The sequence below is a fragment of the Dermacentor variabilis genome, chromosome 2 (genome assembly GCF_050947875.1).
Source record: "Dermacentor variabilis isolate Ectoservices chromosome 2, ASM5094787v1, whole genome shotgun sequence".
Classification (NCBI taxonomy): domain Eukaryota; kingdom Metazoa; phylum Arthropoda; class Arachnida; order Ixodida; family Ixodidae; genus Dermacentor; species Dermacentor variabilis.
Genome location: NC_134569.1, coordinates 162,620,016 through 162,692,104, shown reverse-complemented (window position 1 = coordinate 162,692,104; position 72,089 = coordinate 162,620,016). Strand labels below are relative to the sequence as shown.

The following is a 72,089-nucleotide window of genomic DNA, read 5'->3' as shown; positions in this document are numbered from 1 at the left end:
ACGACTGCACTTGTCTACTTTCAAGGCGACATAAGCTAAGGTGATATTGTGCCGAGGAAACCATATGTCGCCTTGAAAAACAGAAGGCCACTTGTCGAAACTTTGGCTCCCGCTTTTACCTTTTTCTCGTTTTGCTCATTGTCTTGACTGTCTCGTGGTGTTACGAATGTATAGGTCGGTGTACCAAGACTTCTGCTTCGAAAACGGCCGCTCGCCCAAGACGCACTAGCGCGGTCGCAAGTGACTGCATGTGCGCGATGTATCGGGCACACAGACTCAGAAAGTGTTTGATATTTTCCTCGTAGCCGCAGTTGTCACACGCACCACTATCCTCCCACCCGATCCGGAAAGCAAACGAATTCGTAAATGCGACGCCAAGCCACAATTGTTCAAGTGCCTTTGTTTTTGTTTGGGTTGGTCTAGGTGGAGTCTGAGGTTGCAGAGAGGGGTCCAGTGTATGGAGACGTGTGTACTACAAACTAGGCGTGTTCCACTACGATTCTAAGGGATAATATTCAAGCAGTCGAAATTGTGCTGCTGTATCGATTCTTGATAGTGGGATCGGCTCTTGCACGCCGTCTTCATGAGCAGATGGAGCAGCTTCATCGGCCTGTTCATACCCCATTATGCCACAGCGCCAATTTTAAGTCGTGTCTTGAGGGAGCTCTCGGACGGACGGACGGAAAAAACTTTAATGGAAAAAGGACCTGCGAGGTTGCCAGCCCGGGCTCAGGCCACCCGGGCATTGTGTGCGGTGAGGCATAGCCTTTCCACCGCTGCCCGGGCCCGCTGGATAGCCCATAATTGGTCGTGTAGTTCTGAGCTAGTCAGAGCGCTTAGCCATCGCTCCTCGAGAAGGTCCGGTTCTATCTTGTCCTCTACGTATACTGAACTGATCTGTGTGCACTTCCACAAGATGTGTGCCATGTCTGCGTGTTCATGTTTGCAGAGCTTGCAGCTTGCGTCTGGATATTGTGTTGAATTTATTCTGTTTAAGTGTACTGGGTTTCGGAACGTTCTGGTTTGCAATCTTCTCCAATCTGTTTCTTGAGACCTGTCGAGTTGTTTGTGGGGTTGTGGGTATGCTTCTCTTTGTTTCGTGTAGTGTGTCAGTATGTCGTGGTACGTGACCAGTCTGTCCCTGTCGTCTTTAATCGCTTCTTCGTCGTCGTCGCCTCCTCCGTCTTCTGCATCGCCTCCGCCGCAATCCTTCCCCCTTCCCCGGGGGTTGCGGGGTGTTGGGCCGTCACTGTCCGTGCCGCGGTGGGTTAGTTTTCGCGCGACTCGGTGGGCCTTCTCGTTGAGGTTGGGAGGGGCATTCATGGTAACTTCTCCCATATGTGCCGGGATCCATTTGAGGTATTTGGGTGTAATTGTGCCGTTCTTAAAGTCTTCTGCTCTGTGGTTCAGGATTTTGGCCGCCTCGGTGGAGACCCAGCCCTTTGTGAAATTCCTAATAGCCGTCTTGGAGTCGCTGATTATTGTTCTGTATTGTTGCCGACCGCTGATTATAGCCAATGCGATTGCCGTTTCTTCCGCTGCCTCCGACGATCTAGTCCTTACGGAGCCGGCAGTCACGGTCTTTCCTTTCGTGCATACGACCGCCATTGCGAAGAGGGAGTTACCTTTGTCAGCGCCGACACCACCATTGTCGTCCCTGTGTCGGCGGCACCGCGCGGCGTCTACGAAGAGCACCCCCTCCCGCGCGCCGTGGTTTTTGAGAATCGTTTTCGTGCGGCATTTTCTTCTCTCGACATTGTGCACGGGGTGCATGTTCTTCGGGATATTTTTCGTGTTGATTGCGGCTCGGACGTCTGGGTGAATCTGCATCTTGGGGCCGTTCATTCCGTGGTAGTTTATGCCGATCTTTTCCATGATTTCTCTGCCCGCATTGGTGCCGGAGAGTCTTTCGAGTTGCGCTATTCTCTGTGCTTCTGCGATCTCCTCCAGCGTGTTATGCACTCCGAGTTGTAGTAACCTTTCGTTTCTTGTGTATTGGGGGAGACCCAGTGCTGTTCTGTACGCTTTTCTAATGAGCGCGTCGATCCTGTCTTTCTCGGCCTTGTTCCAGTGGACGAATGCCGCCACGTACGCGACGTGGCTGATCGGATTTGTAGCAATAGTTGCGGAAAACTAGCAATGTAGAACTGCCTTAGGATCGCTCAAAATGCTCCACTTTCGAGGTCGTTCATATTTATCTATGCGTAATACACTACGAAAAGCAGCAAGCTCCACGGCTGCGCACGTAATCTGATGCGATGTCTTGAACTTGAAGGTAGTGACACTCGCTGGAAAAATTACTGATCCTGCAGGTCCGTCCCCGGTGGTTGCACTATATGTGTATATATTGTTATGACCGTTCTATTGGTGGTACAGAAAGAGAAACGAAAGCTGCTTGAGAGCTGGTGATCATAGTTCTGCGTTCGTTCGAATCCCTGATACTGTCAGTCCAACTTGAGGTTTAGCCAAGCACAAGGGCAAAACAAATCTCTCGATGCAGCTGTGTAATCTTATGGCATCATTGACAGGATCAGGCAGTATCGTCTGACAAAGAAAAGGCACGTGGTCAGTTGTCTGGCAGTCGTCTGGCAGAAGCGCCCGAGCAAGATGTCTGACGTTTGCTCTGAGCGCTTCCATAAAAATGTTAATCTTGACGGGGTAGTCACGCGCAACTGCAATGGCTTCGGATGGTGATATACATCTTGGCAGCTGTAGGCAAACCCTAAGCGCCTGCGCCTGAGCACTTTGGAGTGCATACGAATGAATGGTTGGGCAGTTATCGGTCCGCACTGTCAAGGTGTACTACAGATACCCGACAAACAGCATCCAGTACAACTGCATCATCATGTGTAATGGAGCATGCCAGGCTTTTCGTTCAGGAAACTTGAAAAGATGAGAGGTAGCTGTCCGGTGCTTCTTTAGGTGGTCCACATGACTACTCCAACAGAGGCCACGGACAATTTTTACCCTTAGAAACTTGTGCGTTCTTACATAAAGAGATATCCATCGATCTAACCAGCCTCTCATTTGCTGGGTACCTAGCCATAGAAGCTTCGAGGGTAACATGCTAGCAAACCAAATTGCCAAATGGATTGCATTGCAAGGTAAAATGAAACTCTTCAAACAGTATACGGGCCCTATATAAAACATTCGTGTCCACATATCTTAGCCGAGATAATAGATTATGGTTTATAATAGCGATAGAGTGACATATATGACGGAAGAATATTTAGAATAGATAATAAAGGAGAATCCGTACAACTGTAAGATTAGAGCTAAGGCTGGTGCCTCTACAAGCCTAAAATCCATGCAGAGTCGCGTCATAGTCTGCGCATAAGAACGTCCACAACAGCGCAACAATAGATCACGATGGTAAAATAGACATCACGTCATTTACAAGGGTGCCGAAGCAGTGTTTAAAGCGATGAATATTCAATGGGGGGACACGCACCAAATCCTTCATTGATTAAGCAGGCAATGACTTCTCATACAATGGAAATACGTTGTATTTTACATCGCTTGCTCAGCACATAACTCATAGGGCCGGGCATAAGGTGGAATCATATTTTGCAGGGGATGGTACGACGCTAAGGCAGCCAGGGAAGGCCAACAAGAGTAGGGTAGGTGCAAAAAGAACAAGCAAAATACAACGAACCATTTTAAGAATATAGACCCCCCAGAAGGAAGTCAAGGGCAATGTGAGGCGCTGCGGTAGCACCCATAATGACATCGCTAGTGTAGAAAATTACAGTTGGCATCGGGAGGAAGGAGAGAGGTAAAATAAAGAAGCACACCGCGGTTAATGATCATATAGAAATATGAGTGCCCATCTACATCGTGGCCTCAAAAGACGTGAACAAAGGTCAGAAACTGTAGTATGAAGTACCATTGCGGGTAATCTTCTGAGATGTATGACAGAAAAAATTGCGGTGCCCTCAAGCGTAGCACGAAAGAGCGTAGGTTAGGGCGTGTTGGTATTCCATAACTGAGGTTTTTTAGCGCACGAGAAGGGACGAAAGACAGTGACGAGACGAGGACACAGCGCTAACTTCCAACAATGGCTTTATTCACGCCCTAACCTACGCTCTTTCAAGTTACATTTCTAGTACATCGGGCTCTGTTTTGTGTTCTACGTTGCATCCATCCATACTCATCACCGTCATCGCAGCAGCCTTTTGCAGGGCACGCATGCTCTCGTACTGTCTACGGCTCGACCAAATGCCGCCGGACGTGCAACGCTTTTGCGGGGACCTTGAACCCTCCAGAGGACATGGACGAAGAATTTGCAAGATCCTGAGGTCAGAATGTCTCAGACAAGCTCGGCTTTACAGGGACTTGCTACACGTAAGAGTGTTCCTTCAGGCCAATCACCCTGCAACAAAAAGGAAGAGGTGGCGAGAGTACTCAACAAGAATTGACGACAGTGTGGAAGCCCTCTGGAGACCTCTGCTCAGGCAGCTACGGGAAAGACAGAATCAACAGGAAAAGAATCAAGGGAAACGGAACAATGCAGTCCACATCGAGGGAGACATACAACTGCCTGGGTATGTGAGAGACACCCTGAAGCTGGGACCAAAATTTGCTGTTGAACCTAAACTGTCTGCTCCTGAACTCTTAACCTTGGTTAGATACATTTCAAAGTGCGCTGAGGAAAATGAAGTAGGAAGGTGATTCTAAGTAGGTGTGGATGTTGTGTCGCGAGCTAAGCCATCCAGGCCAGTCGTGAACTTAAAAAGTGGGAAACATTTCCTTCGCAAAAATAGCTTGGCACTGCTTCCTGCAGATAAAGAAGGTGGTTTTGTGGTCATCCCACATAACTCGTTGAAACAGAAGGCAGATGAAGCTTTGGATTCAGTTTTTCATAACAGGAATGATGTCTCACTTGCGAAGGTGAAATTAGAAGCTAAGAAGCTTTGGCAGAAATTAAACCTGAGTAACCTGGTCCGCGAAATCGAAAGTAAAATATCTGGCAGCCTTGAAATGTTTTTTTCGATAAAAACCCATAAACCAGAATGGCCACTGCGTATTATAGTGTCGGAAGGGGGAACTTAGCAAAAGTCCGTAGGGCTTTTCCTTCAACGCAAGTTGAAGTTGCTTGCAGTGAATGATCCTTTTCTGACCAAAAACTCAGAAGAAGTAATAGGGTACCTGAAGACGCATGTAGGCAGCAATTTGAAAGCTTTCTCTATAGATGTAAAAGATGTATATTATTCGCTGCCACATGATGAGTTATTAGTATGTGTTCAAGAGGCTATTGATGCTTACGATGAAGTGAAGTTTGTAAACACCATCTGAATATCTACACAGGGTTTTCTTGAACTATTGTCCATGTATCTATGCTCGACGTTCTCGAAGTGGGATGGAAGTGTTTATCTTCAAAAACAAGGGATTTGCACTGGTTCCTGTATTGCGCCAATATTAAGTGACCTTTACCTTGCTTGTGTAAAGAGGATACTAGATGCCAAATTAGAAAACTCAAATGTAAGAAAGGTGTATAGGTACATTGACGACTATCTTGTTCTTCTCGATCCAAGCCCTAGCGGGGAGGTTTGTCTTGATGTCACGCAAATGCTAGATCTTTTCAGCAAGGGTTTACAACCGCTCACTGTCACGCATGAAATGCCACATGATGATAATTTGCGATTTCTCGATCTAAGAATGTTTTTTGGGGGACACCAGCTGTGCTTGGCATATGATCCAAGGGCGAAAAAACCGCTACTGCCATTTACATCAGGCCACTCTAAGTTGGTTAAGAGGGGGATTACAAAGTCAACCCTAATGAATGCTCTTCGCCGCTCGTGTCCTCACAAGTGTTTGTCCAGTTTATGGCGCAAGTAGATCGCCTGAAACAGGCCGTTGTCCCGCAGCACACCATCACAGCTGTGGCCGAAGGTCTCCTTAAGACGACAAAACGCGGATGACAGGATGAGGAGTCTACTTCACCGGAAAATGCGAGAGTGAAGCAGAAACGCGCAATCATACCGTACATCCACGATATCTCGCACAGATTGAAGAAGATTGGCAGTAACGCAAACGTAAGCGTCATCTTTTCAGCGCCAATCAAGCTGTCCAGCTTGTGCAAGCCCAGCTACTGTGGTTCTGAGAAGCCCAGTTGCCGGACAAATCACAAGGAACGTTACGTTCATTGCGAGAACAATATCGTGTACGAACTACCCCTGTCGTGCGGCAAAAAAAAACATCGGCCAAACGGGAAGGTGCCTAAATGACAGGTTGCGTGAACACGCAAATAATGTGCGAAGTGGAGGAATGGGGCATCTGGCTTTTCACTGCAGAAAGCATGGGTGCACTCCCATTTATAAACAGTGCACGGTGATAGGAAGAAGCCCAGCGCAAACAACACGTGAGATTATTGAAGCGGCGAAGATTGCTAGTCTAGGGAGCGCTTGTGTTACGCGCCTTCAATAGATCTTTCAAGTAAAGAATTCGCGTTTTTAAACGTGACACAGAGGGCGGCCTGATGGAGATTACATTTTAATCTTGCAATTACAAAAATTTTTTTGGCTATGCATGGTCGTTCTTTCATCTTTGATAAGATCTTAACTTTCCATAACACATGTCTCGTTGCAGTCTCATTTGACTAGAAATCAGTACATATGCGCATGCGTACGGTTGTGTGTGTTAACTATATATAGGTGTGTACCGCTTTGTGGAATAAAACCATTGTTGGAAGTTAGCGCTTTGTCCTCGTCTCGTCACTGTCTTTCGTCCCTTCTCGTGCGCTAAAAAGCTCAGTCGTAGCACGAAGCTACACCAGAAACCCATACGGGTTGCTGTGAACGAAGGATTCGTATTTCAGAATTTTTTTTTGTGATTCGAGATTTGACACCTCGAGTAATGCCTTTCCGGGGCAGTTTCTTCCGCTGAGAAGCTACGTTTCTGAGAAAGCTCTATGGGTACATTCAAGAGGATAAATTTTTTTTGTGGTTATGATGATGATGATGATGATGTTGATGATGATTATGATGATATATTGGCATCTCTTATGAAAGCTGGCAGTGAGCAATAGTCAGCTAGCCTGCATCAATTAATAAAGTAAGCTATACACGTTTTTTATTGTGGAATTCTTATATCCATCTCCTGAATATTTTTTTTTCAATTTGTTTGCCTCAAACGTTATCTGTCTACCTTGAACTGCTCTCACTGTCTATAACGGGTTCGATCATATCAGTGTCTTCTCAGCTGTTTTTCCAACGATACTCAAGACGCTTATAGCTTATCTTGCTTGGTGACCTCTGAATGCTGTCAACTTTAAACCCAAGTGCCTTTGGAAGGTCTACCTTACCTACGGCTCCCACTGAGTGAGTACCTTCGCATTGCATTACGATGTCCTGAGTACTTTCCCGATTTTTTTTCGGACGCAGACACATGCCTTGTCTTCTTTTGATTTTTTGATGCTGTCTGCTTTCGTAGATATGCAATCTGCTTGAGCCACAAACAAGGCACTGTCCTTAGGGTTATTGTATAGATTTTCCCTTCTAGTTCATTTCTGCTCATTCTTGTCAATCTGCGAGGTCATTTTTGTTTCGATTCTTCTGATCAGTCTTTGTTTCTTTTACTTTCCTTTTGATGACTCGAGGTTGTCCAACGGACATCTAATTCCTCTGTACTCGGTTGCCCGCTTTCCCGACCACTTCCTCTATTCTGTGTTCACACTTTTCAGGTACAGATACTTGTGAACTTTAGCCGCCTGTTTGTATTCAGCCACGTTCCTGAGTCTTTCTTCAAAACGAACTTTGTGGCGGGCCATTTCTGGCCACTACACATGTTCGCTAGTTATCCTACGCCAAGCCTGATTAAATTACGTTATCACTGAAAAAATACCACAAAATTGTGTGGGTTTTTAGTTGACAACCGCAAATAAATCCATCTTGATATGAAAGAATCCTGGCTGAAGAAAATTAGTGGGAAGCAAAGTAGAAATGGTGTTGTAAACTAGTTGACTAATCCTCTTGTAGTATGTAGCTCACCTAAACTTAAAATAGCGCATCATATGTCGTTCTGTAAAAATAGCAAATTGTTCCTGGTCAAGAGAAAATAATTAGGATTTGAAATAAATTGCATATAATAATTTTTCTTAATTAGCGAAGCAAAAAGAACGCAGGCAATCCTATGCTGGGAAGGGTGTGCCGCATGCCAAGACAGGCATTCCTCATTTTTTCTTCCCATTCTCATATGACACTCTCCTCAGTAAATATTTGTGCACACGAGTTATAAAGAGATACCGCAGCTGCTGAACATCACATTTTACACTGTTTTGTTTTCATGGCGCAGTGTTTGATTTAGTTAAGCTCACATGTTCATAGAACTGGTTGTGCTTTCTTTTGTATAGGTCAAATCTGAGGTCACGTGGACAACCTACTTCTAAGCTGTAGAAATATAACACACTAAATACAATCGGACATTGAAGAACGGCCATGTTTCTAGACCCTTTACTAAAATAATTATTCTTAATTTTTGAGGTCATTTTTACAACGGGTAATCAGTACATGATGTGATTAGAAGTGTGGAATAAAGTTTGAGAATACGCACACTTGATCTTCGGAGAGGTTAAATTTATTGACTGTATTGTTGCACTTTTGCTGCAGATCTGGAAGTCGTCATTTTTATGCAGCCTGGAAACAAGCCATTGTTCACTATGTCTTCTGCAGTGAGATGACATATTTATTATGAATTTTATAGCAGATCCTGGGTGACCTGTCTTATTGTGGAATTCAACTTTAAAAATTTCAATAACTTATACTCGAAAACTGAGGTCTATTTACTACTCTATCTTCCGAAGAAGTAGCTGGTTTGGGTTTATAAAACAAGTAAATGACGACCCCTAACATATCGTTTTGGTACATCATAATTTCAATCGCGGATATTTTAGTATCGTTGCGCGACGCGCAATTGCAAGAACGTAAGTGGGAGTAGAAGAGTTCGTTGTATTGCGTAAGGCAACAAAGCACCGCCTGGGTTTCTGATAACTTTATCTGTAAGCAGATATAATTCACCATGTGTGTAGTCTTCCTAAAGGACAGGACTCAGTGACCACTTTTGAATGTGTGGTGACCACTGTTATGACTTGGCTTGCAATATTTCTTATACCTTGTTCTTGCCCTTTCCGTTTCTCTGCAATTCCTGCTCCTCCTCCTCCTTAGGACAGCTAACCACGTCCAAGCTCGTTAACCATACGACCTTCCAATTGTTCCCTCGCTATTTCATTTTCGCGAATATGTCACAGCGATTGCGAGTTAAAAAGAAGGACAACACCGAATATTTGTATGAGTTTCGGATGTTGAGCTTATTTATTTTCATCACTGCTGAATGCTTTCCAAAGCCTTGCCCATCTTCAGAAATCGCTGGGCAGCTCTCACGATGACATCGAGAAACAGCTTGACAAAGTTCCCGCGACTCTCGGAATCTTGCAAGGCATAGCCACTCGTCACTTTGCTTAACAACTTGGATATGATCTCGGCTACCTTGTCGCTCATCTGCTTCTTGGCGTCCTTAGCGGCTTTCTTGATGTGGCCCTTGGCATCCTTGTAGGCGCCTTTTATGGATGCCTTCACATTTTGAGTGGCGTTTTTCAAAGCGTCCTTTGTTTTCTCCCACAGAGCACGAAGGAAGTACTCATCGCTCTGTAAAAAGAAAGCACGTGGGTATTAAAAGTGGAAGTACGGGGAATCGCTGTGTAAATATCAGTTCAGTTCTTGCTGTCCCTTCCTTCGATTATATGTACGTATGTATACTACAACCACGAGTTTCTGTGCATTGCACGTGAGAATATAAACGCCTGGCTTGCGTGTAAAGTGTTTGTTTGCATAACTCTACAAATCTAGAAAGTGTGTACCGAGTGTACATTTCTGCTATAAAAAGTACTTAGTCTCATTTTGTTGACACACGATAAACAACATTTCGTGGTGCTTTTTAAGGGCTTGTGAACTCGTCTAATTTTCTATATTGGAACCTATGAATGGTATAAGCTCTGCTGATATTGATTGCTCGAATCCCTTCGAGCGAATAGTATGCGTAATCAGAGGCGTTGAAAAAATTGGTCGCAGTGTGCAAACTAAGATTACAAATAGAACGAAGCACGTATGAACCCATGCAATAGGGGGCACAACTTACATTATCCGAAGAAAAGAAGTAGACACGAATGCACCGAGATTGAAATTCTTGTTATCTATCTCTTCAGCTAACAATATTTCATCAGAGAGCTTATCCACCCACCCTTAGTAGAACACTGCAACATTTCTGTAAAACCGCGTAAGAAGTGCGTATTTTTCCTAGTGAAATAGAGCGGGATAGTAAGAGAACAGCGCGTTGTATTAGGAAAAGATAACTACCTCATTGGGCATGTCTGAATTGGAGGAATGAACAGTCCAGGTTTTTGATGTGTTATTTTCCATTAAGCGAATTCGACAGCAAAGAACACACTTCTTGGGCTTGTACGGATGCTGCTGTATAGTTGTTTGTGTAGCACAGGACAGTCATTATTAAGCGACATTTTTCCGAACATATAATTAGCCTTTATCCTTCAGGCTACTCCTAAACAACTGACATTTGTTTGTTCTCCGCTGTACTGAAGTGCCACTTCGACTTCGTCATATGAGTAGTCTACACATAGAAGTGTACGGGCATAGAGGCCACATTCCACCTAACGCAACTTCTTTAGAAATAATAATAATAATAATAATAATAATAATAATAATAATAATAATAATAATAATAATAATAATAATAATAATAATAATAATAATAATAATAATAATAATAATAATAATAATTATTATTATTATTATTATTATTATTATTATTATTATTATTATTATTATTATTATTATTATTATTATTATTATTATTATTATTATTTCCCATCAGAAAGCTGGAGTGGGCTGCAGGTAAAAGCTGCACGAACAAACAGCAGCTTGACAGCTACACGATCACTTTAACCCATTATTCGAAGCAAATGCAGTTTCCGACCTTGCACAATACCCCTTGTGAGATATACCGAACGCGCACCTGGACTAATCACGTTCACGAAACTATCGGAAATTAGTAGGGCCCAATATCATTATCTAAACACATTAAATATAGCGTACGCATATTATGCAGCAGCATGTGATACAGCATATGATACCTTTATTTAAGGTTGTCTGTTTTGTTTTCAGTTCTTTGTGTGACACGAGTGCACCGACTCTAAGGAATTGAGCTGTTCTTTTGTAGTTTGGGAAATAAACGAAATGTAATGACGGAGTCAACAAAAGGAAATACTCACATATACCAATTTTTTTTAGGTAACATACGTCCACTATCTGACTCACATCCATATTTGCTTAGGTAGAGGATGACCTTCAGCATCAATAGGTTGTGGTCAAAATATGATGTCTACAGCGTGTTTCCGGGCCTGTTATTGATTCCAGTACATGCAGTCAGTAATACATAGCCTTCGAGATCAGTTTCTATTACTCTGAAGGAGCTGTCGCTAGGGCACTGATGCAGAAGCCCCCTCTACCAGGCAATTTTGCCGCCTTTTGTAGACTGACTATTACAGCTACCAGTACAAGGAGATAACAGCCCTTTATGAAAACAGTAAGTGTTTGGCCACCCAGATTTTGCTCTGGTTTTACTACGCACCTCAGAATTAATCTCCTCGTCCTCAGCTAGGATCTGGGCCACTTCTCGCAGGATCTCACCCACATAAACAGCATCTTGAGCGGCACATTTGGCCGCCCTGTCGAATGTTGCGTCGAGGTTAGACTCCTCTTCGGGAATGGCGTGTGCGTCCGCTGTAAACGCATAAACAGCAGTTTCTGTTAGACATTTGAAGGTGTCTAACGAACTATTTGCTTGAAGTATTTGTAATACATTAGAAAGCACTACGTTTATTGGGAAATAAGAAAAATCTCAGCTACCTTTGGTTCACCGATGGCAGTCTCGTGTATAGTAACGCGTGAGGTGACTTACAGCAAAAGAAATGATTATCGCCAGTAGCAATGTCTAACGGCATGCTTGATAACTATCGTCTAACAACTTGAAGCAATATATATTATCCTTTCAATGGAGCAAGATTTTGAGCCTTGTATGTTGAAACTGGTGCGGGTAGATTTCGAGAATAAAAATGGACTGAAGTGTAACTAAAAGGCACACTCAACTCATAGTTAATAGCCTGCCAATACCCTTGAGATTGAAAGTGCTTTCTAACTCACAAGTACCTGTGGCGTTGAAAATTTCAAGATAAAGATTTGTAGCTGCGTTCAAATTTCCTTGTTATATGATTGCTGCATTTGCTGTTGCCAAATATTAAACTCGCTTTGTTCAATAATGGAGAAAATATTTATACGTACCCGTAAAGGCAACGAGGACCACGAAACAAATGGCTGCCGAAATGTGCCGCATGACGTCTGTGAGAAATGTAAAAACATTGTGGCTATCTGTGGCAGGGCCTCACATTTATGCGCAAACACACGTATACAGGGCTTTGAATCGTGGCTATTCCTTCAGCACCATCTCCTCAGGCAGAAAACCTTTGAAATAAAAATGCGCGTTTGCCCTAATATAAATTGCGATTGACCTAATTAATTTTAACCAACACGGCCAATACACAGGAAACTCCCCCTCCCCTTCCTGAAATGAACTACTACTTTATTGTGCGCATTTTTTTATTGTGAGATTATTCCTACCGGAAATTTTATTTTCACTTAGGTTTTCCGGCTAACACGCTTGACATCAAGCGAGCCGCTTTGTTTAAAGAAAGGCTTGCACAGTTAGAGAATATATCCTTCTTTATATTCTTTTTTCTTAACTTATGTCAAAGAAAAGAAGGCTGCATTTCATATAGGTGATATTTCATAGCTTTTGATATTTGTAAACCAGGATGCTTAATTCTCACATTACTAAGGAAACTGAAGCATGGTAAATGTAACTTTACTCACCCGGAGCACAGGGCCGCTAGGATACTTCTCAGGTTGTGTCGAGAGAAAAATGTGAGAAACGTGAGTTAACAATGCGCCTTTTATACTTTGTAGTCTTCATAAGCCGTTTTTTGTATTTTTGAATAGATGTGTTAACCCCAAAAGGTGAAGGGCCGCTGAAGCGCACATATCGAGTCCTGCATACCGCATTTATCTCGACTGGGACAGTCAAACCTATTGTTCATTGCACCGATTGGCGCGGTTGATAAGATTCTTCTCTTGCACTCAATTAGTATTTTCATATACAGCGTCTCATTGAATAATTGTCCTCCTCGGATCTAGCTGGCGCGTGCAATCATTTGCAGGTGTAATCGAACGAGGAGTAAGCGAACTGAGGTGTAATCGAACGATAAAAAGAGGTCACACGGAGAATTAACGTGCCTGTGTTTGTTTTTAGTGAGACATTGCGTTCCACAGGCCACCTACAAAAGAAACCAATCCCCTCTCGTTAATGTCCGCTTCTTGAGGCTGACTTATTCTTACTTTCGGCTTTCGGAGAGTAAGGCTCTCAACTACGAGTTGAATTCTGTTTTCCTCAGAGAAAGCTTCACTCAGGCTAGTCGGGCACTGCTTTTCTGAGACAAACGTTGGGCAAGTAGGATCACTTCAACTATCCGTGACACTACAACGGCAATATTCTTTTTGCGAAAGGACGACGGTTAGCCTGTTATGGCCATAAACACCGCGATTATCTAGAGCATACGTGTACGCAGTAGCCTCTATTTCTACCAGTGCGCTTTATCAGAATGTATGGCAATTTCGTAAACAAGTCTGCAATCGAGCCGCGCATTGCGAAGTTATCCTGATCTCTTACTGGTCTACGTTTGAATACACAATTGGCTCCTGGGAAGGGTGAACCATATTGCATTGTTAGAATTTTTCAGCTTTAGGTTTTCTATTCTATTGATGACTATAACGTGGCATAGTGATGACACGGACATCACACATCTTGAGCAATGCACTTTATTTCAGCAGAAGAAAGAACTAGTGAGCTGGCGGAATTTGTATTTCAGCTCAGGTTGCAAGTATGACTCGATTGATACACTCCCAATATCAAATTTAATATTACAAAGTGGTTACGGTGATATATAGAAGTTTTGTGCGTGTGCCATGCAACAAACATCGTGACAGCATTGATGCCAATTTCTTAGCGTGTCTGCAAATACCATAATCTTTTGCTATCCTGTATAACTACACAGTATTAATCGGTGGGATCATAACGTCGACATGCACAAGCTATGTTAAAAACATGAACAGTCTATTTTATTCGTATACCACGCCATGTCAATTTTCACATCTGCTGCTACGCGGATTACCGTAAATAACACATCGATGAACGACCTCTGTATTACAAATATGATACATGTCAATGTAAAATTTGGCACAAATAACGCAGACATTAGTTTTGATTCAAGAAGTATTTCGTTGATGACTGGCATCTGAAATTTCTTCAAAAATGCCGGCCGGACATTGTCATTTGACGTGTTTCTGTACAAACAGTCGCGGCATTCAGAAACTGAGATATCATCCACGAAATATGACGATATACAATTCTGAACGTGTAACGAAATACATAATTCGTTAAAAGATAAATTTTTGGTTAATATATCACGAACACTCCCCAGACAAAAAAAAAAGCGGATATCTAAACGTGCGCGAAAACCATGGCTGACATCGGTACTTCTAGACATGCTACATTTAAAAGGAGAGATTAATTATGAATATCTGCAAGAACATCATTACTAGAAATAAAAAAGTAGTTTCCTAACAGTCATCCTCGAGGGTCGTAGCTACTTTCGATGTGTAAACAAGACATTTCGCTGTTGTCGCTAACACAACAATATCATCAACAAAATAACAGCAACAGAGATTGACAACCTATGAGTCAACAACGAAGTATATAACCATAACCAGAAAGACTGAGCTGTTGTCTACGTCATGAGACTTGCTGAACTTACAGTAAATTGTATAACCTTGCCCCTTCTGTAAAACCGACACCGAGATGTACGCCATGAAACTACCGAGATTTGTGCTGGTGGAGCGGCCAGGACGATATCCTTGCTGTTTGAGAATAAATTAGTTCTTTCAAGTACAAACAATGTCTTGCAAAGAAGAAGGTAAAATATCTCAAACCCGCCATAAAGGATAGAAATCGGGGAATAATTCGAGTAATCGATTTTACGGGCATACATAAATGAAAGCATGCGAATTTCCACTTATGGAGAAAAGTCGCGTGAAGTTTATTGCAACAGTCAGGTTGGTGTTACATGGTAAAAGTATTGCAGCAGGACGTCCCCGAGTTTTGATAGAACTGCCAGAGCGATCTCCTATACTTACATGAAATCGGGTTACTAAACAAAAACGGCAAAAAGGTACCTGTGTATGAACAATAAAATAAATAATTTGGCAAGTTGATTCTCCATAGTAAGAAATTACATGCATGAGTTCATTGTAATAATAATTATTTAAAAACGTGAAAAATAATTATAAGATAGGGAGTAAGCATAATAAAAACATGTATTGCCAAGAATAATAAAGCTGACATAAAATATGAAACTGGTTCCTTTATCAGGAACATCAATTACGCAAAAACAAAAGCTATACAGCAAAATGACATATACATTGATTATAACATTAAGATAAATCGATGCATTCTTGACATATATTTCTTGCTGCGCTCGACGAATGTAGGAACATTGTGTGATGATTTCATTTCGAAAAGCAATGAATTCCCCATGCCATGCTAGATAAGGCGGTTGCGAAGTTGCTGTAATTTGTACTTACGTGAGGCAAAAGATGATTGCGCAGGAAAAACCAGGCGGCGTGGTTATTATTAATGTGTTAAGGATCAGTACATTCGATGTAGATGTGTGCGATGAGCCTATAAATAGTTATGGATAATTTGTAACGCAATAATTGGTGTAAGGGAAGAATGTTAGGTTTAGGGAAAAGTGACCTACTAGCAAATTAAATGCTTCGTGATGAATTCGCTGCAGAAGTTCACTACGCGTTAAATACGTCTCTACTTACGACAATATACCATACGAACGATGGCTATGAATTGATTAAAAATAAAAAGATCGTACGATATGAGGTGTAAAATAAGTATTGGTGTTCATGACGATGTAAATGCAAAATATCATCTTTTTTTCAAGCGATCGGGCGCGCCCTCAGAATTTGAGTTCCTTATCTATATTTGCAGCGATTTTCCAAGATAGTTACGTAAGCGGTCAGTGGTCCATGATCACGTAATGCCTCTATGGCTGCTGGTATATCTACTGAATCAATTGCCTTTTAGAATCTATGAAAGCCATACAGAGAGAGTGATTGTACTCTGCCGATTTCTCGATTACCCGGATGATATGGATGTGACCCCTTGTAGAGTATCCCTTCCTGAAACTTGCCTGTTCCCTTGGTTGGCTAAAGACCAGTGTTACATTATTTTATTAGAGATTACATTGGTGAATATTTTTTATAATACTGGAAGTAACCTGATGGGCCTATTATTTTGCGTTCTTTAACGTTTCCTTTTTTGTCGATTGGTTTAATGGTTGCATTCTTCCAGTTTTCTGGAACCCTTGAAGTAGATAGAGACTGCGTATAGACAGCCGGCAGTTTTTCAGTTATTATGTCTCCTCCATCTTTGAATAAATCGATGGTTATTCCATCTTCTCTTGCCGCTTTTCCCCGTTTCATTTCTTCCAAGCCCCCTCTGACCTAACGGCTAGTTACAGGAGAAGTTTCTGCAACTTGTTTATTACTGCTTCGAATGGAGGTATAGTGGCTCCTCTGGGTACTCACAGGTCAGTCTACAATTCTAGCGCTGCTTTAACTATAGCTTCCAGATTGCTGATGGTATTACCCTGCTTATCTTTCAGTGCATACATCTTGGGTTGTCCTATGCCAAGTTTCCTTCATACTGATTTCAGGCTGCATCCATATTTTACGGCTTGCACTGTCTTTCTTACGTATGATTTCTAATATCCCCTATTTTCTCCTTGTTGATTAGATTTGCCGATTCCGCGAATTGTGTCTTATCTCTTGAGTTGGATAATTTCATTTTTTGTCGCTTCTTTATTAGGTCATTTGTTACTTGGGGACCTTGCCTACTGGTTGCCTTGCCTCCCACGTCAATTGCTGCCTCTGAAGATAGCCTAGTTACGATTTCATTCATTACCTCTATGTCATCTTCAATCATCTGTTCTAAGGCTCAATATTTCTTTGCAAGTACCAGCCTGAATTAGCTGTTAAACTTACTGTGTCTAGATTGGCCTGTTTCTCCTTGACCAATTTTACTATTTCCATATTTAGGTAAATCTTAGCCCTCACAAAACCTATGATCACTGCACTTTACCCTGCCTCGCACTTCGACATCCTGCACTATGCTGAGATCGGCAGAAAGTATGAAATCAATTTCAATATCTTGTTTCAACATTAGGGCTCTTCCATTTCCAGTTTCTGTTGCTACGCTTCTTGAAATAGGTGTTCATTATTTGAAGCTTATTCCTTACTGCGAATTCTACCAGCATCTGTCATCTAGCATTCCTACAATCGACGTCACAGTTGCCAATTGCTTGTTCTCTGGCCTGCATTGAAGTCGACTTCCGCATTGAAGTCACCCATTATTATAGTATAATGAGTTTGCAGTTTTCTCATCGCTAATTCGACACCTTCATAAAACTCATCTACTTTATATTCATCGAGAGTGGATGTGAAAGCGTGAGCTTGTACTACTTTTAAATTATACCTCTTATTAGCTTTTATTTTGACTACTGCTACCCCATCATTATTGCTGTAGAATTCGCCAATGTTGTTCGCTATGTAATTATGGATTAGGAATCCTATCCCGTATTGCTTCTTATCTGGGAGGCTTCTATAGCGGTTGACATGGACGGGAGTTAGCACAGTATAAGCCACTCCATTTCTTCATATCTCACTAAGGGAGATATCAGACCAAAACAATGTCTGACAGTTCCTCAAAGAGTCCAGCTAAGCTAGCCTCATTCGACAGAGCTCGGGTGTTAAAGGTTGACCGGGTCAGTTACCATTGGCACCCTGTCCAGAACCCGAGATTCTTATCAGCCTCTGCTGCGTTACATGTCTGACTGCCGCCTTGGCCAAGTACTCCTCAGATGCTTAGAACTGAGGGCCATGGGTTAATTGTAGGAATTATGATGGCGGTAGCTGTCAGTAGGGGGCATATATACCGCCGCAAGCTTTTGGAATGGTGGACGGGATGTCATCAGGGCTACAAGACAGGAAGGGCTTTAAACGCCTAAGCATTCGCTGAGGAGCTTTTCGTCAAAGAACATAGCAAAAATGTAGGAATCATGGTCTGCTGCTGACTGACACCAGCGTTGACCCTTGAAACATTGTTTATAAGGGTAAAAAACGGGCAATAATAACAATATATTAAAATATTAATATTGTTAGAACAGAAAAAGATAACATTATTTAGCTGCATTTGAAATAAACCGAGAAAGGAAGCCAAAAGGCTGTACAACACCAGACTATGGCCTGCCATTTCTGTAATATAAAAAGAAAATGTCAAGGTGAATGAGCATGTCAAGTGTACGACAGCTGACAGACGTTCCAAATTACGTTCCACTAGAATGTAGCACGTAAGTCCAATGGAAGGTAATGTAAGTAAACTATGCATTGGCAAACGAAAATGACCTGGAAGGGAAACGGGACTTGGTATGTGATCTTATTGGGTGAATGCAATTGGTGAATAAGCGCACACATGTTATCGGAAGGCATCAATGTTCCCGGATTCAAGACACTCGTTTTATAATAAACCAAAAGAAAGGGGGTAACCCGGGGGGCCCGATTTTTCATAATCATATCATAAGAAACTAGCAAAAAAGACAGCAATGACAACATGCGGTAAATTACTTGTTGAAATTAATAATTGTGTGAAAGAACTGACAAAGTAACGGAAATGAAATTGAATGAAAAACAGCTTGCCGCAGTTGGGCAACCATCCCACATCCTCGCATTATGCCTGCGATGCTCTACCAATTGATCTACCGTGGCGCCATTTTCCCTTCCACTTTCTTGGCTTTTTATGTTTCACTACAATTTGTTATATATTAAACGAGAAAAAGGGGTTAACTGAGGGGCTCGATTTCTATTCATCCTATCATAAGAAGTCAACAAACAATGACACTATGCACAGCACAGGGTAGCATGTTGCTTGAAGGCACATAATCGCACACATGCCTTCAAGTAGCATGTGTGGTTCTATTGGCAAGTTGCCTTTACCAAAGGGGATGACTTACTTGTGACGCCTGTTTCAGACAGGATATTTCACATCTGCCTCCAAGGTTTCTGAGTGGTGGCACTGGCTAACACTCCGCTGGTTATTTCATGTTTTAAAGAACAAATAACGACGCCACGGTAGCTCAAGTTACAGAGCATCGCACGCGTTATGCGAAGACGTAGGATCGTGCGCTACCTGCGGCAAGTTCTTTTTCATCGCCTTTGTTTCCATTATTTGTCATCTGTTTTATCCAGTTATTACGTACATGCAACTTTCACTACGTTGTCGTTGGAGTCATTGTTTGTTGGCTTGTACAGTATGATGAATAAATATGGGGTCCCTCGGTTAACCGCCTTCTTCTTGTATATATATATATATATATATATATATATATATATATATATATATATATATATATATATATATATATATATACTATACTACTACTACACTACTACTATTACTACTACACGCAGAGACAAAGCAACAGCGCCGCGCGCTTTAGATCCCATAGATGAGATGAATATTTACAATTATTATTAGGGTTATAATTATATTCGAGTGCTGATTGCCGTGTTATAGTTTGTTAAGGAAGCTTCCCCTCAAGTATAAATATTGTAAAGCAGTTTATCGTGTGCGTATCATGGACACGCATGCTTATATCGCCTTCCGTTTCCCTACCACGGTTGCGCTTTAAAACCACTGCGCTGCAATATTGCTTTCCTCTCCTTCCTTCTTGTCCGCCCTTAAACTGGCTCTCTTAACTACTACACGCAGAGACAAAGCAACAGCGCGTGCATGCGATCCCATAGATGAGATGAATACATATATATAGAAAAGTATCAGTCATAGCTCTCGTAGTATAGCCTTCTGAGCTGTTTCCTTTTTTTTCTTTTCTTTTTTTTTTCTTTGAAAGAAGTCCTATCGGGTTATTATAATTGCACGAAGGTATTTCGCCCTCGCCAGCAGCAGTACTTGAGATAGCTATTTCGGCGGCTAGCTTCCCACGCTATGCGTGCCGCCCTCGCACCTGTTTAAGCTTTTTCCTAGACGCTAGAGCTATACAATGTCCGCGCAACCTTGAGCGATCGGAAAGCGCGCTTTCCACTCTTGGCCGGCGGAGCAGGGAGGCTTGGTTCCGGCCGCGAAGCTCTCTACATCTCAGTAAGGTGCCTGGTGGTGGTCTCGTGCTGACGATGCCCTCTCGGTGAGCGCATATTTCCCCCCTCATCTTTTAAGCGATTCAATACATATAAGCATTTGTCTCGCAAACCAGATTTATTTCAAGGGAATTTGCCACGTCTCAATAATTTCTCTCGTCGTATTCGAGTGCTGATTGCCGTGTTATAGTTTGTTAACGAAGCTTCCCCTCAAGTCTAAATATTTTAAGGCAGTTTGTCATGTACGTATCATGGCCACGCACGCTTATATCGCCTTCCATTTCTCTACCACGGTTGCGCTTTAAAACCACGGCGCTGGAAGTTTGGTTCAGAGACTTTCCTTTCCTTCCCTCTTCTCCGCCCTTAAACTGTCTCTCTTACTACTACACGCAGAGACAAAGAAACAGCACGCGCTTTAGATCCTATAGATGAAATGAATATTTACAATTATTATTAGGGTTATAATTATATTCGAGTGCTGATTGCCGTGTTATAGTTTGTTAACGAAACTTCCCCTCAAGTCTAAATATTGTAAGGCAGTTTGTCGTGTACGTATCATGGCCACGCACGCTTATATCGCCTTCCATTTCTCTACCACGGTTGCGCTTTAAAACCACGGCGCTGGAAGTTTGCTTCAGAGACTTTCCTTTCCTTCCCTCTTCTCCGCCCTTAAACTGTCTCTCTTACTACTACACGCAGAGACAAAGCAACAGCACGCGCTTTAGATCCTATAGATGAAATGAATATTTACAATTATTATTAGGGTTATAATTATATTCGAGTGCTGATTGCCGTGTTATAGTTTGTTAACGAAACTTCCCCTCAAGTCTAAATATTGTAAGGCAGTTTGTCGTGTGCGTCATGGCCACGCATGCTTATATCGCCTTTCCGTTTCTCTACCACGGTTGCGCTTAAAAACCACGGCGCTGGAAGTTTGCTTCGGAGACTTTCCTTTCCTTCCCTCTTCTCCGAACTTAAACTGGCTCTCTTAACTACTACACCAGAGACAAAGCAACAGCGCGCGCTTTAGATCCTATAGATGAGATGAATATTTACAATTATTATTAGGGTTATAATTATATTGGAGTGCTGATTGCCGTGTTATAGTTTGCTAACGAAGCTTCCCCTCAAGTCTAAATATTTTAAGGCAGTTTTCCTAGTCTCTAAAGCCGCTCGAGTTCACGCTGCTCCTCTGGCGGCCATTTTTCCAAGAAATTATGCCTTCCAACCACTCAGAATCGACTGTCGCGGACAACATCAGTCCCTTTCCACATAAGTATGAGGCTCGGAACAGGAGCTATGGCGCTTGAAAGTAACCGTTGGCTTGACGAACCAACCAACTGAGCTACCTTTCCGGGCAACATTGAAGGATCACGAGTTCAAATCACATGTTATGTTCTTTTTTTCCCCCTTTTTTTCTTTCTTTTTAATGTATTTTCCTTCATTTTATCACTGTACGGAAACCCTCCTAAAAAATTATATATCCTCAATTATGTGTGGCCACACATGTGCAGGTCATAAATACCAGGTTCTCTAGCCGAGTGCCATCCAAGCGGTATAACCGAGCTCAGATTGGTCCACCTTGACTGATCAAATAGGGCACCACTGTAGGTTAAATGAGGCGTACAACTCCTGCGGGACCCGCCATGGTTGCTCAGTGGTTATGGTGTTAGACTGCTGAGCACGACGTCGCGGGATCGGACCCCGGCCACGGCGGCCGCATTTCGATGGGGGCGAAATGCGAATACACCCGTGTACTTAGAATTAGGTGCACGTTAAAGAACCCCAGGTGGTCGAAATTTTCGGAGTCCTCCACTACGGCGTGCATAATCAGAAAGTGGTTTTGTCAAGCAAAACCCCATAATTCAATTTTTAATTGAACTCCTGCGGGGATGGTAGAGTATCCGTCTCCAGTGCAAGGGGACCGTGATTAAAATGCCGGTGCCGCGCAATTTTCCACCGGAAAATACAAAAAAAAACGTGTGTTGAGAAAATTGCACAAACAGGCCTGGAGTGCGGCCTGATCCCGGTGACCAGAACCGGTAACGCACTCTCTCACCAGAGCAGGATTGACCACCCTGGTGCAGTACTTGGCCACAACCTCCTATATGAATACAACAATCAAACCCCGGCGCTCAGTCCCCAGCAGCCGCGAAGCAACTGACCACGGCGGTGGTCAGATCTGTGACGCTGCAGAGGGTGCTAAGAATACCTGGCTCCGTACAGGCCGCCATTGGAATCTGAACCTGGCAACGTTTAACGTTAGAACGCTATCAAGTGAGGCGAGTCTAGCAGTGTTATTGGAGGAATTAGAGGGTAGTAAATGGGATATAATAGGGCTCAGTGAGGTTAGGAGGACAAAAGAAGCATATACAGTGCTAAAAAGCGGGCATGTACTGTGTTACCGGGGCTTAGCGGAGAGACGAGAACTAGGAGTCGGATTCCTGATTAATAAGGAAATAGCTGGTAACAAACAGGAATTCTATAGCATTAACGAGAGGGTGGCAGGTCTTGTTGTGAAACTTAATAAGAGGTACAAATTGAAGGTGGTACAAGTCTATGCCCCTACATGCAGTCATGATGACCAGGAAGTTGAAAGCTTTTATGAAGACGTGGAATCGGCGTTGGGTAAAGTCAAAACAAAATACACTATACTGATGGGCGACTTCAATGCCAGGGTAGGCAAGAAGCAGGCTGGAGACAAGTCAGTGGGGGAATATGGCATAGGCTCTAGGAATAGCAGAGGAGAATTATTAGTAGAGTTTCCAGAACAGAATAATATGCGGATAATGAACACCTTTTTCCGCAAGCGGGTTAGTCGAAAGTGCACGTAAAGGAGCCCGAATGGTGAGACTAGAAATGAAATCGACTTCATACTCTGCGCGAACCCTGGCATCATACAAGATGTAGACGTGCTCGGGAAGGTACGCTGCAGTGACCATAGGATGGTAAGAACTCGAATTAGCCTAGACTTGAGGAGGGAACGGAAGAAACTGGTACACAAGAAGCCAATCAATGAGTAAGCGGTAAGAGGGAAACTAGAGGAATTCCGAATCAAGCTACAGAACAGGTATTCGGCTTAAAATCAGGAAGAGGACCTTAGTATTGAAGCAATGAACGACTACCTCATGGGCATCATTAAGGAGTGCGCAATAGAAGTCGGTGGTAACGCCGTTAGACAGGAAACCAGTAAGCTATCGCAGGAGACGAAAGATCTGATCAAGAAACGCCAATGTATGAAAGCCTCTAACCCTACAGCTAGAATAGAACTGGCAGAACTTTCTAAGTTAATCAACAAACGTAAGACAGCGGACATCAGAAACTATAATATGGATAAAATTGAACAGGCTCTCAGGAACGGAGGAATCCTAAAAACAGTGAATAAGAAACTAGGAATAGGCAAGAATCAGATGTGTGCGTTAAGAGACAAAGCCGGCAGTATCGTTACTAATATGGATGAGATAGTTAAAGTGGCTGAGGAGTTCTATAGAGATTTATACAGTACCAGTGGCACCCACGACGATAGTGGAAGAGAGAATAGCCTAGAGGAATTCGAAATCCCACAGGTGACGCCAGAAGAAGTAAAGAAAGCCTTAGGAGCTATGCAAAGGGGGAAGGCAGCTGGGGAGGATCAGGTAACAGCAGATTTGTTGAAGGATGGTGGTCAGATTGTTCTGGAGAAACTGGCCACCCTGTATACGCAATGCCTCATAACCTCGAGCGTACCGGAATCTTGGAAGAACGCTAACATAATCCTAATAAATAAGAAAGGGGACGCCAAAGACTTGAAAAATTATAGACCGATCAGCTTACTGTCCGTTGCCTACAAAATATTTACTAAGGTAATCGCAAATAGAATCAGGAACACCTTAGACTTCTGTCAACCAAAGGACCAGGCAGGATTCCGTAAAGGCTACTCAACAATAGACCATATTCACACTATCAATCAAGTGATAGAGAAATGTGCAGAATATAACCAACCCTTATATATAGCTTTCATTGATTACGAGAAAGCGTTTGATTCAGTCGAAACCTCAGCAGTCATGGAGGCATTACGGAATCAGGGTGTAGATGAGCCATACGTAAAGATACTGGAAGATATCTATAGCGGCTCCACAGCCACCGTAGTCCTCCACAAAGAAAGCAACAAAATCCCTATAAAGAAAGGCGTCAGACAGGGAGATACGATATCTCCAACGCTATTCACAGCATGTTTACAGGAGGTATTCAGAGGCCTGGAGTGGGAAGAATTGGGGATAAAAGTTGATGGAGCAACTTGCGATTTCCTGATGATATTGCCTTGCTTAGAAACTCAGGAGACCAATTGCAATGCATGCTCACTGACCTGGAGAGGCAAAGCAGAAGGGTGGGTCTGAAAATAATCTGCAGAAAACTAAAGTATTGTTTAACAGTCTCGGAAGAGAACAGCAGTTTTCGATAGGTAGCGAAGCACTGGAAGTGGTAGGGGAATACATCTACTTCGGGCAGGTAGTGACTGCGGATCCGGATCATGAGACTGAAATAACCAGAAGAATAAGAATGGGCTGGGGTGCGTTTGGCAGGCATTCTCAAATCATGAACAGCAGGTTGCCACTATCCCTCAAAAGGAAAGTGTATAACAGCTGTGTGTTACCAGTACTCACATATGGGGCAGAAACCTGGAGGCTTACGAAAAGGGTTCTGCTGAAATTGAGGACGACGCAACGAGCTATGGAAAGAAGAATGATGGGTGTAACGTTCAGGGATAAGAAAAGAGCAGATTGGGTGAGGCAACAAACGGCGGTAAACGACATCTTTGTTGAAATCAAGAAAAAGAAATGGGCATGGGCCGGACATGTAATGAGGAGGGAAGATAACCGATGGTCACTAAGGGTTACGGACTGGATTCCAAGGGAAGGGATGCGTAGCAAGGGGCGGCAGAAAGTTAGGTGGGCGGATGACATTAAGACGTTTGCAGGGACAACATGGCCACAATTAGTACATGACCGGGGTAGTTGGAGAAGTATGGGAGAGGCCTTTGCCCTGCAGTGGGCGTAACTAGGCTGATGATAATATATATATATATATATATATATATATATATATATATATATATATATATATATATATATATATATATATATATATATATATATATATATATGTATATTGGAAGGTAGAAGAGGAGCACGAAGCTTGACTGAAACGTGAGCATCGCCATAAAGGCCTACTTTAAGTTTTCATCTCGCATCTTGTAAAGAAACGCAACCTACGGTCAGCACAGGTTTGGCGTAAGCCGCTACCAAACGATTCCAGAGGAACGACGCGCACAAGGGACGGTAATAGAGTGGTAGAAGCTTCACCGTCTCCGCCCACTCGCCGGACTTGCACCGGTAATCGAAGGCATGAGCTGGGATTGAGACGCGCAGCTGAGGTCCGCCAGGGCGTCGGCGTGCGATGTCTGGGATCGCTGGATCTTTTCTGGAAAGCCCGACGACAAATTCGGCGAGTGGCTCGACCCCTATTAGCGGGTGAGACAATATAAGAAGAGCTGGAATGCTGCTACCCAGTTATACTGTGTTGGGTTGTTTGTTTTGGAAATACATTCGTCTCAGCCGCAAAGAAAATACCTGTATTATTCCTCTAAAATATTCTCAGACAATCATTGGCGATGATGTGTCTAAGGTAGCCATCTTAAGCAATTATTTTTCATCCGTGTTTAGTCAAAGTTCGCGTTGTTAACACGGTTTCCTGAACTGAGGCAGACGTGACACCTGAGGTCACTTTTAGTGTGCCTGGTATTCGAAAATCGTTAGAAAGTGTCAAACCAGCTAAAGAGTATGCCCAGATGATATTCCAGCGGGGGTAATAAGGAACAGTTCGGCAACGTTATCTTTGTACTTTCACGGTTTATTTCAGAAGTGCTTAGTTGAGAAAGCACTACCTCGTGATTGGAAATTAGCGCGTGTTGCACGTGTTAATAACAATGGACCAAGAAATGACGTTGAGAATTACAAACCGGTGTCTTTAACTGGTAGAACATGTAAAATATTTGCACATGTCCTTTATAGCTGCATAATCACACATTTGGTGTAACATAATCTTCTGCATCTTAGTCAAAGCGGATTTTGGCAAGGTTTTTCTTCCTCAACGAAGCTTGTTGAGTTCACGCATGATTTGGCTCTAGCAATAGATAAGCGTAAAGTAGTTGACTGTATTTTCTTGGACTTCAAAAAAGCTTTCGATGTTGTGCCTCATGACCTTCTCATTAGTAAATTACGGGGCTATAAACTGAATAAATCTGTAATTGCATAGATATCCAAGTATGTCTCTCTCTAAGACAGCAATCGGTCGTTTTCGACGGTTGTTCTTCCGGATACGTTACCGTGACCTCAGGAGTTCCTCAGGGCTCAGTTCTGGGCCCCCTTTTGTTTCTGTTGTATTTAAATGATATTGATATTGGCCTCAAATCTTCGTTCAGAATGTTGGTGGATGACTATGTAGTTTACAGGACCATAGGAATGAACGTGATTCCGAATACCTGCAGCATGATTTGAATGTAATAGCATCCTGGTGTGCCCACTCAGAAATGTCGTTCAATGTTAAAAATTCTGTTCAGGTCACATTTACAAGGAAATGTTCGTAGCAGTACATTCATATACCGTAAATAACACTACTTTAAGCACGGCCAGGTAATATAAATATATAGGAGTCTATTTAACGACTGATTTGAGGTGGACTAGGCCCGTTCATGACACCAAAGTTAAGACTGCACGTGTTCTGGGTTTTTTTAGGATGAATTTTCAGCGAACTTCCATTTAACTTAAAAGAACAACTGTATTTCACTCATGTGCGCTCATTATTAGAGTACGCATGCGTTTGCTGGGATCCGTACGCATGCGTTTGCTGGGATCCTATTCGTTCAAGGTAATTGGGATCGTGAACTTAGGAGAAAAAAGCAACAGTAAACTTAAATGGGAAGACTTGAAAGATCGTAGATGAAACCTCACGTTGACATTTTTTCACAATATCTACCATTACAAAACTGGAATCAATAAGGAGAAGTATATTAAGCGCCGTCCTACATATCCCAACGAAGGGACCACAGTCTCAAATAAGTGAATTTTTCTTTAAAGGTGGCGTCTTACGCTACTCATTTATTTGTTTGATGTATGAGAGAGTGGAATGATCTTGTGCCTATGATTGTATCCATTGTCTGTAATGATGATTTTTACCACGCTTTGTGTAACTAGATTGTTTTATTAGTCTCAAATATGATGCCCATTTTTATGTATCCCCCTGCTGTAATTCTTGCAAAGGCGAAGCAGGTATCAAATAAATAAATAAATAAATAAATAAATAAATTAATTAATAAATAAATAAAAGACAATATAAGAGCTGTAATGTTGCTACCCAGTTATCTTGTGTTGGGTTATTTGTTGATTTTACGCCGTTTGTTTCATTTGCGAACCACAAAGACACTTGGCAACTTGGGAACGGCTTGTTCAACAAATTATGAATTGCTTCAGACAACCTGCCCCGAACTAGAAACGAGCCGAACAGTTGTTGTGGCAAAGAGCTCAGGTTACCGGCGAGATATAGCGAACGCACATTCAAGAGGTAATGGAGTTTCTAAATGTTGTGGATGCCCATATGACGCCTGAAGACACAATGGGTCACATTTTGTAAGTTATCGCAAAGGGCATTTATCACTACCCCATCGACAAATACAGTCAGGAGGGGGTGACTCAGGTGATAAAACATTGCCGAACATTCTAGACTCCATAAACCCTTCGCATCATATGGAAGCTAGGTCAGCTAGCCAACGTTACGATGGTCGCTGCCAACGGTGGGACCCAGTATTCTCAGCCTTGCTACCATTCGTCAAATATCCGTTCAATGTTGTGCGAAGAACTGCGGCCACATGTTGCAGTCTTTCCGGTATAAGGCGCTTTTTGAGTGACCAGTGACTACTCCACCGCTCACCGAACGACTCGACTGCGCCTATTGACTTTCGACTGCAGCTGCCCAGCAGACCAGGTATCAGCAGAAGCTGCGTATTTACTCGGCCGCCTCTGTGCGTAGCTTGACGTAAAGTGCTACGCGCAAGCGACAACCTCTATAGCCACGGTCCCGGCCGCAGATTTTATCCCTACCATCTCGAAACTAGCCGGAGCAGCCGACGGAGGCGAGCGGTTTCGTTCGGTTCAACCATGCGTTAATTCGTGCCCGAGGAAGGGTCTACGGCAGAACCCTACAGCCTTTCCCTTACAAGGTAGATGCAAGGCATGTGAATATATATACCGGCTGTTTAAAGCAAACACTTTCAAAATTTTTTAAAGGTTCCATGTGGCATATAGCCCATTCCTAGTTCCAAAGGTGGTCTAGTCGAAGAGACAGGCATTATTTACGCAGAAAATTGAAATGCATAAGCGACTGTTTAAAGATTTAGTGAACCGAGTTTTTAAATATTCGCATTATGGACTGCATTGCAATTTACAAAATCTAGCAGTGGGCCTCGTAACGCGTATACACTTCGAAGGAATTGTGAGGATGGCATCCGTTATGAGATAATAATTCCCAAACTTTGTGGAGTTTCACACATTATTACGCGAACTTTGGGGACAAATGCATTGGAGTTCGAATTACCTCTGTGCTTGAATCCCGAAAACGAATTTTTCTTAAGGAAGTAACTGGAACACCAATGCATTTCTCCCCAAAGTTCGCGTAATAATATGTGAAACTGTTTCATCCTGAGAATTCGCTCCAAGTGGATGAGCTTCGCGAAGTCCACAGCTCTAAATTGTAAATTGCAATTTTGAGCATAACTTATTTACTTACCTTTTAATTAGTCATTTTTCGTTAATTATTCGATTATCCACTTCATTTCCTTTTATGCAAGGAGATCCGCCACGTTTAGTAGATCACCTCACGCACTTGACCACCTCATGCTACAGGCAACTTTAAGAATTTTTGAACGTGTTCTTTGAAACACTATGCTTACACTGACAGCGGAATCTGTGCATTTCGCCGTTGTCATTTCTATACACGAGTCCTCATAATCTCTTGGCTCATATCGCGCTCCAGGTGTCTCGCAAGGGTGCTCTGAAATAAGAAAAATCACATTGGTCCACGTCCCAGAAGTGGTGGAGTGTGCTTCGATTCCCAGATCTTCTATTTCAATTCTGATAGAGCCCCGGTCCACTCTTCATTTGCTCTCGCCACACACGGATGGATGGATGGATGGATGGATGGATGGATGGATGGATGGATGGACGGATGGATGGAATAACTCTAATGAAAGGTCCTGCGAGCTACGAGGCGCAAGGTCCCATAGAGCGGGCTACTCCCACGTTGGAACCGGGAGTTGTAACTCCCTGGCCGCATCGTGGGCTCGCTGGACGGCCCAGAGCTGCTCCGCCAAGTCCGTGCTGCGTAATGCTTCTTGTAGACTGGCGGAGTCTTGATCCTTGTTTGCGAGGGTCCGACCACAGGGTCAGAGCAAGTGATGTACGTCTAGTGTTCTATGGCAAATTTCGCAATATGATGTTTTGTATAGGTCAGGCATGTAGGGATGTAGTCTGTTCTGCGTGGGGTAGGTGTTTGTTTGAAGCATTCTGAACGTCAAACATGTTGCTGGCAAAAAACAAACCATCCATCATAGCTGCTACCACCTCTGCTCAACCAGCTAGCCCCACCTGGACCGTGGGCGCCAAGCAATTTGATACCGGCCTCCGCGGCAACGACGTGGCAGATGGGCTCAGTTACTACAGTGGAGCTGGTGACGTCAACAACTTAGCAGCGCACACAAACTGCGGTATGTCGGTTTCAGTCTCACTGAAGTTCCGAAGAGTAGCTTCTTTAACCTCGAAATTGACTTTTCGGACTAGTCAACGCTCAGTCAGCAGTTTCGCCAGATATTCGGCATATTCTCTGGCCGCTCCGAAGTCGCAAAAACAGAAGCTGGTAAAGCGCACCCGAGAACCGGACATGTCCAACACATCCTATAATAAAGACGACCTCGTTCTCTGCCACCATGCACAGAGTGTCATGGCGAAAGCTGATCGCGTTCACTACATACTGAAGGGTATCAGCTCATTCGCGTTCATTTCTCTCGTTATTCAGAGCCCAAACCGCGTTCGTGATATCACGCCATGCCAACATTTTGACACGCACCAGTACATTCGCTTTCCACGCACATCTTGCGACGGTCCATTCAACGATGACGCCCAGCTGCAAGCGCCGATACGTACTCTAATCAGGGAGCAGCTTCAGGGACATCTTTCTGGATCTGCAATGCTTGCGTCCGTTCTCCCCACTACTTCTGGACTGCGTGACTTTATGAAGGATTAACTGGTGTCGATGACAAGAGCCGAACTTGACAGCTCCACCGGAGAATTTTGAGCGCCCGGATAAGGGGACATTGCCTTCTGGCCTACCTCAACCGGTTATTATCCACCTACACAAGGTCACAGCCACCATCTCGCTTCGATGGCAGCGAATACTCCTGCACCAGAGTACCACTCTCCGCGGTGCTCGTCACGCCCTTTTTGCTTCCACTGCGACATTCGCGGGCGAATTTCTAGCTTCTGTCTCCGGCGTCAGCAAGAAAAAAGACACGGCTACGGTACCTTTCAAAGAGACAGGACACCTGGGTTTTATTCCTACGATCCCGGCCTTCAGGAGGATAAAATCTGAGTCTAAGCTGCCTTTGAATGAGAAAGGGCACTTAAGTTGGATTCCTACGTTTCCGCACCATACACAACTTCTTCTGGTCACTCGCCCTCACCTACCCAGGACATGTCTCGAGCTTCCCGCTCGCCCCGTGGTCGCTTTCCTCCACCTTACTGCCGTCGCTCATCGCCCTTGGGTGCTGCTTTCCATGTTGTGGACACTCGTTCTGAAAACTAGAGGCTGCAGTTATTAGAGGAGAAACTACGTCGTATCGGACTGTCCCAATTCCTTCTGCTCCCCTATCAATTTACTCTCGGTTTGTGTGGAGGGGGGTTCTGTCGACGTCCTTGCAGATATTGAAGCCGTTATTTCTGTTATGCGAACTGTGATTCCGTCTGCGAAAAGTGCAAACGCCGTGTGTTGGTCCGCTTTGATGTGGTGCCAATTACGCTCGCATTTATACCGCTGGATAGTGCACAGCTCGTGTCCTGATAGACAGTATTCGTAATTACGCCCAACTTACGATGCCTTTGATGTGCGCTCATGAGGTGGTGTTATGATAGCAATTCCTGACCGCTGTTTCCGCAGGCACCAACAACTCTGAGATAGAGGAAAGGCAGAATAAACGGTGGTAAAAATGTTCATCTTGTACATGAGAAACTTGTAGTAGATGGCGAATTTATTTCCGTCAGACGACGTACCCCATTGAGGGCGTGAGGTTCTAAGGAATAGCAACTCAAAGCCAGGAAGGTAACAATTAAAATCACAGCAACAGCACTTGATATATATTAACCCATGAAGCATAACAAACAGAACTCATAAGCTTGAAACCCTCGAGTTGCTGCTTGACCAACATGTCTGCGTTATAGCAAAAACGTGCTTACATAGCTTGATTGGCCGTCATTAGATTGTACCGCCAGGTTATAAGTTAAACAGACGCAACAGCGGGTCTCGCGGTGATGGTGTAGGCATCATTACCAAGTGCTTTCTTGAAGCTGTTATTAGTGGTCAATTTGCCGACCATAAAAGCTTGTCCTTGAAAGCGCCAATTTTGGAGGGGTCCTTTGTTCTAAGTGCCGTGTGCAGGGCTCCTAACTCCCATGATGCGATTTTGTTTAATCTTTATGACGATTTCCTGAGATTTCGTGGGTCGAACATTGCCGAACCTTCTAGACTCCATAAACACGTTGCATCATATGGAAGCTGGGTCAAGTAGCCAACGTCAAGATGGTAACTGCCATCGGTGTGACCCAAGATTCGCACCCTTGCGACCATTTGTCAAACAACCGTGCAATGTTATGCGTGGTCGAACATTGTAACAAATAATTTCAACTTGCGTGCCATTACCTGGAATAGCTTGAGGCACGGTTACTCGACAACCGACGACGCAATACTCAACATGATGGTATCCCTTAACCTTGGTAAGCTTGTAAGAGAACCTAACCATGGAGAATGTTTCCTAGGCCTTTTATTTGTCAGTGAACTTTTTCGCGGAGGAACTTCTAAAGTTGAGGCAGGTATTTCTGACCATAAGTTATTATCATTTTACTATATGAAAGCTAGAGAAAAGACCCCTGAAATCTGCACATTGGTTGCGGTTCGGTATTACAAAGTAGTCGACGTTACAGTAACCGGTTTTTTAGACTTACAACACCATACCGCTAACGGCTAAATTGAAAGTTCCCGGCAACAGTGCCGTAGCTTCATTAAGTTTTCCCATCATAACTGTGTACTAGTAAAAATAAGTTCACAAACGCCGTCTTAGTCCTTGGATTACTCGAAACGGTATTCCTTACAAACGTAAAATTAAAAGACTGAGGAAGCAACGCCGAACAGGACAGAACAGTTTGAGGAACCGATAGAGCAATTACAGAGAAAATTCAGAGATGCTAGAGACAATTTTTCGCCACAAACTTGAAGCGTTCGCTAAAAGTAACCCCCAAAAGCTCTGGCATCACTTAAAGGAAACTAGACGGGCGAATTCAAGAATAAAAGTAAATGGTTCAGTTGGTACCTATGCAAGCGCCCACCCAACGAGCTTTATTATGGATTTTCCGTGTTTTTTTCGGAGATCTAAGGAATATCAACCACTAAAGGTTCCGTCCCGGTAAGTTACCTGCTGGTCATCCGAGAAGGTATTGTGGCATTTCTACTTAGTCTTGATACGAGAAAGCGCGTCGGCACTTACAATGTTCCGAATTCTTTTATGAGGTGGTATGGCGAGCATATAGAGGGGTATGAACGAAGATCTTTAATTTATCCTTAACAGCTGGTGACATAGACGATTGGCATACAGCTCGTTCAATTTCCATTTTTAGGAAGTGTGGCTGCTCATCCACTTACAGCTATCGACCTGTATCTCTTACGAGCCCCTGTTGTAAATTGTTAGAACATGTAGTTGTGCGATGTATGCAATACTTTTTGAGAAACCAGAAAACCTTGTCAGACTTTCAACATGGCTGTGGTAATGGGACGTCCACTGTTTTTCTTGTGTGGACAACATTGGAATTTTCGCTAGTACTCGATGGAGCTGGAAAGACGGATGCCTTGTTTTTGGACTTTTGTAATACAATCGATAAGGTGCCTCACGATAAGTTGTTGTACAAACTGGAGTCCATTGGGATTCCTTTCAGAATTGCTCAGTGGATCAACGCGTACCTTAGAAACAGGCGCTATTATATTGAAATTAGATATTGCCCTTCAGATGTTAGTCTCGGAGTTCCCATGGTAGCGTGTTCAGCGCGGTGCTGTTCCTATTATATGTTAACAATTTGGTTGATATATACGATCAAGAAGCATACATAAGATTCTTCGCAGAAAATTGTGTTGCTTGCCAAGAAATATCAACTAAAAGTTACCATATTATTCTGTAGAAATCCTTTTACGGATTAGTGGTTTATGTGTGCATTGGAGGATGCAGTTAAACAGCGAGAAAACTCACAAATAACTCAAAGAGAAACTCATAAAGAAAGACTCATAGGAGAGACAAAGAAAACAGAAACACCGAAATAATTTATTTACAGATTAGCGAAGTGTCCTATTGCAGAAGTCGACAAGTGCAGTTATCCAAGCGTTACCTCAAGCAGTAAAATTACCTGCCGTGCACATGTGCTTGATACGAAAACATCGGCGTTAAGAAAGCTATGGGGCTCTGAAAGAAAACTGAAAGACGCACCTATCAGTACAAAACTGGCATTCTATAACGATTGTAAGATATCGAAGCGTGAATACGCCTGAGTGGTGTGGGACCCACATTTCAGTTACGGCAAAAAACAATAGAGTGCGTTCAGAGGAAAGCTGTGCGGTTGATCTATGGCAAGTAGAAAACGGAAAACACAGCAACTAGAGCAGTTCATCGGTGAGCAGATATTAATTACCCACGAGTGTGGTCTTTCTAAAATTATGCCTCGATTGGTTAGTCGCACGGCAATTTTGCGTCTATTCGCGGGCATCTTTCGCGCTCGGGAAAACTTTCATATAGCACGTATCGAGCAACAGAAAGTTGCATCCGCTGTTTTTCATGTTGCTCGGCAATTTTCGCACTGACCCTTTTCATTGATGTATAATACTTCAGCCGTTGACTATTTAATGAAAGCTAATTATTTGATTAGGCATAATACAAAAAAATAAACTAAGCACACCCAAGCACCGACAAACATTACCTTGGTTTTATCCAGCTACGTGGTATTTGCATATTCTTAAATCTTGGTGAGTTATAGTTGAGAAGCTTGTAGGCAAGGAAATTACATGCACCAGTACCAAGACCAGCAGGCTGCTCCTGGACTCGTCACTAAAATTTATTGCTTGTTAAATATAATAAACTTTGAATAACGATATTACTACTATGATTAATATTATTGAGATAATTGTGGCTTTGAGTTATTCAGTCATATGAGAAGAGGACTCTAACGGGCCAAAGGACTTTTTAAGGTGTTTTCATATGCGCTCCAAGAAACGTGCGGATCTTATCCATCTGAGCAAGTCTTTCGGTCGCCTGTTGCAAGCACTCTGATTTTATGACTGTTCATTTCTCCACAGTATAGAAACCGTCACCTGGTAGCGCTGTTCAGGAACCATGCCCTTTTTGCAAAATTGCCAGCTTAGCATTTTCTGAATACAATCTCATTAGGTAATGCCTCAGACGCTTCACAGCAACTTTGTCCTTCGGGCCCAATGGCATCTGGGCCACCATTATTAATGCTTATAACAGCATCGTTGTAAATCTACTGACATTATTATTATTTCTTGTCTTAATAATTTACTCGTTTCGCTACCTTGTAAAGCCACCTGCCTTCTTTCTCTCTTTGAAACCGGCGCTCAAACGGATGTCAGGAACTACCGATCCATGTGTCGTCACTCTGTCATTCCCTGCGTCTTGAATTAGCTATTCACAATGTATTCTTGTGCAGCGTAAAAATGGGGTTCCTGAAAATCCACATGAATTGCTTTCTGACGTCTCAACGACCACCATCTTTATCAGCTCTATGATTCAGGTTTCCACGCCAATCACATAAAGGGGTCAAAGTGATGCTGTGTAGTTCGAGCTGAGAAAAGCGTTTGACGTGATCTGTCATCTTCTATATATGCTCGAGAGGTTTTCGGAGAACCTGCTATTACAGATATGCTACGCATTGACCACTTGGTACCCATTCTGTAATCACAATGGTCCAACGGTTATCTAACCTGCGCATTACATGACCTGCCCAGTAGAGTCATGGACGGCAAAAGACTAGGTGGGGCGATGAAATTAGGAAATTCCCGGGCGCTATTTGGAATCGGTTGGAGCCCGACAGGGGTAATTGATGATTGCAGGCAGAGGCCTTCGTGGCCTGCAGAGGCCTGCAGTGAACATAAATGTGCTGCTGATGATGATGATGATGGTGGTGGTGGTGGTGGTGATGATGAGAAGGATGACGCCGTGGTCTTCTAAATAGGTCCGCTTTCGATAACGTCAATAATCAATCTTATTTTGTTCATGCGGCATCTAGTGGTGCGCCCAAGCTTTTCCAATTGTCTTACTGATTTTGATCAATGAGGTTTAGGTTTCCTTAGCATTTCAAGGCATTTATTTCTTTTTTATATAGATGACATCGAAATTATAAAGGAGATACACAGTACTGCGCAGTTTCGAGTTCTGCTTTATGACCTATCATCCCTCTCGGGATTGTGCCATTTGAACGGGCTCACGCTAAATTCATCCAAAACAAAAATTGCATCGTATTCGGCAATAACCGATATAGCGTGTTTTCCTACTTTGTTGGTCGTGAGGTGTTGGCCAAAGGAAAGGTAGTTGAAGTAAGAAAGAGCGGTCCGCTTTTTAGATAACATTAAGCATATCTATCCATTACAAGCAGGTAGCAACAGGTCGCCTGTGAGCTCAACGGTTCAGTCAGCAGACTTACAAGACGTTTCCGCACCCCACCTCCCCTCCTTATATATACACATCGTCATCTGTCCTCTTAATTGAATATTCCACCCGCCGTGGTTGCTCAGTGGCTATGGTGTTCGGCTGCTGAGCACGAGGTCGCGGGATCGAATCCCGGCCACGGCGGCCGCATTTCGATGGGGGCGAAATGCGAAAACACCCGTGTGCTTAGATTTAGGTGCACGTTAAAGAACCCCAGGTGGTCGAAATTTCCGGAGTCCTCCACTACGGCGTGCCTCATAATCAGAAAGTGGTTTTGGCACGTAAAACCCCAAATATTATTATTATTGAATATTCCTCAGTTCGTGAGGATTGGTACAAGCAATTAGAATAGCATAATAATTGAGCGGCGGCAGAACCGTTCATGAGTACATACAAACACCTTTTTCCGACCTCACCCATGAAGGACTGTTCAAGTTTGAATAATTATCCTTCACTTGCGTCTTTGGATGCACATATAGTCCTGACAACATCCTCTTTTCGTAGAAAATTATTCATTAAATTATAAGATGCACGCATCTACTAACTTCTGGTTCACTAAGGGTTCCACATAAGAATACGAGGGAACATAGACCCGCATCAGAACGGCAAGTTGAGCCAGTTGGCTAGGATTAATGGTAAGGGTTGTAACAGCGCACCCAAGACAAGGACAACAGATGTCGTCGTTTTATTCCTTCTGTTGTCCTTGTCTTGGATGCGCTATTACAATCCTTACCATGAACATAGACGATTCCACATTTCTGCCTATTTGAGCAGATACTCGCCCCTCCATAGAATGAGAAATCTATACAACCGTCTTTTTCCCATCTTTATACGTTTCAAGACACTTGCTCTTTTTTCTATTAGCATCTTGAACCTTTCTGTGTCGCATTTCTTTCTAGCTGCACTCCTCTCCTGTCTTTCCATAGTTTCTCCCTTCTTGCTTATCTGTGGTCCGTTTGTGAACTGAGCACGGTTATTGTATTGTTACTGATTCTGTAGCAGCTGTTGTTCCAGAGTGTTCCTTTTTTTAATCTATTTTTATCACACAGCTTTTCGTTGTAGTTTATTTACATTCCTGCTTTTTTGTCTTGTTTATTGGAAATTAGTTATTTATTGATTGATTATAATTATTACCACTGTTCTTCAGATGATGAATGCCATACTTCGCATGCAATTTTATTGTCACTGCACGACCAGTCGTTCGGACAATGGACGCCATTATCATAGGCGCAGTGGGCTGCAAAAGCTTCTTACACTTTAAACAAACGACAGGACTCAGTGCGCGGTGAACACTGTTATGACTGGGCTGGCAACATTTCTTGTAGCGTGCCTTCACCCTTGCCGTTTCTCTGCACTTCCTCCTCCTTCATCGTGTGGTAGCTAACAATGTGCAAACTCGTTAACGATCCTGTCTTTCAAAGTTTCCCTCGTTATCTAGTTTTCAGGAATGTGTCACAGAAATTAGGAGTTAAAAAGAAGGACAACACCAAAACTCTTTATCAGTTCCACAGTTGAGCCTATTTATTGTTATCACTGCTGAATGCTTTCCAAAGCCTTGCCCATCTTCATAAATCGCTGGGCTGCTCGCATGATCACATCGAGAAAGAGCTTGACAAAGTTCCCGCGACTCTCGGAATCTTCCAAGGCATAGCCACTCATAACCTTGCTCAACAGCTTGGATATGATCTCGGCTACCTTTGCGTTTATCTTCTCCTTGGTTTCCCGAGCGGCTTTCTTGATGTGGCCCTTGGCGTCTTCGAAGGCGCCTTTTACGGATACCTTAACATTTTCCGTGGCGTTCTTCAAAGCGTCCTTTGTTTTCTCCCATAGAGCACGAAGGAAGTACTCATCGCTCTGAAAAACGAAAGCACGTGGGTATTAAAGGTTGAAGTACAGGGAATCACTGTGCAAATATTAGTTCAATTCTTGCTGTCCCTTTCTTCGAATATAGGTATACTACAACCACGAGTTGCTGTGCTTAGCACGTGAGAGTATAAACGCCTGGCTTGCGTGTAAAGTGTTTGTTTACATAACTCTAAAAGTCTAGAATGTGTGTACCGAGTGTACACTATTGCTATAAAAAAGTGCTTATTCTCATTTTGTTATGACACACAACAAACAACATTTGGTGGTGTACTTAAAAGCTTGTAAATTAGTCTAATTTTCTATGTTGCAATTTGGTAAAGATAGAAAGCTTGCTCATATTAATTGATCAAATCTCATAGAGCATTCAGTATACACGTTATGGGACGCATTACACATGTTGTTCGCGGGGTAAAAACTGCAGGATTACAAATACAATGAAGTGCGCATGAACCATGCGCGTGCAATAGAGCGCAAAACTTACATTATCCAAAGAAAGCAAACATACCCGAATGCACCGAGGTTGAGCTTCATCTTACCTATCTCTAGAGCCAGCATTATTTCATTAGGGAGCTTTTCCACACGTGCTTAGTACAACCCTTACACATTTCTGTAAAACCAGGTCACAAGCGGGTATTTTTGTTAATGATACTCAGCGGGCCAGTAAGAGAACAGTGCGATATAAGAGAACAGGACGGCCACCCATTGGTGATGTCGCAACTGGCGGAACTAACAGCCCAGCTTTGTGATGCGTTACTTTTTATTAAGCGAACACAACAGCAAAGACACGCCCTTCTTTGGCTTGCACGGAGGTTGCATTATGGTTGTTTGTACAGCATACCACGTTATGAGACAGATCAAATTCTGTTATTCTCTTACTAATCCTTGTTTGTGGATTATGCTAATCCACAAACAGGAGACATTTAAGAATTGAAAAATTATTGGTCTTTCAGCTTACTTCCAATATCAATTAAGATATTCAGCAAGATAACCTGCAATAGGATAAGTGCAAAACTGCACTTTAGTCAACGAAGGGAACAGGAAGGTTTCAGGAAGGGATACTCTAAAATGGATCACATCCATGTGATATATAAGGTAATGAAAAAATCCGCAGAACACAATCAGCCTTTCTATATGGCTTTCATAGATTATGAAAAGGCATTTGATTGAGTAGTGATACCGGCAGTCATAGAGGCATTACGTAAACAAGAAGCACAGGCCACTTACGTAAATGTCTTGGAAAATGTCTATAGAAGTTCCACAGCTGCCTCAATTGTGCACAAGAAAAGTAGGAAGATACTTAAAAATAAAGGGGTCAGACCAGCAGACACATCTCTTTAACACTATTCGCTGAGTGCTTGGAAGAAGCAGTCAAGCTAGTAAACTGGCGAGGCTTCGGAGTAAGGATGGACGGCGAATATCTCAGCAACCTTAGCTTTGCAGACGATATTTTTCTGTTCAAAAACACTGGAGACGAGTTAGAACAAATTATTGAGGACCTTAACAGGGAGAGTGTAACAGTTGGGTTGAAGACTAATTTGCAGAAGACAAAACTAAGCATGAATAGCTGGTCAAGGCAACAAGAGTAGAGTTGTAGGAGTGGCAGTCGGCTTCTAGGTTTTATAAAGGAGTACGTTTACCTATGTCAGTTAATAACAGGGAACCTGACCATAAGAAGAAAATTCGCAGAAGAATAAAAATGGGTTGGAGCGCATACGACAGACATTGCCAGCTCCTGACTAGAAGCTTTCCCTTATCATTGAAAAGGAAGGCGTACAATCAGTGCTCATATATGGGGCAGAAACAAATTGAGGACCGCACAAAAAGCGATGGAACGAAGAACGCTAGGTATAACGTTAAGAGTCAGAAAGAGAGCTGTGTGAATCCGAGAGCAAATGGGAATAACCCCTATTCTAATTGACGTTAAGAGAAAGAAATGGAGTTGGGCAGGTCATGTAATGCGTAGCTTAGATAACCAATGCACCATTAGGGTCGCAGATTAGGGCCAAGAGAAGGGAAGCGCTGCCGAGTACAGCAGGAGACTAGGTGGTGCGATAAAATTAAGAAATTCGCGGGCTGCAGCTGGAATCGAATTCCCCCGGACAAGGGTAATTGGAGAGCGCATGGAGAGGCCTTTGTCCTGCACTAGTCATAGAAACGGCTGATGGTGATGATGATGTAGAGCACAGCTCAGTTATGAGCAAAGCGACAATTTTCCGAGGATATACTTGCGCATACAAAATTACGCGACTCCAAATGAAGTGACAGTTTTTTCTCTCTGGTGTACTAGAGTGCCACCGCGAGTTGCTCAGAAAAGTAGTCTAGATATTGTAGTATACAGAGAGCCCATACTGCACCTAACATAACTTATTTAGCCTCAAAAGAACGCATAAGCAGATTTCGCACAGCGAATGCACTTTCTGACCTTGCACACTACCTCTTCTTGGATAACCGCACACGCTTCTTGAGTGATCATGTTTTCGAAAAACATTTTGACGAATATAATTGTCTGAGCGCGTCAAGTAGTGTGTAGAGGGGCATATTATACGCTTCCTAAATGTTGTCTGTTTTCGCCTCTTTGTGTAACACACGTTCTTGGGCGCTTTCAGAAATAAATGAAACGAAATGCAATAATATAGTTCATAAAAGTGACTGTGATATGTGTTCATTTGTTTTAACAAACATACGTCCAGTATCTGACTCACAGCCTTATATTCTTAGATAGAAAATCGCCCAGCAACCTCAATAGGTGGTGTTTCAACTATAATGTCTGCATAGTGCTGCCTGGCCTCTAATTATTTCCAGTGCATGCACACCGCGTAAGTATAGTCTTCGACATTAGCTTCTGTTACTCGGAAGGGGCCGTCAATAGAGTGCTGAAGGGGACTCCCCCTATACTGTGCATTTTTACCACCTTTTGTAGACAATTACAGCTCTTAGAAGTAAATTCCAGCTATTCCTGGAAAAAATATAGATTTCGCCAACTAAATTTGACGTTAGTTCTTCTACGCACCTCAGAATTAATAGCTTCGTCCGCAGCTAGAGTCTGGGCCACTTCTCGCAGGATCTCACCCACATGAACAGCATCTTCAGCGACACACTCGGCCGCCTTGTCGAATGTTGTGTCAAGGTTAGACTCTTCCTCGGGAATTGTGTGTGCCTCCACTGTAATAACATAAACAGGAGTTTCTGTTAGACATTTGAGGGTCTCTAACAAATTATTTGTGTGAAATACTTGTAGTGCATTATAGAACACTACGTGTGTTGGGGAACGAGGAACATGTAAGCAACATTTGGTTCGCCATGGTATTCTCGTGTAATGTAACATTTCAGGTGACTCGCAGCAAATTATTGATTACCGCAAGGGGCAATCTCTAAAATCTCTAATGGTATGGCTCATAAATACCTTCTTACAAGTTTCAGTAATATATATGATCCTGTAAAGAGAGCAAGATTTTGATATTTGCCGTCTTGTCTCTTGAAACTGACGCCGGTTGTTTTGAATAAAATGGACAGAAGTGTAATTACAAGGCACTCTACAGTCGTACTTGGTAGCGTGCTACTAACCTTGAAATTGAAAGTAGGTAATCGGCGCATGCCCAACACAGGTTAAAATTTGATATTCATACCTTCAAGGTGTTTAATTGGTGTATAAACCTTCTTTGTGGGTATATGATCGCTTCATTTACTTTTCGTTAACTTACAAAGGATCATTAATGCACAATGAATTTTATATATTTATTTACTGTGTTCATTAGTGGAATAAATATCTATACGTACCCGTAAAGGCGACGAGGACCACGAGACAAATGGCTGCCGAAATGTGCCTCATGATGTCTGTGAGAAATGTAAAAACCTTGTTGATATCTGCGGCGGGGTCTCACGTTTATGCGCAAACACACGTTTACAGCGTTATAAACCATGGCACTTCCTTGAGCACCATCTTCCCAAGCACGCAAATTTAAAGAATAGATGTGCGCTTGCATTGAAATAAAATATTATTGACCTAAATATAAGTAACAAAGCCAATGTGCAGTAACATTCCACCCCTGCCTGAAAGTAACTGGTTATTTACTGAAAGGCTTCTTTATATGCCGATTAGTTAACTGGGGCATTCCTACCTCAAATTTTATTTTCACTTAGGTTCACCGCGGCGCACGTATGGCATTAAGGAAGCAGCTTTGTATAAGAAAGACTAGCGCACATTGAGAAAATATCCTCCCGTATATTCATCTTTATTAGCTAATGATATAGGAAGATGAACTGTATATCATATAAGTCATATTCTATTGCTTTTTATATTTCTAAGCGGGAATCGTTCTCATATGGCGAAGGACCTGAAGCACGGTATGTGTAAGTCTACTTACCAAAACGAGGAGCCCCAGGGTATTTCTCAGGTTGTATCGAGCGAAATGTGAATAAGCTGCGTTAACACTGCGGCTTTTATACCTTTGAATCGTGAGGAGCTGTTCTTTTTGTCCTTTTTGAAGAGATGTGTTCCTCCCACAAGATAAATGGCCATGGAAATGCACGTGTAGAGACCTAGATACCGCATTTATCTCGAGTTATGCCGTCAGAGATATCGTTCATTGCCTAGATTGGCGTGATTGACGAAACGGTTCTCCTGCAGTGCACTTCAATCTCAGATACAGCCTCTAATTGAATGATTGTTCGCCTCAGGTCTATCGGGATCGCACGATGATTTGAAGGTTGCTACTATATAATGCGAGTAATTTAGTTGAATGGTGCGCTTGAAGTGTAATGAAGGTGTAATCGAACGATAAAAAGAGGTCCCACGGAAAATCAGGGTGGCTGAGTTTGTTGCTGAGCGGGACATAGCGATCCACGTGCTACATAGAAAAAGGCAATCCCCTCTCATTAATGTCCGCTTCTTTGGGCTGACTTATCGTTAATTTTGGTTTTTATGAGCAATGTTCTCAACTGCGAGTTGAATTCCTTTTTCCTTAGTGAAAATTAACTCAGGCAAGTCAGGCACTGCTTTTCTGAGATAAACGTTGGGCAAATGACAATCACTTCAAATATATGTAGTACAGCAATGGCAACGGGCTTTTGCCAAAGCGTGACGGTCGGCCTGTTGTGGCCATAAGAAACCAAGATGATCGAGAACGCACTTATATCAACCAAGCTCTATTTATACTAGTACACTTTAGCAGAATTTAGGGCATTTTCATACGCCAGTCTAGAGTGGATGCGCTCTTTGCTAATATTTCCTCACCTTTTACAGTTCTATATTAGAATATGCAATTGGCTTGTGCGAAGCATCAATAAGTTTGCGCACAGAGCGATGGAATGAAAAATATTATGCGTGACGTTAAGAGAAAGGAAGAGAGCAGTGTGGATCAGAGAGCAGATGCGAATATCCGATATTCTAATTGACATTAAGTGAAGAAATGGGGCTGGACAGGTCATGTGTTGTGTAGGTTACATAAGCGGTGGATCATTAGGGTCACATAATGGGTGTTAAGAGAAGGAAAGTGCAATCGAGGGCCGCAGGAGACTAGGTGGGGTGATGAAATTAAAGGATTTGTAGGCGCTAGTTGGAATTGGTTGGGGCAGGACAGGGGTAATTGGAGATCGCAGGGAGAGGCCTTCGTCCTGCAGTGGACATAAAAGAGACTGATGATGATGATGGCATGGAATTGTTGAACTTTTGTGCGTGTGCTATGCTACAAACTTCTTGACGTTAGTGGGGTCCATATCTTGGCGTTTCTGGACAAAGATCTCTCTTTTGTTTTCTTGTTAAGCTGCATAGTATTACTCTTTGGGTATCATAACAGTCACATGCACAAACCATCCGAAAAAGATAAACTGTCCATTTTGCTCGCGTAACAAACGATGTCCAAAGCATGTCTGCTTTGGACATCGTGGATCAATGATTGACCTCTTTGTTAAAAACATTGCAGACGACAATATAATAGCTGGCATAATTCACGTAGACAATAATGATGACTTATATCCTTTTTTTTTTGTTGAATTCACGTAAAATAACTTAGACAATGCGTGTCAGACATTCGCATTCGACATATTTCACCACGAACGCTCGCGGCAATCCGAAACTAAAAATTGTACAGTAAATTGAGCGATGTATAAATTTCACAAGATGTAATGAAGCTCGTAAATAATAATAATTGATAAGTATAAGAAATTTTCTTCCCTATATCACCAACATTCCTAACTAAAAGAATGAGGAAGTATAAAGTTCCAGAAACCCTGACTGACAACAGCGCTTCTAAACATGATGAGCATGCAAGGAAAAAATCATTCTGAATAGGCAGAAAAAATGCCATTATTAAATATAAAAAAGGAGTTTCGCTACTTTCATACCCCAGGGTCGTCGCCACTTGTTATGTGCAAGGAAGGCGCTTGGCCGTTGTCGCGAACACGAAATAATCTATGAAGATAATACCTGCAAAAAAATATTGACAACAGACGTCTCAAGCACAAAGTATATAACCTTAACCAGAGGCACTGAGCGGTTGCCTACGTCATAACTTTTGATGAACTTAAGTAAATGGTATAACCTTGTCTCCTTTGTAATGCCAATACGGAGATCTACGCCACAAAACTTCCGAGATTTATGACAGTGGTGTGGCGAGGGAAAAATGCTTCCTTTGTCAAAATAAATTAGTTCTCTCCAGTAAAAAGAATGTTGCGAAGAAGAAGGTAAACGATCTCAGGCGCACCATAAAGGAGAGAAATCGGAACATATTTCGCGTAATCGATTTTGCTGCCATGGAGAAATAAAGAAAATATGCGCGAATTTCCACGTGTGAGGAAAACTCATGTCGGAGTTACACGGGGAGAGTATTGCAGCAGGACGTCTCCTAGTTTTGATAGAACTGCCGGAACGATCTCCTATGATTATGTAAATCGGGATATTATACAAAACAGCAAGAATGTACGTTTGTGCGAACATGAAAAATAATGATTCGCAAGTTGATTATCTAAAATAATAAATTGGACACATAAGTTTATGGCACTGCTAATTATTTATGAACCTGAAGATTAATCAAAAGCGTGTGAACAAGCTTAATAAGAACACATATTGGCAAGAAAAATCAAGCCGACGTTACAGATGAAACTCGCTTCTTTATTAGTAATATCCATTACCTATACAACGACAAAGGTACACAGCAAAATGACAAAAAATAGACATCTGATGAGAAAATGAAGATAAGTCGGTTTATTTCTCACTGTAATATTTCTTGCTGCCCTCGAATAAGGCATGAACTTCGTGTGGTGATTTCATTTCGAAAGGCACTGAATTCCCTATTGTAAGCTTGAGAAGACGGTTGTGAAGTTTCCGTAATTTGTACTTACGACAGGCAAAAGATAATTCCGCAGGAAACACCAGGCAGTGCGATTATTATTGATAAGTTGAGGATCAGTAAATTCGACGTACGTGTGTGATAAGTCTACAAGCAGGTATGAATAATTTCTGAAGGAATATTTCTGGTAACTGCAGAATGTTAAGTTTAGGAAAAAGCGATGTACAGGACAAATTATATGGACAGTCATTAGTCTCGTAGCTACGACCTGAAGTCGCTGCATACATTCACTATGCATAGAATACGTGTTGACTTACGAGGATAGAAAATACGAAATATGACTATGAATATAAGCGAAATTGAAAGATGATACGAGTTCAAGTAAAAAGTAAGTTTAGAAGAAGTATTTCTGTAACAGTCCAGCTAGAGGACGTGTCGATTTCGTATCTCTAACTCCCTAAAACATAATCAGTGGACTTTGCCCTACCTCACACTTCTAGATCCTGCACTATGCTGGCATCGGCAGAAAATATGAAATTGATTTCATTTCTTATTTCAGCAGCAGTACTTTTTCAGGTACAGTTTCTGTTGCTACGCTTGCAGGAGAAGGTATTCGTTATTCCATCTTATTCCTTTCTGCGAATTCTGCCAGCATTCTCCTCTAGCGTTCCAAGAATCGAGGCCATAGTTGGCAATTGCTGGTTCACTGGCCTGCCTTTTCCCAACTTTTGTATTGAAAACACCCATTACTATTGTATGCTGAGTTTGCAGTTTTCTCATCGCTCATTTAACATCTTCGTAAGACTGATCTACTTCACATTCATCGGGAGTGAATATTGAAGCGTATGCTTGTATTACCTTTATTCTATACCTCTTATAAGGTTTTATTATGGCTGCTGGTACCCCCTCATTAATGCTGTAGCATTCGTCAATGTTGCCCGCTAGGTGCCTATCCCGTATTGCTTCTTTTCTGGGAGACCTCTATACCAGTGGACGTGGCCGTTAGTTAGCACTGTATAAGCCACTCCAGTTCTTCTAATCTCACTAAGGCCGGTGATATCCCAAACAATGTCTGATAGTTCCTCAGAGAATCCCACTAAGCTAGCCTCACTCGACAGAGTTCGGGTGTTAAAGCTTGACAGGGTCAGTTTCCATTGGTAACCTGTTCGGACCCAGACATTCTTAGCACCCTTTGCAGCGTTACAAGTCTTACCACTGCCTTGGTCACGTGCTCCGCAGCTGCCGGGGACTGAGGGCCATGAGTAATTGTAGGAATCGTGAGGGAGGTTGCTGCCAGCTGGGAGAAAAGATTCCCCCGGAAGGTTTTGGAATGGTGGATGGGATGTCATCAGGGCTGCCGGACAGGGAGCGTTTTGAACGCCTAAGCATTCGCTGATGAGCTTTTCGTCAATAAAGATAACACAGATATGGGAATGATGGTGTGCTGCTGACTGACGTCAGTGTTAACACTTGAAAGGTAATTTATTAGGTTAAAAAACGCGCAATATTAACAATATATTGAAATAATATCATTGCTAAAGCCGAAAAACTTAGCAATATTTTGGTGCAATTGAAATAAACGGAGGAAGGAAGCCAGCAGGCGCTATAACACCAGACTTTGGCGTGCCCTTTCGGCAAGATTAAAAGGGATGACATGGTGAATGGACATCGGAAATGAATGACATCTGACGCCCGTTCCGAATTACAGTCACTAGAATGTAGCACGTATAGGACCAATGGAAAGCAAAATAATTAAACTATACGTTGGCATAGGAAGAGGAGCTGAAAGTGAAACGGGAACAAGTATGTGACCATTTTTGGGTGAACGCAACAGGTCAATAAACGCACACGTGCTACCTGAGGGCATCAATGTTGCCGGATTCGAGACCATCCTTATGCAATAAAGGAAAAGAAATGGCGTTCATCGAGGAGCCCGATTTCTATTATTTATATCATAAGAAGCCAGCAAAGAAGACAGCAATGACAACATGCGGGATATTACTTGCACTTATCAATTGAACGAGAGAAATGATAAAATGATGCATATAAAAGGTGGATGAAAAGACAGCTTGCCGCAGTTCGAGAACCATCCCACGTCTTCGCATTACACGCGCTATGGTCTACCAATTGAGCTACCATGGCACCGTTTTCCCGATGCCTGGTCTTTCGAGAGGGTGTTGTGGCATTTCTACTTAGTCTTTATATGAGGAAGCGTTTTGGCGCTTGCAGTGTTCCCAATATTTTTCTGATGTGGTATGCCGAACAGATAGCTGAGGCGGCTGTGAAAACTCAACGCATCATTAAGTTCATGAGAAGTAAACTTGCCATAGTACAAATCAACACGTATGCACGTAAAGATACGCGGGGTCATATCACCAGCATTGACGGAGGTATAGTGCCAGCAGAGGAAGAATTCTACGCGGACCTGTACTATAATCCGATGAGCTACGATACCTTCATTGGAAGCAGTAGTAAACAGGTTGCAGAGAGTCCTTCTATAACTAACGATGAAGTTAGAAGGGCCTTCCAACACTTGAAACGGGAAAAGCAGCAGAAGAACATTATTATTACTATTATTATTGTTATTATTATTATTATTATTATTATTATTATTATTATTATTATTATTATTATTATTATTATTATTATTATTATTATTATTATTATTATTATTATTATTATTATTATTATTATTATTATTATTAGAGGTGTAGTGCGTGAAGCCTGATTCGCCTCCGCCGTGCGTTGGCCCGTTACTCAACAAAATCCGGGAGTGGGCCACGCTCGCCAAGGTTCGTTCTTATCGTTATTACTGTCTTTCTTGCTATTTTATTGCCGGACAAACGTGAAAAATACGAAGAACCCCAGCCATATACAGCTTCGCTTTAACTCTCTGTACTTACTGAGCTCCACTGCGTCGTGTGGATAGCGTGTATGTCCGATTAGCACCTCTTTATATGCTGGATATCTAGCCATAGAGGCAACATGCTAACAAACCGAATTGCCAAATCAATTTCATCGCAAGCTAAAATAAAGCTCTAAAAACAATAAACGCGCGCTATATAAAACATTCGTATCCACATACCTTAGACAAGGTTTTATTTATTCATTCATTTATTATACCCTCAACGTACGGTTGTTCATTGTAGAGGGGAGGGGCAAGGTAAGTACAGAGGCAAATCATAAAATAAGCAAGGAAGGCAAAAATATGGCAAAGACATAGTATACAAAGTAATACTGGTAAATAGAAACTTTTAAACGTGGCAAAAATACATGGCGTAACAAAGAAAAGAAAGGGAAGAAAGAAAAGAACATACCATATAAAAATACAAGTCATAAGTTAAAATTATGGCATAAGAGCACTTATTATACAGAATAAGCCAGCGCAGCATTAATTTATATCATGAAACTAAGAAGTGTGCTTACAAAGTTATTGGTGTCAGTTATGCTTGTAAGTAATGCGGGTAAGTTATTCCAATCTTTGCTCGTTTGGGGAAGAAACGAATATTAAAAGCCGACGGTGTGGCAGTGCGGAATGTTTACCTTTTGGCGGTGGTCAATGCGAGATGAAATTTACGGTGGCGGTTGAACAAAGATAGAACGTAAATATGTGTTGTGGTAGTAGATTTTATTGAAAACACATTTGCTAGATAGTTTTCGACGGATTCATGACAGCAGGAGGTGTAGGCGAGCTTTCATGTTAGTGACACTCGAAGTTCTTTGGGTAGTTGGTGAGAATGAAACGGCCGGAGCGAGGTTGTATTGCTTCTAGAGGCTGTATGAGGGCATCATGACCAGGGTCCCATACTCATGATGCGTCCTCTAGCTGTGGACGAATGTAAGTGGTGTACAATAAGAGTTTTAGCATAGATGGGGATACAGAAAATTTCCGACGAAAGTATCCCAGTGTACTAGTGGCCTTAGAAGTTATGTGATCAATATGAGTTTTCCAGGTTAGGCTGCTGGCAATGCGAGCTCCGAAGTATCGATATGACGTTACACATTCTAGTGGGATGTTATTTAGCCTAGAGGTGTGCCAGATCACGTTAGTACGAGAAGTCCTCATAGTCTTACACTTTCTAATGTTTAATTCCATGCGCCACTTACGACAGCACTCATTTATGTTATTTGCCACCTGAATTACTAGAATATATGAGGAATTAGTTATATTATGATACAACCGCAGTCATCCGCAAATAGACAAATGTTCGAGGGAACGTGAGTGGGCAAGTCTTCCTACGTAACAATATAAATTAGAAATAATAAAGGACCGAGCACGGATCCTTGCGGGACACCGGAGTCAACTATAGCTAAAGGTGAGTTAGCGTCATTAGTGGTTACAAATTGAACACGTGATGTCAGAAACGCGCGAATCCAATCAATTACCGAGGTGACTATGTTTAGAATGTTTAATTTATGAAGAAGCAATGCATGGTTCACTCTGTCAAACGCTTTAGAAAAGTCCAGAAATATAGAGTGTGTAAAAAAGAAGAATCCAAATTGGCGTGTAGGCCATTAATGAAGAGGATAAGCTGAATGTCACAGGAGAAGTTTTTACGGAATCCATGCTTCATAACTGTGAAGAAGTTGTTATTTTTAAGAAAATTATTTAGATGCGTGTATATTATATGCTCCATCACGTTACATGGTACAGATGTAAGTGAAATAGGTCTATAGTTCTGTGGATCATGGGTTGGTCCAGTTTTGGGAATGGGGATTACTTTGCCAATTTTCTAATCATACGGTAAGGTGCCACAGTTGTAAGATGGCGAGTAAATACGTTCTGGTATGATTGAACATTATTCCGCTGTGTTTTGTAAGAATATATTAATAATTTCGTCTACCGCACCATGATGCTTTAGGTTTTAATTTCTGTACTATGGCTTTGATACCGGTTGAGTCGAAAACGATGGGATCCATGAAGTGGTAGTTAGTTGAATTTATCTCAGGCACCGGATCAAGAATCTGAGGCGATGAGAAAGACTGAGTGAACGTAATGTTAAGCACAGTAGAACACAATAGGTCAGGTACTTGATCCATAAGGTTATTATTTAAGGTTATTAGATTATGGTTTATAATAGGGATAGAGCGACAAATATAGAGGTAGAGTATTTAGGATTTTTTCTAACGAGGATCCGTGGAGCTGTAAGAATAGAACTAGGGCTGGCAGCTCCACAAACCTAAAATCAATGAAGCCTCGCGTCAAAATTTGCGCCTAAGACGTCAACAACAGCACGACGCTAACATTGGCCAAATAATCATGACGTCATTTCTATGTGTGCTAGAGCAGTGTTCGAGCATGCATATTCAGTCTGGGGAGATGCACCATACATGCCAGTGTTGAAGCAGGCACTGGCCTCTGACTGAATGGAAATCTGTCCTACGTTAACTCAGTTGCTTAGTGCAAACCCTATAAGGTGCGACATAAGGTTGAATTCCTTTTTCGCACAACGTGACACGACGCAAAAGCAGCTTGGGAAGGACAACCAGAGTAGGGTAGCTGTGAAATGAACAGGCTAAGTACGGCGACCGATTTTAGACCGCAGAAGAAAGTCGTGGTCAATTTCAGCTGTGTTGGCGGCACCAATAATGACATCGCTAGCGTAGAAGGTTTCAGTTGGCATCGAGAGGAATGGGCGGGTTAAAATAAAAGAGCGCGCTACGATTAATGAGTATATCGAAATATGTGTAGGAAACTACATCGTAGCGTGAAGAGCCGTAAACTCACGTCAGAAACTGTAGAATGGAGTGCCATTGGAGGTAGTCTTCTGAGATGTATGATAGGGAATATTGTGGTAAACCCAAGTGTAGCACGAGGGTACACTAAAAACCCGTACGGGTTTCTGTGAAAGGACGCGTCGAAGTTGAGAAGAATCCGTCCTTATCCGCGATTTGAAACCAAGACTAATGTCTTTCTGGGTCAGTTTGCTCAGCTGAGAAGCTATGTTTCTGATGGAGCCGTACGCGTTTCTTTGATAGCTTCGTGGCACATTCGGGAATATGACAATCCTTCGATGATTGTTTTCATGACGATTATGATGATGATTATAAGTATATATTTGCATCTCTGATGAAAGGTGACCGTGACCAATAGTCAGCTAGCCTACTTGAGCTAATGGAGTATGCGATACACGCTTTTCATCCTACAATTTGGTATATATCTCCGTATTTTATTTTTCTATTTAGTTTACCTCTAAATTGTGCTTCTTACCTTGAACAGCTACCTATGCCTGTAACGGGTCCGGTCGTATCAATCTCTTCTTTGCTTTTTTCCACCAATACTAAAAGTTTATTTTGCTCATCTTGAATGCTGACTCGTTGATGCTTTTCTGAACCTTGAATCTAAGTGCTTTTGGGAGGTCTGAGGGTCAACTGAGGGTCTCGCTGGGGGATTACATCCGCATTGAATTACGATGTGCTGAGTAGTTTCCGCAATTTTATGAAGCAGACACATGTCTTATCTTGTTGCGGTTTTATGCTGTGGTATGTTTTCGCACTTAGGTAACAAGCTAGAGACTAAAATAGCAAGACACTTCCCTTTGTGCTATTCTACAGATTTCTAATTTCTTTCTTCACCTTCATGCCAATCTCCGTGCTATTTGTTCGTTCCTTTCTTCAAATCGAATTCACTATCTGTTTCTTTCACTTTTCTTTTGATGAGTCTTGGTTTTCTATTTAGATTTTCAAGTTTCCTCTGCTTTGTTGCCTGCTTTCCTGACCTATTCCTCCATTCTGTGTCCACGGTATAAACCTCAGACTCTGCCCAGGCGGCGCTGCGGAAAAACCCGTCAACAGCGCCCTCATCGGAGATTTGGTGCGAACTGAGTAGTGCAAGGAGAGCTGTCCGCAGCGAAGGCAAGGCTTCCTGAAAATCAAGGACCTGGAAAGCTTCTTCCGCCCATCCCCGCTTCGGAAAGGAAGCTCAGCAGGGCGAAGTACGTGTACAATACAAATTAAGGTCTCCAGTGTTATTCCGTCGTGCTGCAACTCGCAAGTACAGAGAGCATTAGGTTTTTCTAGGCATATCAGCAAGAAATCTAAGCTTTTCAAATTTGTTCACACTGAATATGTCCTGAACACAAGACTTAAGTATCTCCTGTATCTTTATGTATTTCACCATAACGTTTTGTCTCGCAATTATTTACAGAGAGTAAATCCTTTCATAGCATTTTCCAGGGCAGCAAACAGAAAACCTTTTCCAAGGCAGCAAACAGCGTGCGATCACAACGAAAGTAAGCTTCCTACAGTGCCTACGCGCTGCATCTTTCTTTCTCGCAGGAGCTACAGCATCGCTCAGTAGCTGATTTGAACACCTTAATTTGAACTTTTCGCAGACGCTTCGAGCAACGAGCGCGCGCAAATAAATGCAAATAAACGCGACATTTTTTTTCTTTTTTTTTCTTTACACACTCGCGTTACTTCGCAATTACTCATCCAGTGCTCCTACAGCAACTTTATTGCTCACATTTCAAAAACGCAGTCGAGCAGGCTCAGCACATTGCGCAGCGTGCTTGTTGTATCGGCGCAGGACATACAAAACACCGTAAGTAGAAATGAGCTCGCGATACAACGATGCTCTAGAACAGGGTTTTGAATTCATAAATGAACCAAAATGTTTGGTTAAGCCGACCTGCCAAATATCTCCTTTCCACTTGTTGAGTCAAGCGGAGGCGGACGTCTGTTAAAAGGTGGAGATATCGATGGCACATAAGCAGGATGGTTCGCAACGTTGTTTTTTCTGTTACCAACGACGTGGTGGCTGCAGATTCTTGAGATTTCGCTTGGCCACCACGGTCCTCCATCAAGGCTACGCAACACAGTTACAGAAGAACAAAATTGCCGCACTTTCTCATGCTAGCCGCTGTGTTGTGGGGAATGCAAGCAATCCGATTACCCAACAGGTGGAACGGCCCGTATCCAGCGCTCTCGCCTTTTCCCTTCATACGATCGCGATGGTCTGTAGCTTACCTAAATTCAATGCAGCGCGTCAAAAGCCGCTGTGTGAGAACAGGAAAATTCTTGTTTGGCAAAAGACGATAATTAGGTTTTTATATAAATGGAACATAATAATGTTTCTGACTTAGCGAAGCAAGAATATTGCAGGAAAGATTATGCTCTGTAGCGTGTGACGAGTGCGAACACAGGCATTGCTCATTTATTCTCCCATTTCTGACATGACACTCTCCTGAACACATACTTGCGGACACGAATCATAAAGATATACCACAAGTGCTTATTATCACATTCGTCACTGTTTCGTTTTCGTGATACAATGTTTGACTTAGCTGCAAATATTCATGCAACGACTTTTACTTTGTTTTCTATAGGTCAAGATTGAGCTCAAGGGGATATGCTACTTCGAAGCTGTAGAAATCTTGGACACCAAATACAAGCGGACATTTCAGAACAATAATATTTGTAAACCGTCTACTACTATAACTGTTGCTGCTTCTTGAGGTCATTTTTCATAACGAGTAATGAGTACATGGTGTGGTGGGACGTAGAAAAAAGTTTGAAAAGACGCAGAATTGTTCTTCGGTTATGCTAAATTTATTGGCTGTACTTGGTACACTGTAGGTCAAGATCTGGAAGACGTCATTTCTACGCAGCCTAGCAACAAGCCACTGTTTGCTGTGTCTCGTGGAGTGAGATGACAATTAGATTATGAATTTTGCCTCAGATCGTCGGTAACCTGTCTCATTGTGGATTTCAACCTTAAAAGATTGTAATAAATATTACTGGGAGAGTGAAGTCTGATTACTAATCTGCATTTTCCGTAGAAATTGAAGGTTTCGCCTTTATACCATAAATTAGTGACGGCCCATAACATATTCTTTTGCAATGCCATAAGTTATATCTCGGATCTTTAGGTGTCGATGCTCCAGGCGGAATTTCAAGCACATGAGTGCGAGTAGAAGAGTGCGTTGTATTGAATACGTTTGTGTTGAATCCGTTGTAAATTTTGACGTTTCCTAAAAATTTCCACAACTTGATAATTAGAGGTTTAGGCTTGTGAGATGCTGAGCGCATAACATCTGTTCGGGGAAGAACACACCTAAGGTTTTAGCAAAAGCGTACAAATCAATATGAACATTATTGAGCACCAACGGAGAAGATACGGTGGATGCTATCTGTCTGGAGTGAAAAAGCATCGCCTGGCTTATAGAGCAGTTTATCAGTGAGCAGATGTTAATTAAACATAAGTGCAGTCTTTCTGAGGATATGCCTCGAATGGTCAATTGCGCAGCAATTTTGCGTGTATTCGGGGTCTTCTTTCACCCTCGGAAAAACACTTTCGTGTAGGACGTATACAGCTATATAAAGTCGCATCTGAAGCTTTTTCTGTTGATCTAAATTTTTCTCGTTGACACTTTTCATCTAAATATGACATCTGAGTAGTTGAATAATAAATGAAGGCAAATGATGTATACAGGCGAAATGTGGAAAATAATCTAAGCATCCTAAAGCGACGACAAACATTACCTTGGTTCTGTCCGGCTACGTGGCTCTTGCAGATTTTTAGGTCCCTAAGATTGATTGATTGGTAAATATAGTAATAATTTAATAACAATTTTACCACTATGAATGATGTTATTGTGATCATTGAGGCATTGAATTATTATTATTCAGTCACAGGACAAGATGATTCTAATGGGCCAGCGGACTTCTTTAATAGTTTTCGTATGCGTTCCAAGAAACGTGCAGATGTTATTCGTCTGATGAACTCTTTCTGTCGACTGCTGCAAGCAATCTCTGATTTTATCACTATATGTTTCTCGACTGTATAGAAACCGTCACCTGGCAGTACTGCGAAATTTCCACCTCAGCATTCTCTGAGAAAAATCTCATCAGGGAATGCCTCACATGCCTTAGACCAATTTTGTCCTGCTGCCAAAATGGCATCTAGGCCACCAATAACAATGCTTATTACAGGTACCATTGTGCATCTGCTGACAAGAGTCTTTGTTTCTGTCTGAATAAGTTACCATTTTCGCGTCCTTGTAAAACCACATGCGTTCTTTCTGTCTTTAAATCCGGCGCTCAAATGGATGACGAGGACTGCCGCTTAATTTGTCTTCTCTCTGCCATTTTCAACGTCTTGAATTGGCTATCCACAATGTAATGTTGCGCAGCGTAGAAAGTAGGATCTCTCCAAATCCAAAGGAATTGCTTTCCGGCAGCGGAGGTACCACCATCTTTTTCAGCACTATGATGCAGCTTTCCGTGCCGCTCACGTAAAAGGCCTGATGCTGTGTCGTGCGAGTTCAGAAAAATCTTTTACGTAATCTGTCCACTCCTCCTGCTCGAGAAGTTGGCGGACTATGGTGTTGAAACTGCTAATTCTGCTACGCAGGGGTCTCCTCAATATGTCCGGCTACGTGAGCGTCAGTGATCAATATTCTTTTGTTATCGCAGCATCTAGTGGTGGGCCCAAGGTTATTCAATTGTGTTCCTGATTTTGATAAATGAGGTTTCCTTACCATTCCGGAAACATTTATTTCTTCTTGATATAGAGGGAGTCAAAATTTTAAAGGAGATACGCAGTACTGCGTAGTTCCGGGCTCTGCTGTGCGACCTATCCTCGCTCTCGAAATTGTGCCATTTGAAAGGGCTCACTCTAAATTCATCTAAAACGAAAAGTGTTTCTCATTCGTGCACAACCAATGTATCATGTTTCCTTGTTTTCTTCGTCGTCAGGTGTTGGCCAAAGCCAAGATAGTTGAAGAAATAGTGGTCCACTTTTTAGATAACTTTAAGCATATCTATCCACTCCAAGCACCTAGCAAAACGACACCTGCGCGCTCAATGGTTTAGTCGGCAGACTTACAAGACGTTTCCGCACCCCACTTTCCCCTCCTTGAATTATACACATCCTCATGTCTCCCAATACTTGAATGCTCCTCAGTGGTGTGGAATGGACAAGCAATTCGAATAGCTTAATAATTGAGCGGCGGCAGAACCGTTTATGAGTGTGTACAAGCACTGTCTTCCGACCTCGCGCATGAAGGACAGTTGAAGTTTCAATAATTATCCTACACTTGCGTCTTTGGATACATATATGGTCCTAACAACGTCCTCTTTTCGTACAGATTCATTCATTGAATTATAAGATGCACGCATTTACTAACTTCTGTTGTACTACGGGTTCCACATAGGACTACGAGGGAACATAGACCCTTCCACATTTTTGCCTGTTCGAGCAGATCCTCGCCTTTCGATAGAATGAAAAACATTTACGACTGCTATTTTCTCATCATTAAACGTTTCAAGACATTTTGCCTTGTTTCTATTAGCATCTTGTACCTTTCTGTGTCGCACTTCTTTCAAGCTGCACTCCTGTCCTGTCTTTCCATAGTTTTTCCCTCCTTGCTTATCTGTGGTCCGTTTGTGAACTGAGCACGGTTATTGTACTGTTACTGATTCTGTAGCAGCTGTTGTTCCAGTGTGTTCCTTTTTTTCATCTATTTTTATCACACAGCTTTTCGTTGTAGTTTATTTACATTTCTGCTTTTTTGTCTCGTTTATTGAAATTAAAGTTATTTATTGATTGATAATAATTATTACCACCGTTCTTCCGATGATGAAAGTCATTATTGCCATGCAATTTTATTGTCACTGCACGACCGATCGTTCGGAAAATGGACGCCATTATCATATTCGCAGTGGGCTGCAAGAGCTTCTTACACTTTAAACAAACGACAGGACTCAGTGCGCGGTGAACACTGTTATGACTGGGCTCGCAACATTTCTTGTAACGTGATTTCGCCCTTCCCATTTCTCTGCGCTTCCTCCTCTTTCATCGTGTGGTAGCTAACAATGTGGAACCTCGTTAACGAGCCTGCCTTTCAACTTTCAACGTTTTCTGCGTTATCTCGTTTTCAGGCATGTGTCACAGGAATTGGGAGTTAAAAAGAAGGACAACACCAAAACATTTTATGAGTTTCGCTGCTGAGCTTATTTATTTTCATCAGTTCTGAATGCTTTCCAAAGCCTTGCCCATCTTCATAAATCGCTGGGCTGCTCGCATGATGACATCTAGAAACAGCTTGATAAAGTTCCCCCGACTCTCAGAATCTTCCAAGGCATAGCCACTCATAACTCTGCTTAACAACTTGGACATGATCTCGGCTACCTTTTCTTCCAACTTCTTCTTGGTTTCCTGAGCGGCTTTCTTGAAGTGGCCCTTGGCATCTTTGTAGGCGCCTTTTACGGCTGACTTCACATTCTCAGTGGCGTTCTTCAAAGCGCCTTTTGTTTTCTCCCACAGAGCACGAAGGAAATACTCATCACTCTGAAAAACGAAAGCACGTAGGTATTAAAGGTTTAAATACAGCGAATCGTTGCATAAATGTTAGTTACAATTCTTTCCGTCTCTTTTCAACATACATGTATTCGAAAGCCATGAGTTTCCCATTTGCTGAAGGCAACTGTGCTTAACGCGTGAGAATAACAACATTTGGCTTGCGTCTAAAATGTGTGCTGACATAACTATAACAATCTATAAAGTGCGTCCCGAGTGTATAATTTTGCTATGAAAAAGTACTTATTGTCATTTTATTATGCACACGATAAAGAACATTTGGTGGTGCTTTCTAGGAGCTTGTAAATTAGTCTAATTATCTGTGTTGGAAATTATGAAAGATATAAAGTGTACTCATGTTAATTGATCAGATCTCATGGAAGCTCTCAGTTTGCGTTATGGGAGGTGCTGCACATGTTGTTCGCAGTGTAAAAACTGCAGGATTAGAAATATAATGAAGTACGCATCAACCATGCGCGTGCAATAGAGGGCCCACCTTCCATTATCAAAATAAAGAAAAGAGAGACGCGAATCTTCCGAGAGTCAACTTCTTTTTACGTACCTATACAGCCCAAATTATTTCATCAGCGATGTTTTCCACACGTCCTTAGTACAACCCTCAGACATTTCTGTAAAACCAGGTGAGCAGCGCGTATTTTTCTTGATGGAACTGAGCGGGCCAGTGAGAGAACAGTGCGATATAAGAGAGCTGGCGGAACGAACAACCCAGGTTTGTGATGTGTTATTTTTTATTAAGACTACAGGACTTCAAAGACACGCCCTTCTTTGGCTTGTGCGGAGGTTGCACTATGATAATTTGTATAGCACACCACCATTATGAAAGTGATCAAACTGTTGTGTTCTCCAAATTCGCCGAAAATGTATCGCGTGTCTAGCCACATTCAAGGCCGCATGCGTACGGGAGACCCCGAAACCCCGATGTTAGATCCATTGAGACATACTATGTCGTGCCACTTCAAGCATGTTTTTGGCTGCATCGTATTGTCTGGGCTGTATTTCTCCGACACAAGTTGGCCTGACAGCACGCAAGCTTATCTGAATCAGCTAGCGTGGATGCTCGGTTGCCAGAGTGAGAAGTTCGAATCCTCGCGGTTTTTTATCTAAATTTCGGAAACTGGAACTCACCTCCCCCGTTACATTACATCTGCAGTCATCGAGTGGCACCTGACACCGGCAAAAACGCCGAGAGCACGTGGAGATACACTAATCCAGGCACTACAAAATTAGGCAGACCCACTAAACTACAACAAGACACTCCCTCACCAGAACAGGGACTGGTCTTCCTGGTGCAGTATTCGGCCATCCCCTCTCCCTCCCCCAAATGACTCCTTGAATTACCAGATTGCCGTTAGTCCCCAGCAGCTGTGCAGCATCTGGCGAAGGTGGCGGTCAGAACTGTAACGACGCAGAGGGTGCTAAGAATCTCCGGACCTGCTAAGAATCTCTGGAAACTGACCCTTGAAACGTTTAAGACCGGACACCTCACGAGTGAAGCTGGCGTAGTAGGACTCTTTGACGAAGTATGAGGCAGTGTTTCGGATATCATTGGCCTTAGTGAGGTTGGAAGAACTGGCCCTGACAGTGCTGACAAATCGCCACGTCTTCATAGAGGACTACGAGATAAGAAGCAGGTCGGAGTATGATTCCTAATCCATGAGGACATAGCGGGCAACATTGACGTATTCAAGAGCATTACTGAGAGGGCAGCACTAGTCGTAATAACGCTGAATAGAAGGTATAGAATAAAGGTAGTACAAACCTACGCTCCCACCCTCAGTCACGACGAAGAAGAAACGGAACAATTTTATGAAGATGTTGAATTAGGGATGCAAGAAGCGCAAATTTAGTGTACTTAGTCATGGGTGATTTCAATGCAAAGGTGGGGGAAAAGCAGGCTGGTGAAAAAGCTATTGGCAGCCATGACGGTGATTATAGGAACACTACTGGAGAGATATTGGTAAAATTCGTGGAAAGGAATAAGCCGCGAATAATGAACACCTTCTTCAGGAAGCGTTGGAAGAAAAGGTAGACCTGGAAAAACCCTAATGATGAAAGAAGAAATGAAAATGAATTCATACTTTCTGCCGATCCCAGCGTAGTGTCGGATGTAGAAGTATTTGGTAGGGTAAAGTGCAGTGATCCTAGATGAGTGAGGGCTAGGATTCACCTCAATTTGAAGAGAAAAAGGGTAAAATTGGTCAAGCAGGAACAGGCCAAACTAGGCGCGGTATGGGGTGAAAGTAAACCAATACAGGTTCGCACTTGCGAACAAATGTGCATCCTTAGAACAGACACATGAAGCTGACATAGAGGCACTGGATGAAACCGTAACTAGGCTGGCTTCAGAAGCAGCAATTAAAGCAGAAATTAATGAGTCAAGGCAACCAGTACGTAAGCGGCCGCAAGTAACAAATGACCTAATAAAGAAACGACAAATAATAAAAGTGTCCAACTCAAGAGATAAGACAAAATTGGCGGGAACTGTGAAAATTGATCAACAAGGCGAAAATGAGCGATATTCCATAATATAGCGTCAGAAAGAGTGAAGAAGCCGTATAAAGTGGGCACAGCCTTATATCTGTGACAAAAACATGGCATAGGACAAACCAAGATGTGTGCACTGAAAGACAAGCAATGTAATATCATCAGCTGTCTCCAAGATATAGTAAAAGCAACGGATGATTTTTATACTGACCTCTGCGGTACCCAGAGGGGTCACGATACCTCCATTAGATTCAGTGATGAACATTACACAGAAACTCCTCCTATAACTAACGATGAGGTCAGAAGGGCCTTGGATGGCATGAAACGAGGGGGGTGGCATGAGAAGATGAATAACAATCCATTGAATCAAAGATGGAGAAGTCATAATGCTTCGAAAACTGGCGACTCTTGATACGAATTGTCCATCGACTGCAAGGGTCCCAGAAAACTGGAAGAATGCGAAGCTTATACTAACCCACAAACAGGGAGACGTTAAATAATTGAAAAAACTATAGCTAGTCCAGCTTACTTCCAGTATTAAATAAAATATTCAACAACATAATTTCCAATAGAATAAACGGAAGACTGGACTTTAGTCAACGAAGGTAACAGGCAGGTTTCAGGAAGGGATACTCTACAACAGATCACGTCCATGTAATATATCAGGTAATCGAGAAATCCGCAGAGCACAATAGGCCTCTCCATATGGCTTTCATAGATTACGAAAAGGAATCTGGTTCTGTAGCGATACCAGCAGTCATAGAGGCATAACTTAATCAAGGAGCACAGGCCACTTACGTAAATATTTTGGAAAATATCTACAGAGATTCTACAGCTGCCTCAATTGTGCACAAGTAGGAAGATACCCACAAAGAAAGGGGTCATACAAGAAGACACATCTCTCCAATGCTATTCACTGCGTGCCTGGAAGCAGTATTGATGCTAATAAACTGGGGAGGCTTAGGAGTAAGGATCGACGGCAAATATCCCAGCAACGCTCGTGTTGCAGACGATATTTTTCCGTTCAGAAACACTGGAGACGAGTTACAACAAATGATTGAGGATCTTCACATGGAGAGTGTAAGGGTGGGGTCGAAGATTAATTTGCAGACGACAAAACTAATCATGAATAGCCAGGCAAGGGAGCAAGACTTGAGGATCGCCAGTTAGCCTCTAGATTATGTAAGGGAGTACGTTTACCTATGTCAATTAATAACAGGGAACCTGACCATGACAAGGAAATTCGGAGAATAAAAATGGGTTCGAGCGCATACGGCAAACTTTGTCAGCTCCTGACTAGAACTTTCCATTATCATTGGAAAGGAAGGTGTACAACCAGTGATGATATATGGGGCCGAAACTTGTAGACTGGAAAAGAAATTTGAGAACAAGGACCACACAAAGAGCGATGGAACGAAGAATGCTAGGCATAACGTTAAGAGACAGAAAGAGACCGGTCTGGATCCGAGAGAAAATGGGAGTAATTGATATTCTGATTGACGTTAGGAGAGAGAAATGGAGTTGGGTAGGTGATGTTGTGCGTAGGTTAGATAACCGATGCACCATTAGGGTTACGGAATTGGTCCCAAGAGAAGGGAAGAACTGTCGAGTACGGCAGAAGACTAAGTGGTACGCTGAAATTTTGAAATTCGCCGGCTCTAGCTGGAATCGGTTGTCGCGGGACAAGTGTAATTAGAGAGCGCAGGGAGGGGTAGTTGTCCTGAAGTGGATATCGAAGAGGCTGATGAGGATGCCGCTCCTGCTGCTGCTGCTGATGATGATGATTGTTATTATTATTAATATGATGTAGAGCACGGGTGAGTTATGGAAATAGCGACCTTTTTCCGACCATATACTTGCCCATGATCCTAGAGGCAACTCCTAAAGAGTTACAGCTGTTTTTTTTTTCTCTGGTATACTAGAGTGCCACCGCAACTTCGTGAAAAACGTTGTCTACATATTGTAGTATACGGGTGGAGCGACCATACTGCACCTAACATAATTTATTTAGCCATACTAGAACGGATAAACAGATTTCGCACAGCGAATGCACTTTGTGACCTCGCACAATACCTATTCGTGGATACACCGCTCGCGCTTCTTGAGTGATCACGTTTCGGAAACATTCAGCAATTAGTATTGCCTAATATAATTTTCTGAACGCGTCAATAGTGTGTAGAGGGGCATATTATACGCTTCCTGAAGAGTTTCTGTTTTCTGCTCTTGGTGTAACACGACTGCGCCAATACAAAGCCGTAGAGCTGTTATTGGGCACTTCCAGAAATAAATGAAATGAAATGAAATATTGGAGCCAATAAAAGTAGCTATGAAATATGTTAACTTGTATTAAGGAAAATATGTACAGTATCTCACTCACAGCCTTATTTGCTTAGGCAGAGAATACGCCTGCAGCCTCAAAGGTGGTGTTCAATCTACGATCTCGGCGTCGTGTTTCCCGGGGTATAATTGATTCAAATGCATGCAATCAGCATAAGTGTAGTCTTCTATATTAGTTTCTGTTACTCGGAAGGGGCCGTCGCTAGAGTGCTGATCTGGACTTCCCCTATACCCTGTATTTTTACCGCCTTCTGTAGACGGACTATTACAGCTTTTAGTAGCAGTAAATTCAAGCTGCTCCTGGAAATAAATATACATTTCGCCTCCTAAATTTAACTCTGGTTTTTCTACGCACCTCAGACTTAATCTCTTCGTCAGCAGCTAGGGTCTGGGCCACTTCCCGCAGGATCTCACCCACATGAACAGCATCGTGAGCGGCACATTCGGCCGCCCTGTCAAATGTTGCGTCAAGGTCAGATTCTTCCTGGGAAATCGTGTGTGCGTCCACTGTAATCGCATACACAGGAGTTTTTGTTAGACGTTTGAGGGTCTCTAACAAATTATTTGTATGAAATATGTGTAGTACATTAAAACTACTGCGTGTGTTGGCAAACGAGGAACATGTAAGCAACCTTTGCTTCACCGATGGTATTCTCGCGTAAAGTAACATGTCAGTTGACTTACTGCAAATTATTGATTACCGCAAGTGGCACTCTCTAATCGTATGGTTCATGAACGTCTTCTTACGAGTTTCAGTATCATATATTATCCTGTGAAGAGAGCAAGATTTTTATATTTGTAGTTTTGTTTCTTACAACTGTCACCGCTTGATTTCGATAAAAAAAATGGACAGAAGGGTAATCAGCGGGAACTCTCAAGTCATACTTGGTAGCGTGCGAATAACCTTGAAAGTGAAAATCAATAATCTGAGCATGCCAACACAGAATAAACTTTGGTATTGTAACCTACAAGATAACAAATGCGTGTAGCTCGTGTAAAAGCTTCTTTGTCGGTATATGATCGCTTCATTTACCATTTCTTAATTTACATAGGTTCATTTATGTACAATGAAATTGATATATTTCAGTTACTTTGTTCATTAGTGGAATAAATATTCTTACGTACCCGTAAAGGCGACGAGCACCACGAGACAAATGGCTGCCGAAAGGTGCCTCATGACGCCTGCGAGAGATGTAAAAAATACTGTAGCTATCTATGGTCTACACGTCTACAGTGTTATAAACCATGGCTATTCCTTCAGCACCATCTTTTCTAGCCCAGAACCTTTAAAATACAGATGTGCGTTTATTTTGAAATAAGATATTATTGACCTAATTTTAAGTGAGATGGCCAATATGTAGCAACCTTCCACCACTGCCTGAAAGGAACTGCTTATTTACTGAGAGGCTTCATTAATCTCAGATTAGTTCACTGAGAACCTAACGCTTATTGCTACCCCCAATTTTATTTTCACGTAGGTTGCCCGCCTCACTAGTATGACATCAAGCAAGCAGCATTGTATAAGAAAGACTGGCACACTCTGTGAAAATATCCTCCCGTATATTCATCTTCATTAGCTAATGATATAGGAAGATGAACTGTATGTCATATAAGTCATATTCCATTGCTTTTTATGTTTGTAAACGCCAGCGGTTCTCACATTACGAAGGCAACTGAAGCACGGTACGTGTAGGTCTACTTACCAAAATCAGGAGCCCCAGGGTATTTCTCAGTTGTATCGAGCGAAATGTGAATAAGCTGCGGGAACGCGGCGGCTTTTATACCTTGGAATCTTGATGATCTGTTCTTTTTGTCCTTTTGGAAGAGATATATTCCTTCCACACGATAAACGGTCGTGGAAATGCACGTTTAGGGACCTAGATACCACAGTTATCTCGAGTGCGGCCGTCAGAGCTTTTGTTCATTGCATAGATTGGCGTGATTCACGAGATCATTTGCATGCAGTGCACTACAATGTCAGATACAGCCTCTAATTGAATAATTGTTCGCCTCAGGTCTAGCTGGATCCCACAATGCTTTGAAGCTTGTTACTATGCAATGCGATCAATGTAGTTGAATGACGTAATTGAGGGGTAATGAAGGTGTAATTGAAGAATAAAAAGAAGTCGCGCGGGAAATTAGGATGCCTCAGTTTGTTGCTGAGCCGGACATGTCGATCCACGGGTTACCTGCAACAAGGCAATCCCCTCTCATTAATGTCCACTTCTTGCGGCTGTGTACTTGTTACGTATGGCTTTCTAATAGCAAGGTTCACAACAACGAGTTGAATTCTCTGCACCTCATCGAAAATTTCACTCAGGCTAGTCAGGCACTGATTTTCTGAGATAAACCTTGAGCAAAGGAAAAGCACTTCAAATATACGTAGTACAACAATGGCAACGGTCTTTTGCGAAAGGATTACGGTCAACCTGGTCTGGCCATAAGAAACGAGGATGACCGAGAACGTACTTATATTCTCCAGCTTTATTTATATTAGTACACTTTAGCAGAATGTAGGGCATTTTCATAAACTCGTCTAGAGTGGATGCGGTCTTTGCTAATATTTCCTCACCTCTTACAGTTCTATATTAGAATATCCAATTGGCTCGTGCGAAGGATGAAAAAGTTCAAAGAGCGATGCAAAGGAAAACTTTAGGCGTAACATTAAGAGACAGGAAAGGAGCTGTGTAGATCAGAGAGCCAATGGGAACAGCCGATATTCAACTTGGTATTAACAGAAGGAACGGAGCTGGGCAAGTCATGTATTGTGCAGGTTAGCTAACCGGTCAACCATTAGGGTCACAGAAAGTGTGCCAAGAGAAGGGTAGTGCAATCGAGGATGGCAGAAAACTAGTTAGTGTGATGAAATTGAGAGATTTGCAGGCGCTAGCTGGAATTCGTTGGGGCCGGACAAGGGCAATTGCAGATCGCAGGCAGAGCCCTTCGTACTGCCGTGGACATTAGAGAGGCTGCTGATAATGATGACATCGGATTTGTTAACTTTTCTGCATGCGTTATGCTACAAACATCTTGACGGTAGTGGCATTGCAATCGGTCCCCTGAGTTACTAAGCAAGGCAATATCATAAGCGAATAGCAAGTTACTACGGCATTCTCCATTAACTGTGGTCCTCAATTCTTCCCAATCCAGGTCTCTGAATACCTCCTATAATAACGCTGTGAATAGCATTGCAGAGATCGTATCTCCCTGCCTGAAGCCTTAATTTATTGGGATTTTGTTGCTTTCTTTATATAGAACTATGGTGGCAGTGGAGCCGCTACAGATAAGTTTCAGTATTTTTACTTACGGCTCATTTACACCCTGATTCCGTAATGTCTCCATGACTGCTGAAGTTTCGACTGAATCAAACGCTTTCTCGTAATCAATGAAAGCTAGATATAAGGGTTGGTTCTATTCCGCATATTTCTCTATTACCTGATGGATAGTCTGAATATGGTCTGTTGTTAGGTAGCCTTTACGGAATCCTGCCTGGTCCTTTGGTTGACAGGAGTCTAAGGTGTTCCTGATTCCATTGGCGATTACCTTAGTAAATATTTGTAGGCAACGGACAGTAAGCAGATCGGTCTATAATTTTTCAAGTCTTTGGCGTCCCCTTTCTTATTGATTAGGATTAGGTTAGCGTTCTTCCAAGATTCCAGTACGCTCGAGGTCATGCGTCATTGCGTGTACAGGGTGGCCAGTATTTTTAGAGCAATCGGATTACCATCCTTCAACAAATCTGCTGTTACCTGATCCTCCCCAGCTGCCTTGCCCCTTTGGATAGCTCTCAAGGCTTTCTTTGCTTCTTCCGGCGTTACTTGTGGGATTTCAAGTGCCTCTAGACTATTCTGTATTGCATTGTCATCGTGTGTGCCACTGGTACTTTATAAATCTCTACGGAACTCCTCAACCACTTGAACTGTCTCATCCATATTAGCAATGTTATTGCCGGCATCGTCTCTTAACGGATGCATCTGATTCTTGCCAATTGCTAGCTTCTTCTTCATAGCTTTTAGGCTTCCGCCGTTCCTGAGAGCATGTTCAATTCTATCCATATTATACTTCCTTATGTCAGCTGGCCTACGCGTGTTGAAAAACTTCGAAAGTTCTGCCAGTTTTATTCTATCTGTAGTGTTAGAGGTTTTCATACATTGGCGTTTCTTGATCAGATCTTTCGCCTCCTGCGATAGCTTACGGGTATCCTGTCTAATGGAGTTACCACCAACTTCTATTGCACACTCCTTAATGACGGCCATAAGATTGTCGTTCATTGTTTTAACACTAAGGTCCTCTTCGTGATTCCGCTTCTGTAGCTTGATCCGGAATTCCTCTATTTTCCCTCTTACCGCCACCTCATTGATAAGCTTCCTATGTGCCAGTTTCTTCCGTTCCCTCCTCAAGTCTAGGTTAATTCGTGTTCTTACCGTACTATTGTCACTGCAGCGCACCTTACCGAGCACATCCACATCTTGTATGATGCCAGGGTTAGCTCAGAGTATAGAGTCTATTTCATTTCTAGTCTCGCCATTCGGGCTCCTCCACGTCCACTTTCGGCTATCCCGCTTGCGGAATAAGGTATTCATTATCCGCATATTATTCTGTTCTTCAAACTCTACTAATAATTCTCCCCTGCTATACCTAGAAGCCTATGCTATATTTCCCCACTGAGTTGTCTTCAGCCTGCTTCTTGCCTACCTTGGCATTGAAGTCGCCCGTCAGTATACTGTATTTTGTTTTGACTTTGCCCATCGGTGATTCCACGTCTTCATAGAAGCTTTCGACTTCGTGGTCATCATGACTGGATGTAGGGGCGTAGACCTGTACGACCTTCAATTTGTACTTCTTAATATGTTTGACAACAATACCTGCCACCCTCTCGTTGATGCTATAGAATTCCTGTATGCTACCAGCTATATTCTTATTAATCAGGAATCCGACTCCTAGTTCTCGTCTTTCCGCTAAGCCCCGGTAGCACAGGACGTGCTCGCTTTTTAACACTGTATATGCTTCATTTGTCCTCCTAACTTCACTGAGCCCTCTTATATCCCATTTACTGCCCTCTAATTCCTCCAATAGCACTGCTGGACTCGCCTCACTCGATAACGTTCTAGCGTTAAACTTTGCCAGGTTCGTATTCGAATGGCGGCCTGTCCGGATCCAGGGATTCTTAGCAACCCCTGCTGTGTCACAGGTCTGACCACAGCTGTGGTCAGTTGCTTCGCAGCTGCTGGGGACTGAGGGCCGGGATTTCATTGTTGTAATCATATAGGAGGTTGTGACCAATCCTGCTCTGGTGCGGGAGTGCGTTACCGGTTTCTTGCCACCGGGATAATGCCGCCCTAGAGGCCTGTTTATGCAATTGTATCAACTCGCGTATTTTTTTACTTTTGATCCGGTGGAAAATTGCGCGGCACAGGTATTGGAACCACGGTCCGGTTGCACGCGAGGCGGATCCTCTACCTATACGCCACTGTTGCACCCTGCTCAAGCTGTCCTAACTATCAACTAAACTATTACATGCTCAAACTATCCTAAAAAAATGAACTGTCTATTTTACTCGGATAACAAACGATGTCGAATGTCGTGTATGCTTCGACGCGGATAGGGCAAATAGTGGATCAATTATTTAACTCTTTGTTATAGACGCGATAGACAAAAATATAACAGGTGGCATAATTAAAGTAGATAATTATGATGACTTCAAGGGTATTGATTGCTGAATTCATGTAAAATTGCTTAAACAATGCGTGTCAGACATTAGAATTTGACATATTTCCCCACGTACTCTCGCGGCATTCAGAAAGTAAATATCGTCCAATAAATGAGGCGAGGTATAATTTTTCACAGGACGTAACGAAGTTTATAATTATAAATAATTAATAAATACAAGAAATTTCGTTCCCTATATCATCAACACTCCTAACTTAAAAAAATGCGGAAGTCTAAACGTGCCAGACGCCAAGGATGGCATCTGCATTTCTGAACATAGTGGCATATACAAGGAAAAAAGCACTCTGAATTGGTAAAAAAAGATAGAATAATAAATATCAAAAAAGGAAATTCCTTGCAGTCATCATCGAGCGTCGTCGCAACTTGTCATGCACAAAGAAGATGTTTGATCGTTGTTGCCACCATGAAATAATCTATCAAGATAATACCTGCGAAGGAGATTGACAACAGACAAGTCAATCCCAAACTATTTACCCTTAACCAGAGGCGCTGTGCGGTTGTCTACGTCATGTCTTCCTGAAATCGCAGTACATGTCATAAATCTGCTTCTTCTTAAATACCGGCACGGAGATCTACGCCACAAAACTTCCGAGATTTGTAATAATGAAGTGGCCAGCCAAAAATCTTTGCTGTTTCAGAATAAATTAGATCTTTCCTGTAAAAACAATGTTACGAATTAGCCGAAAAATCTCCGAGCTACCATAAGGGAGAGAAATGGGGAAATAATTCGAGTCATTAATTTTACTGCCGTACATAAATAAAGAAATCATGCGCAAATTTATATGTGTGAAGAGATGTCATGTCTTGTTTGTTGCGATAGTCATGTTGGAGTTGCATGGGGAGAGTATTGCAGCAGTGCGGCCCCGAGTTTTGATAGAATTCCCATGATTATATTAATTGGGACATTATACAAAAACAGTGAAAATGTACTTTCGTGCGAACATGAAAATTAATAATTCCCATGTTCATTATCTATAATAAGAAATTGGATACATGAGGTCATTGTGATGCTCATTATTGATGAGCCTGAAAATTAATCAAAAGCGTGTGAACAAGCTTAAGAAGAACACATATTGGCGAGAATAATCAATGCGACATAAGAGATGAAACTCGCTTCCATGTTAGTAATATCAATTACCCGTAGAAAAACAAACGAACTTAGCAAAATAACAAAAATAGTGACAGCTGATTAGAAAAATAAGATAAGTCGGTTTATTTCCCAGCGTAATATTTCTTGTTGCACTCGAAGAACGCCTGAGCTTTGGGTGGTGATTTTAATTCTAAAGCCAATGAATTACCTATTGTAAGCTAGAGAAGACGATTGTGAAGTTGCCGTAATTTGTACTTACGGCAGCCAAAAGATAATTGCGCAGCAATAACCAGGCAGCGCGCTTATTATTGATGTGTTGGGAATCAGTAAATTAGATGTACATGCCGTGTGTGATGAGTCTATAAGCACGTATGAATAAGTGCTGACGGAATATTTCTCGTAACTGGAGAATGTTAGGTTTAAGAAAAACTGACGTGCAGGGCAAATCAAATGGGCTGAAAGTCATTAGTCTGATAGCTATGACCTGAAGTTGCTGCATGCGTTCAGAGGAAGTATTCTGTAGGAGTCCACCTAGTGGACGTGCCCAATTCGTATGCTGCTGAAGTACTGATGGGCTGTGACGCCTCGCTGCTGCCCACGCGCAGCGCAGCCCAGCCCAGCCAATGAGAATATGAAGAGAAGTCCTTTATTAGTGCCTTCGTTACATGGGAGAACTTCCCTACTGGTTGCCTTGGTGCTTTGCCTCACACGTCAATTGCTGCCTCGGAAATTAGCCTACTTACGGTGTCATTTATTACCTCTATGTCACTTCAACTCTCTGTTCTAATGCTGCATATTTCTTTGCAAGTACCAGTCTGAATTTTTCTGCTCCTGCACCTACTGCGTCTAGGTTAGCTTGTTTGTTATTGACCAATTTTACTCTTTCTCTCTTAAATTGAGGTGAATCAAAGCCTTCATGAACCTATGATCACTGAAAGACCCCCCCACCTTTGCCCTGCCTCACACTTCTATATCCTGCACTATACTGGTATCGGCAGAAAGCATGAAATCAATTTCATTTATCATTTCAGCATGAGGGCTATTCCATGTGCTGTTTCTGCTGCTACGCTTCCTGAAGAAGGTATTTATTATTCGCAGCATATTCCTTTCTGCGAATTCTACTACCATCTCTTCTCTAGCGTTCCTAGAAACCATGCCATAGTTGTCAATTGCTTCTTCATTGGCCTGCCTTTTCCTCACTTTTGCACTGAAGACGCCCATTACTATAGTATACTGTTCGCATTTTTCTCATCGTTAACTCAACATCTTCATGAAACTGAACTACTTCATATCAAGCGTGAGTGGATCTTGCAGCGTAGGCTAGTATTACCTTTATTCTATACCTCGTATTAGATTTTTATTACGACTTTGCTACCTCCTCATTAATGCTGTAGCATTCGTCAGTGTTGCCCGCTATGTGCCTATGGATTAGGAATCCTACCCCGTATTGCTTCTTATCTGGGAGACCTCAATAGCAGAGGACATGGTCATTATTTAGCAGTGTAGAAGGCACGGCAGTTCTTCTAGTCTCACTAAGGCCGATGGTATCCCAAACAATGTCTGATAGTTCCTCCGAGAGTCCTGCTAAGCTAGCGCCACTCGAAAGAGTTCGGGTGTTAAAGGTTGAGAGGGTCAGTTTCCATTGGCAGCCTGTCGGGACCCGGAAATTCTTAACACTATCTGGTGCGTTACAGGTCTGAAGAGCACCGACTTTTGGGCTAGTTGGCTACGCATAGCAGATCACGGTCAAGCGGGCACGAACGTGGACAAAATGAGTAGCAGACAACACAAGCGCTTACTTAGTGCTGGTGTTGTCGCCTCCTCACTTTGTCCTTCTTTGTGCGTGCTTGACCGTGATCTGTTACAGATCTGACCACCACCTTTGTCACGTGCTCCGCAGCTGCTGGGGAGTGAGGGTCGTGGGGTAATTGTAGGAATCATGAGGGCGGTAGCTGTCAATAAGGGGGCACAAATACCGCCGCAACGTTTTGGAATTGTGGATGGGATGTCATGAGGGCTGCAGGCCTTTTAGGGCTTTAATCGTCTAAGCAATGGCGACTACGCTTTTCGTCAAAGAACGTAGCATCGATGTAGGAATCTTGGTCTGCTGCTGAGTGAAACCTGCGTTCACACTTGAAACAGAGTTTATAAGGATAATGAACTTCCAATAGCAACAATGTATAAAAATATTATTATTGTTAGAGCAGAAAAGTTCAGATTATTTTGGTGCATTGGAAATAAACCTAGGAAGGAAGCCAGAAGGCGGTACGACACCAGGCAATGGCCTGCGCTTTCTGCAGGATAAAAAATGTAATGGTGAATGAACAAAGGGTTGACACCTTATGCCTGTTCTGCATTAGAGTGCACTAGAATTCTAGGGAAAACACGGGGAAGGCGGGAGATGGAAATTCAAGACGATGAGTAAAACGAGAAGAAGGTGGAGTTGTCTTCTTCAAGGCCTTCAAGGAATTTCTTCGTCCTTAACGAAGACAAGTCAACTTGTCGAAACGTTGGC

The 72,089-nt window shown here is 42.5% G+C and overlaps 2 protein-coding genes across 2 annotated transcripts; both read right to left on the bottom strand.

The window, feature by feature from the left end:
- Positions 1-37,961: 37,961 nt before the first annotated feature.
- LOC142571051 (uncharacterized) lies at positions 37,962-42,750 on the bottom strand. The gene is made up of 4 exons (XM_075679348.1): positions 42,690-42,750; positions 42,103-42,159; positions 41,336-41,487; positions 37,962-38,313 (listed from the first exon to the last, which is right to left on the bottom strand). Exons 2-4 carry the CDS (start codon positions 42,152-42,154, stop codon positions 37,990-37,992), a joined length of 528 nt encoding a protein of 175 aa, XP_075535463.1. The 5' UTR covers positions 42,155-42,159; positions 42,690-42,750; the 3' UTR covers positions 37,962-37,989.
- Positions 42,751-57,554: 14,804 nt separating this feature from the next.
- LOC142571049 (uncharacterized) lies at positions 57,555-64,489 on the bottom strand. The gene is made up of 4 exons (XM_075679347.1): positions 64,458-64,489; positions 63,880-63,936; positions 63,110-63,261; positions 57,555-57,903 (listed from the first exon to the last, which is right to left on the bottom strand). Exons 2-4 carry the CDS (start codon positions 63,929-63,931, stop codon positions 57,580-57,582), a joined length of 528 nt encoding a protein of 175 aa, XP_075535462.1. The 5' UTR covers positions 63,932-63,936; positions 64,458-64,489; the 3' UTR covers positions 57,555-57,579.
- Positions 64,490-72,089: the final 7,600 nt, after the last annotated feature.

What these genes read in the sequence shown, in the direction of transcription:
- LOC142571051 (XM_075679348.1), bottom strand. Translation starts at nt 42,154, where the DNA reads ATGAGGCACATTTCGGCAGCCATTTGTCTCGTGGTCCTCGTCGCCTTT. An exon ending in GGTCCTCGTCGCCTTTACGG is followed by an intron (nt 41,488 to 42,102) that starts GTACGTATAGAT and finishes ATGTTATTACAG; the next exon opens with TGGAGGCACACACAATTCCC. An exon ending in ACGAAGCTATTAATTCTGAG is followed by an intron (nt 38,314 to 41,335) that starts GTGCGTAGAAGA and finishes TTCGTTTTTCAG; the next exon opens with AGCGATGAGTACTTCCTTCG.
- LOC142571049 (XM_075679347.1), bottom strand. Translation starts at nt 63,931, where the DNA reads ATGAGGCACCTTTCGGCAGCCATTTGTCTCGTGGTGCTCGTCGCCTTT. An exon ending in GGTGCTCGTCGCCTTTACGG is followed by an intron (nt 63,262 to 63,879) that starts GTACGTAAGAAT and finishes ATGCGATTACAG; the next exon opens with TGGACGCACACACGATTTCC. An exon ending in ACGAAGAGATTAAGTCTGAG is followed by an intron (nt 57,904 to 63,109) that starts GTGCGTAGAAAA and finishes TTCGTTTTTCAG; the next exon opens with AGTGATGAGTATTTCCTTCG.